Below are 72,089 nucleotides of genomic sequence, written 5' to 3' on the forward strand. Positions count from 1 at the left end.
TACAATATTTTATGAGCTGTATAAACATATCAACCGTTGTAAACAAAACTTCAAAACGTTATAACAAATTCTCTTAACCACGGTAATATGTGAATGTAGTTGGCATAAACATTGTAGAATGACATTGATGTACAATATATGTAGAGATAAAGAGATATACAGTACACATTCAGTGTTAATAAAGGCATCATAAATGTATAATATTGTGACATTGTTGTACAATAAAGCTGGAATAATGAGCTGTATAAACATATCAACTGTTGTAAACAAAACATCACAACATTGTTATTTCCATAGAGATATACTTCAATGCAATTATGGCATCATAATAGTACAATATTTGGACATTGTTGTACAATAAAGCTGGAATAATAAGCTGTATAGACATTTCAATTGTAAACAAAACTTCAAAACATAACAAATTCTTAAACCACGGTAATATGTGATTGTAGTTGGCATAAACATTGTAGAATGACATTGATGTACAATGTATGTACATTTAAAATTATAATAACAACTGTATGATAAGGTGACATTAATGTACAATAATGGTGACATAACGAGTTATATAAACATATCAACTGCTGTAAACAAACATCAAAACATTAAGTGTCCATAGTGGCATCGTATTAATGCCATGGTGTGACATTGTTGTACAATGGAATTGGCATAATGAGCTATATAAACATACTAACTGCTACAAACAAAAAATCAATTGTAGCAATTTTTAAACCTTCGTATGACATCGTTGTACAATAAATTTGACATTACAAATTAAATAGACATTAAAAAGAAACTAACGTAAACATTCAATCAAAACAATTTCAAATGATTTTTTATAACTTTACTCAATTCATCATATTATTTAAAATTTCTTGAAGAATTGACAAATTTTTTTTTGTTTGGTACAATAAAAACGAAAAGGAAAATATTGAAAAGTCAAAACCAAATTGCAAAATGTCCGTTTACTTTTAGAATTACGTTTAGTAACAATTATTTTAATTTTCTGTCCTTTAATTAATTACTGAATTCGACATGGAGCCAAAACAGCACATCAGGAGACAAAAGAACAAAAGTTACACAATTCAGCACAGCAATTGGCCATACAACCAAATTAACAGATTAATATTTTTAGAAATTATGCGATCGGCGCCTTGGGATTCGAACCACATATGACGACAAATCACGATGCATTCTGTTTAATTATTAAAAACAAAAGAATCTGTTTTAATTATTTATATTCTTAATCACTTTCTCACTGAGTTCGCCTTTTCCTGCCCGCCGCAGATTGGCGATCTAGGCCAATTACCAACGCGATGGGCATATGTTGCACATCCCGCTGTTGATGGTCCAAGGCGGCGCAACGAATTTTTTGTTGTCATAACAATCAAGTTGTAAACAACAACAAACTGTCTGATTGTTTATTTCTAAAGACAATAATTAGTCAACAGATTAACTGATTGATTTTTGGTATCGATTTGTAAGGATTATCGAAGGATTAACGGATTAACGGACGAGATTATTCTATTATCTACTAACAGTATAAAAGTGAATCCTCCAGATACCAAATCATATCAATTCACTCCAACGAATATTCATCATTCAAATCTTTAGAGAGCACCAAGAGCTTCTATCTCAAGTGAAATTTTGGTGAAAATTTTAAGTTTTTAAACAAGGAGAACTGAAAGGAATTGACATATTTTTTTCACGAGTTTGTGGACAATTATTTCTGTGTATATCCCGTTTTGAAAAAAGTGATTAATCCAAATCTATTAAGGATATTTAAATTTCCAGAAGTTGGCTTGGACCGATTTCCAAAAATCTACAAAAAACGATTCAGTGATTAAAAATATGGATTATTTGCAAAACGACGAACCTGAATTGGTAAGAATTATTTTTTGATTTACATTACTATTTTTTTGATCTAGAGACGAATGCCTCGTTGAAATACCTACTAAATTACTTAAAATTATCATGGAACACTTAAAATGTCCATCTTTTTGATCAAAAGACGCAATTTTGCTTTTTTAAATTTATTTTTTTTAAATTGTATATTTATTTTCACTCCAGGTTTTTCTTTGCGAAGGCAAAAGAAGATACAGAACCTTGAAAAATAAAACAAACCCTCCAAAATGTCGTCGTCAGCTGTTCCAGGATACAGAAACATCGGCATCGAAAGTCGAGGACAAGACATCTAAAAAGGACTGGATAACATGTCTAAAATCATGTTTAGACTTTGATAACACGACCTCTTTGAGTAAATTTCAATCTTATTTCGACTCGATGAATTCCTATGAAAATGAAGCGACAGAATATGAAAGAAAACAAGACAATATAGTCCGAGACTCTAACAATGGGAAGGAATTTTTAGTATTAAATAATTTATCCTACAGCATAAATTATGACACTTTCCTTGATCAAGAAGTTCTGGTACAATATAATTATAATTCACATATTGACCAATCAAATCTCTTGAATTCATCACCAAATAAATCAGAGTATATCATTGGTCACTTTTATAATGATGTCATGTTATCTTGCTCTGACTCTTCAGACGCCACTTCTTGTGAATTAGACGACACGCCATCTAGCGGTATTGAAGATGTAGAAATTATGGGATGTGATATAGAAGTGGACCACGAGGAAGTGATACAATGTATTTCCGGTTCCTATGACACTCATAGTTACAGTTCTGACGAATTTAGCGGAAGTGACGAAGGCTTTCCCGAGGATTTTATGGATGATATGGATTAATCATATCGAATATAAATCTAGCTTTAAATATAATAGTGCAAAAACTACCCGTATTGTGATATAAAAATTTCTTCTGTGATACAAAAATTTAATTTAATTTAATTTAATTTAACTTAATCAATATGATTTTTTTAAGTTCTATTTATTTAAATCATTTATTTATTTATTAATTTATTTACTAATTCATTTACCAATTTATTTACTAATTTATTTACTAATTAATTTATTAATTAATTATTTATTTATTTATTTAATCTATTTATGTATTTATTTAATCTATTTATATATTTATTTATTTCTTTTTTTTTTATTTTATTTTTTTTTTATTTTATTTATTTAATTATTTATTTATTTATTTAATCTATTTATTTATTTATCTATTTATTTATTTATTTATTTATTTATTTATTTATTTATTTATTTATTTATTTATTTATTTATTTATTTATTTATTTATTTATTTATTTATTCTATTGCTAATTTATAAATTCTATTTATTTATGATCATGTGCAGTTTATGCTGATAGAAATGAATAATATTCATTTTATTTTTGATTATTATTTATTTAGCTTTGTATATTTTTATAATTGTATAATACCATATTGTCATTTATTGTTATTGCTAATTTGTTAAAATAAAGCTTAAAATTAATAAGAGTTTTTATCAGAGACGTGATTTAAAAAAATAGTTGTAGTCTGGAAAACTTTGTTCTGAATTGAATTATCTCCCCTTATACAAGCTCTCTTATTTATAACAATCTCGTGAATTGCTTGCTGCTCTGATGAATTGAAGTACACAATGTAACTAGGTATATAAATTAACTAGTTTTAGCTTGAGAATTGACAAATACAGTTGAAATTAACCAAATTTATGGCGATATCTGATATATGTTAAACTGACATAATTTATTTGGATTAACATCCTTGGTAAAAAAAATCAGATTGATAAGCTTCTCTAATGTTATCGTATTTCAAGTGATGAAGTCAGCGGTGTTGCCAGATTCTGAATTGTGTTTTTGTCGGGATGACATTTTTCCAATGCAGAATAATAAAACAGCATATGGATTACAAAAAGCCCGATTTGATGACTAATTCATAAAGTAGGCTACATTGTTGACAATTTGGCTCCTGATATCCTATCCCACGTTTTGCTGTATTCGCTACCATTCGTTTTCATGAAATTATCGCATTCCATGGTTGACAATCCCGGTTGCAGCTAAGCCAAGAGTAGGCTACACCAGTCCAGGCTCCACCAGTCCAGACTCCATCATCCTCCCAAATAATAATAAGAAAATACAATAAAGCCCTACCTACACCAATGATTTAGAATAGATAAGCTTACTAACGCAAAGATTTATTTTGTAGATTCTCTACAATGAGTTGAAAACTCAATCGAAGAGTGATATCTGATGTAAAATAGAATATCTTTGAAAAAAGGTCAGTATGCTTGTATTTATCAGTATTTGAAATACAAACTAAATGATTTATGGTATACAGACACTAAAACTTTATTTCAACTTGACAAAGTCGGTACTCTCATACTCCCAATCGCAAAGTCGCACCAGGGTGTGAAAAAGAATCTTCTAATAGAACAGCAGATCCAGGCCCGTAGTCAGACTTGATTGTCCGGAGGGTCAAGTAATATATCCGGAGGCGTAAGTAATATATCCGGAGGGAGCAAGTGATATAACCGGAGGGTCAAGTAATATATCCGGAGGGGGCAAGCAATATATCGAGAGGGGGCAAGTAATATATCCAAGGGAGGGGGGGGGGGGAGCGTATGTTGTTTAGTTGCAGTAATGGAAATGGCCGGTTGTCAGAATTTTTTCAGGGGGGCAATCCAAGTACACCACCCCCCTCCCCTACTCCCAACACCACCATCATCACCACCACCACCCCTTGCCCCACTGTAGCTATGGGCCCGAGTATACCCAAAAGGCTCTGAAACACTAATTATGAGACTAAATTGTTTAGTTGAATTCCGTAATCGATTTCGAGTTGACCAACTCAATCGCAAGTTGTAAACAGAAAAAAGTCAATAAGCTTGTAGTTGTATATATCTGTAGTTAAAACTCGGGCTAAATGATTTATTTAAAGGAGGAAATCGATGAAGTTTGTCTACTTTCAATTTCTAAAAGTGATATATAAGATAGAGAGGGAAAAAAGCGAAGATTTATCGTCTGTCTTTAACTTATCATTCGACAGATTTAAAAGAATTATCGATGTTCAACAAGAAATTATATTGATTTATTATAACTTCGTTTTCTTATCACCAATTCTAGAATTTTAATGTACCGTTATTTTTTACAATTTTATAAATGTTCAAGACTTCATATTGTTGATCTTAAAGCTTCGTTTTCTTATCATTACTTCGCAATTTTTGATGTACCGTTATTTTTCAAATTTTAAGAACTCGTTAATATTATGAGTAGGCTACGAGAAATTCCTCACATATGAAAATTGTCGTTTTGATTGGTCACAACCTCGCACTAACCTATTTGGATAAAGTGAGCCACTGTTCCATCTATTTTATTGAGTGTTAGGTCAGAACTTTTCAGATGACCTGGATTCAGATTTAGAAGAATTCAGATGAATTTTGAATTTTAGGTTTACAAAGATCTGAATATTTGACTTGAATTCCGATTTAGAACTATCAGAATATTTCGGATGACTTGTATTCAGATTTAGAAAGATCGAATATTTAAATAATTTTGAATCAGGATTAAAAAGATCAGAATATTTAGATAATTTTGAATCAGGATTAAAAAGATCAGAATATTTAGATAATTTTGAATCAGGATTAAAAAGATCAGAATATTTAGATAATTTTGAATCAGGATTAAAAAGATCAGAATATTTAGATAATTTTGAATCAGGATTAAAAAGATCAGAATATTTAGATAATTTGGAATCAGGATGAAAAAGATCAGAATATTTAGATAATTTTGAATCAGGATTAAAAAGATCAGAATATTTAGATAATTTTGAATCAGGATTAAAAAGATCAGAATATTCAGATAATTTTGAATCAGGATTAAATAGATCAGAATATTTAGATAATTTTGAATCAGGATTAAAAAGATCAGAATATTTAGATAATTTTGAATCAGGTTTAAAAAGATCAGAATTTTTAGATAATTTTGAATCAGGTTTAGAAGAATCAGAACATTTCGGATGTTTGTACATGGTGCTACTCTATCAATCAAGTTGACTGGTAAGAGAATGGAAAGTACACATGTAGTGGAGAAGATTGTTTGAAGAATTATAGAAGAAAATGAATAATGTTTAAATAAGTCTCGACTAAAGCAAACTGATACAAAAGCTTGAGTAGCCCGAGAATCTGTCCTGCACTCATTCTGCGTTATGAGTCAGCTCTTAGGAAACTTTTTGGCTTGACCTCCACAGAGCTAAATATAGTTTGGCTTTTTGAATGTAGGAGGGTTGGCTCCTTTACTAAGAGGGCTTTAAAGGGATCTTTAATATGTTTATCCAAGACACACATAGCACAACCGGATATGACGATTTGGAGAGCTTTATAGATCAGTTTATCTGATATCATTTTAATTGCTATACCAAATCGTTTTGAAACGGGGCTCATCATATGTCCGGATTAGAAGTCAGTTTTTCGGGTTAAGACAACGTATCAAATGAAAATCTTTCAATCAAAAATTGACAATGGAATCTCGCGAGAACAGACAGACTATTATAAAGGAGGATTAAGTCGATTCTTTCAATTATAAGACGAGATATGAATCGGAGGTCAAGGGTCGGAGGTTAAGGCCGTCAATGTCGGCACTCATTAGAGTGAGCAAATATGACTTTCCAGTTGGTTTCGTCACCTTTCTTACATGTCGTCCCATTATACATAGATTCCTCATGCACGGTCAATATTTATACTCGATATGAGTCGCCGAGGAAATGAATGGAGTCTCATTTTCCTTCCTTGCCTTAGATGTGGGACATAGATCGACTCTTTTAAACGAAATTAGTCCGGAAAGTTACTTCATTTTTGTCTAAAAAAAAGAATTAGCTGGTGAAATGTGTTTTGTTCTATTGGTCTACATGAAATAGAGTTTTATATCCTACTGTTCTGTATCTTATTGAACTAATGAAATGAAATGTAGTTTTATATCCTGCTGTTCTATACCTTATTGAACTAATGAAATGAAATGTAGTTTTATATCCTACTGTTCTGTATCTTATTGGACTAATTAAATGAAGTGTCGTTTTATATCCTACTGTTCTGTATCTTATTGAACTAATGAAATGAAATGTAGTTTTATATCCTACTGTTCTGTATCTTATTGAACTAATGAAATGAAATGAAGTTTTATATCCTACTGTTCTGTATCTTATTGGACTAATGAAATGAAATAGAGTTTTATATCCTACTGTTCTGTATCTTATTGGACTAATGAAATGAAATGTAGTTTTATATCCTACTGTTCTATACCTTATTGGACTAATGAAATGAAATAGAGTTTTATATCCTACTGTTCTGTATCTTATTGAACTAATGAAATGAAATGAAGTTCTATATCCTACTGTTCTGTATTATGTCTGTGTCAATTACACGAGGCATGATGTACTCACTCTTTAACAACACCTGATGCCACACTGAGTATGTCAACTCGACACTTTCGAAGATTCCACATGGCTAATAATATGTAATTGCTCGGAATGCTGTATTTGTTACATGTGAAGGTTTTGCATTCGTGCCTGTGGCGAAATGACTAAAACAGTCAATAAATTTGTTTTAACGAATCTCCGAAATCAAGACAATCGATATCAATATTTCCCAAGTTTTAATCAGCTAAGAATATCCTTGAAATGGAAAGTGTGCTTTTATCAAAATTGTTTTCGCTCTGTCAGTAAATATTTGAACTAGAATGCATTATGTAAAGAAAAATATTTCTAAATTACAATCTAGTCTGATATTACAGTCTGAAATTTGTTTGAATAAAATGAAGTGCGATTTTATGTTCTACTGTTTTATACCCTTTTTCTGCTATATTAATGACAGGACTTACTTTCATGCATGACAGCTGTCATGCTTGGTGACTGTCATGCTTGGTGATTGAAGAGAGTATTAGGTGTTTGTAAGGTTTGGAGACTTCAGTGCTTGGTGACTGCAATGCTTGGCGACTGTCATGCATGGTGACTGTCATTATTATAGACTACAATGCTTAGTGACTGTGATGCGTGGTGACTGAGATGCTTGGTGACTGCAATACTTGGTGACTTTCATTATTATTAGTGCAATGCTAGGTGACTACAATGCTTTATGCGATACTTGGTGTATGCAATGCTTGGTGATTGCAGTGGTTGGTGAGTACGATACTCGGTGGCTTTGCACCATGAACTATGCACCAATCTTATGTCTCGCTTTTCTGCATCTTGTTGGTTTAAGAAAAATTGGAACGTCAAGTACAACTGCAATGGTTGTTGTTATTGGCTAGAGATTCCATTATATTTCATGGCATAGCATTTTTAAACCAGTATCAAGAGATGACACACTGAAACACTGACCTACTGACCTACTTGTCTGCACGAACTTTAAATATTTAGTTTAATTGATTGCATATTCCTGTTTAAAAATCCAATTATCTTTTTGAAAGTGGGTCTAGTTAATTGTTAATACATTTAAACTTTAAGCATGAGTACGTAACTAGAGCTGTTGTAGTGGCGTCTGCAGAACTTTGGATTGGCAGGGGTTAGGCCCAAACTTTTGGGGGTGGGGTGGGGGGGGGGGTGTAAATTAAAACGCTCAAATAACATTGCCTTAAGGTAAAATTTCCGATCCAACCCATGAACACCATTTTTTCGAATTAACCACGTAAATGACGTCAGCGCTCGAACAATCTAACCGACTGTGCTACAACCCGTGCTCAGTACTAACTCAAAGCAATGAACATCTATTAACTTGAAGAAAGGTCGGTCTTTAATCTTAGTTGTGTAGGTCGAATGGTTGACTATTATTGGTTTTTTGGTTTCTAAATGGTGTAATTTGTATGGTTAATATTTGAATAATGAATGACCCTCAACCAATCAATGGTCGTGACGAGTTCACGGACAATGAAACCAAAAATAGAATGGATAATAGATCGACTACTGATATATTTCATTAGGTGACGTTGTGGTTTCAATTTTATATGATTTCCAGCAATCAAGAAGGCATTTCCTTTTCATTAAAATTTCATTACCAAGTTAAAACCGACCGGATGAGCAAGTCTTGTCTCGTGGTTATCACGACGTTATAATGACCTTTCATTGTGACTACTACTTGTAGCCTCGATCATTACCCATATGTGTATTATTGTTATGTTCTGTATCTTATTGGACTAATGAAATGGAATAGAGTTTTATATTCTACTGTTCTGTATCTTATTGGACTAATGAAATGAAATAGAGTTTTATATACTACTGTTCTGTATCTTATTGGACTAATGAAATGAAATAGAGTTTTATGTCGTACTGTTTTGTGTCTTATTAGACAAAGCAAAACGCAAAGAATAAATGTAGCCTTGTTTCAGACTAAATTAAATTTGGCTATCTGCACCTAGTAGTGTTTTTATAAACCAATGTTATCTTTACTTTGAAATTTTCAATTTAAAATATGACGGAGTCGTTTTGAAGTTTTTAATGATCACACGTTTTTTACACCTGTTCAAAATGAATTGATATCGTTGAAATTTCAGTTTCTACACAAAATTGGATGAACTATATTCGGTTTCATCTTTACAATAGTATGTACGGAGTACGTAAGTATGGAAATAGCCAGCTTGGTTGGTTGGTAGATGACAAGTCGACGTTCACTTCCAGCTGATATCACAGACTAGGTATAGTTGTTGGTAGATGACAAGTTAAGGTTCGCTTCAAGCGCAAACTGTGTAGTTGGTGGTAGTCGTAGTAGTTGGTAATCGTAGTAGTTGGTAGTTGGATTGGTTCAAATTTGATGATTCTGTGTTGTTGGTTTGTTGTTGATACTTCGTGAGATCTGGTCGAGTCGAATGACAAAGCGGTGAAACTCGGCCCTGTGTGGTGTGACATGGAAATAGCCAGCCAGGCATGAAGTACCTTTAACCTGTCGTGAACTGGGTTTGTCCAATCAGAGACCCAGGGGGATTACTTACTTGACCCTCCCAACAATCAAGTCTGGCTACTGGCTTGCAGCCTCCCCCGTATTCATCATCCAAACCACGTCCAGAAAATCAAGACTTAAAGCACCATTTCAATTCAACCCGGTATCACTTTTGGAGATTGTCCAAAGTCATGTTAACCCCCATTTTGGAACAAGTTGTCGGGATCTGGAAATACCAATTAATGAAGTCAAAATTCCAGTCAGTCGTGACTGGCCACAGATCTGCAGCTGTCAAAGATCACCAAGCCTTGAATACCCAACGACATCAGAGAACAAAAAGACGAGACTGCTTGTAATCGACATCATTGATCCGGACATTGATTTAACGTTAGACCGGAAGTTGGTTTCGTATGCTTATGTTAATGTTCAGTCTTGAGATGACCTGAGTACGTGGTAATGGGTTTGATTGAATGACTCAAGCGTCTGAAATTAAGACATAAAATTCCTTTCTCTACATAACATTGAAGATTTTGATTGACATGTTTCGAGACTAGGCTAGCGGTCTATTTCTCATCTTCACAATGTCAAGCTATAACGAACTTCGTCTTATATCTTGCCTCATCTTCACAATGTCAAGATATTACGAACTGTGTCTTATAGCCTGCCCGTAATTGCCACCTTTCTTGTATCACGGAAGCGAATTGATATGATTATACGCTGGATACAGTCACTCACAGAGCTCGGCAATCATGTTTACCGCCTTTCTGTCAAGGGCTCTGATTGGCTGTATCCGCTGCCATACAATCAAATTGCTACATTCCGTGATACAAGAATAGTGGCTATTGCGGGCAAGGTATACCTTGATATCGTGAAGATGCTTGTCGAGACTAGGCTAGTGGTATATTTCTGTGTTATTTTCTATATAAACTGTGGATAATGTACAATCGTTTCCAGACTACTGAAGTATCGTTGTGAAAACGACAAGTTTCTTTTAAGAGCTGCTTAAAATTATGTTATTGAAATTGAAGAAGGTTCGGACTTGATTGATTAAACGTCGGACATATTGATGATGACGGCGCAATATTGGTGATGTTGATCTGGGACGAGTTTTAAATATTAATTGAAAAGATAGTATCGTCCTGCTGCTGTACCAGCCGATAGAACTCAGGCCTTAATCAAATACACGTTATATGCACACTCATGACGTCATAATGTCTGATATATCGTTTGAGAACATTGATATCGACCGTCATTCCAACTAATACGCTTTTTCAATTTGTAGGCGAACACTAAATTAGATTTACATTTCATAGGGTGTTACGGACAGTTGAGAATGAACTTTATCAGTTGGCAAAGCAGGTATTTAAGAGAAACCACGCTTAGGTGACTTTGGTCCATCCTGTTAGAGAAAACCGGTGATCATGTCTACCTTGATTTTGCAAACGGTCAATATAGAGGACATTTTGTTCGAAACTTAACTGATTTTCCTCAAAATCTTTTGCTACCAGATGATCGAGTCTACACTCATTTTCCTCAAGTCTTTTCCACTGGATGTTTGAGTCGACACATTTAGTCTTCAAAACCTTTTGATACCAGTTGATCGAGTTTATCTATAAACGACTCACTCTATCTGTATTTAAAGTGTTTTTAGTACAAACATGTGAATTGAGAAGTAAAAAATATTTTGTAATGAAATCAAAAAAATACATCAATCAAATCTCACGTTAGTCAAACTATTTTTATCATTTAGGTCATACCGCCCATGATTTCTCCGTTCATTTAAAACACCGAACATTTTTCTAAATTTCCGCCTAAACTGCAAGTTACATAAAGGATACAGAAACGGATTCAAAGTGGAGTTTAAATACCCAACCCACGTCATAGCGGTTAATAAACCGGGTTCAATACACCCTTCACAGAAAGCTACGACTAAAAATAGTATAAAATAGGGCAAAAAACACAGAGTGAACGCTCCCATAATAACCCCTAACTGTCGAGCCGCTTTAATCTCCTTCGTTAATGCTGAAGTTTGCCGGAGGTGACGTATACGATCCTTTATATTGAGTACTCCGGTTAATCGTCTGTTTTTATCATCTCGTAACACAAACATTGTTTTATCGCGATCACTGTTTCTTCCCGTTGTCACGGTAACCGTTGTATCCAATAGTTTTTCCGCTTGCCGGATCTTCCGGATACCGCTCATAATGGAGAAGTTATCTCCCTTTGGTCTCTCGTTGTTGTCTTGACGGACGTCTTCGAATGTACTGGCGGACGAAGATGATTGTGAAAGTGATGTACAGGTATCGGAACGTGTTAAAGTCTTATGGTTTGACGAAGATGATGATGAAGGTTTTGAGGTTAATGGTAGATGTTCTTCGTAGTAGTACCGCTCTATCCGTTCCGTTTGCGGATCGAGTACTGTTTCGTCGTAGACGTACTCCACTTTGTAGGAATTCGAATGGTTTTCTCGACTGTTGCTCATCTGTCTTTGCACTGCGATTAAACGCAGATTTTTGTAACCCTTCGAATTTTTGGAATTTTTATTCGATTTACCGTTTGAGTTACTACGCCGTACTATATAACTTGACCTTTTTTGTTCTTCGGACGACTCTTGCTGTTGATATGTGTTTTCGGTGAAATTGTGGTGATCCGGAAGATCGCTGTCGTCACCGGAATGAGACGGGGGTGACGCATGATATGTTACCGGTTTCGTTCCGATATTTCTCTGTCCTAATTCGAACTCCGATCGCTTGCGGATTTCTTGGAATATTTTTATGTATAAAGAGTACATGACTGCGAGCGGAAGATAAAAATTGAAAAATGCGGTGATCACTTTGAATGCGGAATTGGTTGCATATTCTGTATCGCAGACGTTTTCAGGAACTATGCGAATTCCCTGGCGCACAATATGATGCCATGCAACAATGGGAATAATCCACATAGAAGACGCACACCATACAATCGAGATCATTATTAACGCACGTCGTTTCGTCCGTTTCCGTAAATACACTAACGGCGAACGTACAGACCAGTAGCGATCTAAACTGAGTATAAATAAGTTTAAAATGGAGGCCGTGCTGGCTATGTAGTCTACTCCGATCCACGCCTGACAAACGACGACCCCGAACAGCCATTCCTGGGTAAAGATATAGATGGCACTGATAGGCATGACGGTTAGTCCGACGATTAAATCTGCTATAGCTAGGCTGACAATAAACATGTTGCTCACCTGAAATTAGAAAAAAATACGGAATAAAAATTTCAGTATGAGTTAACTTGCATTGAGTATTTTGATATGTGTATATCAAAGTCAAGATGAAAGAATTTTAAAAATCGGACTATTTTTAAATAACGCACAACCAAATGAAATTCATTAACAAGGAGCGCGGACTGCATAGAGAGCACTAAATGTTGCTGACATGTCGAATATGAGTTTTTCATTCCAGCTTGTTCGCACAGTTTAAATGAATTGCGTCTATTAAAATTGTTTCCTTTTAGTCAATAGGCTAATACACGTGTCCAGGCGTAATTCCCTTCATTGCACACCGCCTTTCTTCATTGACACAATCAAGAGCAAAAAAAATAGGACGTAAAATCCATTTATTTTGATTTATTACATGTGAAATATTGCAAAGATCTCTGACCTACTGACACACTAAAAAATATAAGGTTGAGAACCACCCACGCAAATGAAAATCTGAGGAATTAAAAGGCTAGAGTCGTCTTTTCAATGCAATATTAAGTCGTCCTGGGGACCGATTAAGTGGTCTGGGAAGTGAATATACATGAAGTTTGAATCCTGATTTGTGAGGGACTCTAATATTGTCAACTGTGTCTTATTTTAAATATTGTTAACTTTATAACTTGTTAATTCTTATGAGACAGCTCGAGGGTGATCTCAAATTCTGATTTTTTTTACTTTTACTCCTTAGAAAGATTAACGATCGGTTACAAGTGATTCGAACAATTCCCTTGACGAGAAAATGGTTTCTGGTGCCACATTAAAGTCAAGCTATTGCGAACTGCATCTAATGCCCTTTATTTTATCACAGAAGTTTGTAAATGCAGCGATTTCTTATACCTTGTCTGCAAAAGCCACCTCTCTTGTAGTTAAATGGTTGGATTGTATGCTAGCGAATACATCCAATCAAAGCTCTCGACATAAAGACTGTAAGCAGTATAGGTAATGGTTTACCAACTTTCTGTCGAGGGCTCAGATTGGCTGTGATACATGTACAAGAGAGGTGGCTATTGCAGACAAGGTATAAGAAATCGCTGCATTTACAAACTTCTGCGATAAAATAAAGGGCATTAGATGCAGTTTGCAATAGCTTGACTTTAATGTGGTACCATTTACTGACTTAGATATTACCAGAGAGGTGGCAATTTCAGTCAAGATATTAGCTTGAAATGGCTAGACTAGATGGTATGACTTAAAAGGTTACGTAATATCGGTCTTCCTACGAACTATTTTCATTGGTAATAAGGATTATTTTTGTTCATTAAGAGTATTTTTTCAGTCGAAATTAAATAAAGCCGACATTTAATTAATGGACCTTTGATGTTTTTTTTTTCAAATACGTAACAAGGCCATCGATCACTGTTTTTGTCACGTGAAAGGATTCTGTACACAGAAGTCTGGGGTTTTAAGTGCAGCTCAAATCGATGTATTTTCAAATGAAATAAAGTGAATGGAATTGTGCGTTCTACATTTCCGCATCTGATATGGCTTATGATGAATGGCAACGCAGTGCAGTGTGTAACGAGGGAAATTTTTCTTTTTCGAATTCTAATTGTTGGACTATATCCCAAATTTCGATCAAATTCATTAGTTTCGTTCCATTGTATGAAATTTAATAATGCATGATATAAACAGTGCTCAATTTCGCGCCATGAGTTACTTTCGGTTTGGTCGATAGACACGATCATTAGGTTTAATCTAACCAAAACATAAACGAAAATACCTTCCTGGAAACAGAAGTCATAAATTGAACATGATAATAATCCTCCATATAGATTCAGATAAAAAGCTGCTCATAAAACATTAAAATTTCATTTAAAAATCCTGCTAAATGCTAAAACTAACAAGTTGTATGACAAGCGTAAGTAATAAACCATGTAGCCCCGATGCTTGAATCATAAATATCACTTTAATACATTACAAACATCGTGAAAATATCACCAAGCCAAACTGTGGAAATATCATACACAAATCAGAATTATGAATTCAAAATTGAAACATTGTCAGCAGTAGAGTTGGTCCGGTGACGGGTCCCAGCAGGGCCAAATATTTTAAGGGTCATTCTTTCACTGTGTAAAATGATAAATGATTTGAATGTTGGGAGGCCAAACTTAGCCAGCATTTTTCTAGTGTGGAACGCCACTGATAGTCAGATCGGTGGCGCAGCTAAATGGTAGGGGCCCCTTAGACCTAAGTGAGTTGAGACCCCTCCTCTGCATTTTTAATATGCTCTCTTGCTTTTTTTCAGGGGTTCGACTACACTTTAGGGTGGGGTCCGTGGACTAGGTTCAACCAGACCCTGTGGTAGTTAAGCCACTGTGTTAGATACACCTGCCACGTTAGCTGCAGTATAAAATGTTAAACCATCATAATCAGAATGGTTTTTTAAGCCCGAAATTTACAAGTTTACGATTTCCAACTGTCGAGATATCTTTAGCGTGGCCGAAACTTCCAGATCTGTATTTTAACCTGATTGTAGGCTGTATCTAAGAAAACGACAGCAACCCTTATCATTAGCGTCCTTAATTTTCTGGAGACCAATCATGATTATCGATTCGGGGCTTTTGAAATAAAAGAAAATAAGATTGAAATTGAAATATGTATTGAAAAACAAAGTCAATTATTAAGTTATAAAAAACCCACGCAAAATTGCAAAATAAAAGAGTCTCGGAAATGTCAAGTGAAATGGGGAAAGATTGTTTTTTTGGTAACAATCGGTTGGTTTCTATTAAAGCTATAATTGTGAGGCTTAAAGCAATTGACTTTAATTGGATAACTCACTCAATTTCAGCTTTTTTCATTAATTTCTTATTTTATTTGTGAAATCATTTGGCTTGATAATGCGGAAACAGAATCGAACGATTTGAAAACGAACTAAACAATTTAAAAATCCATTAACATGGTCGTGAAAACAAAACCTAACGAGACACCGCCGACTATAATCTTGTAAAGTATTTCTAGCTGATAGCTGCTATATTGAAATTGCGAACCATTAGAGTACGTTCTGTGGCGGTTGCCGCTAGCGTGGTGAGACTTGCTTAATCCTTCAGCTGTGGCGGGTGCCACCAGCGAGGTGAGACTTGCTTAATCTTACAGCTGTAGCGGGTGCCGCTGGCTAGGTGAGACTTGCTTAATCTTTCAGCTGTAGCGGTTGTCGCTAGCGAGGTGCGAATTGCTTACTCTTTCAGCTGTGGTTGGTGCCGCTAGCGAGGTGAGACTTGCTTACTCTTTCAGCTGTTGTGGGTGTCGCTAGCGATGCGCGACTTGCTTACTCTTCCAGTACCCCTGGTGCCACCCTGTAACTCGAGTTGTCAACTATGTCTCTCTTTCAGAGAGTCCACATAGCTTATACATAGCTTATAGTTTAATTGGTATTATAGATGGTCAACCGAGATTCTCTGTCGGATAGTCCACATAGTTATTACTGTTTATTTTGTAAAACTCCATTCATTTCATTACCTTTCAGATAGTCTACACTGATTGTAACACTGTCTGGGACTAAACAGTTATTAGCCCTTCATTAAGAGAAATTCGTGCAAGTACACCAATGGCAAGACAACGTCGAACCCCGTTGGTAAATCATTATCATGTACCAGCGATTAAGTCCTAAAATACTCATAGTGGTAAAACTCAATCAATCAATGGCTAATTATTTGTTAATTATTCTCACTAATTAGACTTCTACTTCATTACAAACGATAATTATCGTCGCCTAGTTCCGCTTCAAAAACTTTTGATGTAAATACTTAATAGCGTTTTCATGTATTATCAGTGTACTTGTCCCCAAAGTCGTGGGATAACTCAGCCTGAAGCGAGTTGGATTGTCGTCTGCAAGAACAGCGATATAGCTCAGTCGGTAGTGAGTTGGATTGTCGTCTGCTAAGACAGTGGGATATCTTAGTCTGTAGCGAGTTGAATCATCGTCTGCTAGGACAGTGGCATATCTTAGTCTGTAGCGAGCTGAATGATCGTCTGCTAGAACAGTGGGATATCGTAGTCTGTAGCGAGTTGAATCATCGTCTGCTAGGGCAGTGGGATAACTTAGTCTGTAGCGAGTTGAATCATCGTCTGCTAGGACAGTGGGATATCTTAGTCTGTAGCGAGTTGAATCATCGTCTGCTAGGACAGTGGGATAACTTAGTCTGTAGCGAGTTGAATCATCGTCTGCTAGGGCAGTGGGATATCTTAGTCTGTAGCGAGTAGAATTATCGTTGCCTAGTTCCGCTTCTGAACTTTTGATGTAAATACTTAATAGCGTTTTCATGTATTATCAGTGTACTTGTCCCCGAAGTCGTGGGATAACTCAGCCTGAAGCGAGTTGGATTGTCGTCTGCAAGAACAGTGGGATAGCTCGGTCTGTAGCAAGTAGGATTGTCGTCTGCTAGGACAGTGGGATATCTTAGTCTGTAGCGAGTTGAATCATCGTATGCTAGAACAGTGGGATATCTTAGTCTGTAGCGAATAGAATCATCGTCTGCTAGGGAGGTGGAATAGCTCAGCCTTGAGTAGGTTGGATTGTCGTCGTTTAGGGTAGTGGGATAGCTCAGTTGGGTTGGATTGTCGTTTGCTAGGACAGTACGTAGCTAGTTGGGTTGTCGTCTGGTTGGACAGTAAGTAGCTAGTTGGGTTGTCGTCTGGTTGGATAGTCTGTAGCGAGTTTGATTGTCGTCTGCTAGGTCAATCCCTTTAAACATTGAAAGAGATCTTTAAAAGAGACTTCTATTAAATTCACATATATAATATACCAGTAGTTATATAAAGCGATTGAAGCGATTTCTATATCATAGTATGAAGACATTTACAATTCTATACTAATTGCTCCTGGCTTTTAGTTGTGGTAAATTTACCGATGCCAGTCAAATGTCAAGAGTAAAGATGAAATGTCAACTAAGACAATAATGTTATAATGTCACCTTGTTGACAAGCTGATCATCTATCACACTTGTTCCCAAGCTGGGCCTGGGACTCATAGGTGCACGGGCCGAAGGGTGGAGAGACGGGGAAGGCAGGTTTGCCCGAAATTTACCCACGATTTTTGCCTGTATTTTTCTTTGTTTTCGGATTGTTGCCCGATATTTTTCAGCGAATTTTGCTCTTCTAGATGATTGGGGGCCCTGGGACATAAGTGGATTAGCGCCCCTCCCTGAACATTTTTTAAACATATGTTTCCCTGCATTCTGAGACCCCACAGTAGGTCAATTTAATGCCTGTTAATTTAAATATTTTCAGTCTGTAGACAATGCTATTTCACTATTTTATCTATATTTTGTATATTCTCTCTTCCTGTTGATGGGGGTGCCCTTAGGGGTGGGGGGCTGTGGACTTGGTTAAACCAATCCTTACGGTAGTTGAGCCACTGAACACGATAGAAATTAATAACAAAACCAATATTTGTCTTTTCGACATCCATATTGGTAAAATGTCATTGGCCTCAAGAAATTATCTAATATTGTTTTATTCGCTTTGTTACGACAAGCCGCTCCATCATTATCTCTTTTTCTGATTGAAATATGGGACAGGTCTAACAATCCGTAAAATAGACAAACCATCCTAAAGCGTGGGTGTCTGGTTGAGTGTATTGTGTTTGCTTTTATCGTCTCAATATTCATCCGAGTTTTTGTCTTCATCATCATCATCGTTATCTCTTACGCCATTATACTTTAGGACTTCTATTTTTTATCGGCATCATTTTTATCCTTGACGTCATTATCATTATCCTCAACGTCATTATCATCATCCTTGACGTCATAATCATGATTCTTGGCGTCATTATCATCATCCTTGACATCATCATCATTGTTAGTATCGTAATCATAATCATTCGTTGTCTACATCATCATCATCATTGACGCCACTATCTTCAATATCAGAATACTACTTTGTCGGCTCAATCATTCGTTCTTGGTTTTTAACATGCACAGCTTCAGCGGTACCGATACCAAATCCAGTCGTAATTATGCCAAGTTCGAGTACCATATCAGATACCAATTTCAGTCATAATGATGCCAAGTTCGTCTAATAACCACGATTCTAACAGCGTGTGTTTTAAAAGAGAGAGCCATCTCTACTTGATAACGAATCTTCTTGTGTTAGTTACTTCTCTTATTTCCGTTTTCACAGCAGTCTTTCAGAGTTGAACATGCTACAACTCAGCTGGATTTTAATTTTTCCATTTACAAACAGTCTTTGATGGCTAGATTGTTTTCTGGCAGCTTAAATTAGTTTCATTTTTATTTCAATAATGAAGACAAACAAGTGCTAAACGTCAGTTCAAACCTTTAATTCAAACTCAGAATTGATTGACAGCGGAAAAACTTTGAGACAAAGATCACAGCTTGTTACCATGAAGATTTTGTGTCAAAATAAGAGTTCGTGGTACGTAGGCGAAAGTCTTTGAATCTCCCAAACGGCTATGCAGAAGCAACAGCTCGTATGTTGACAACATTAGGGCAAATTGGTAGACGTCAAAGGAAGTTATTTACTGGCGTGGAGCAGACCCAATCCCGCATAAAAAAAGAGAAAATAAACCAAGGCGTCGTGTCGTGTACTATAGTATAAATTAAAAATCCTCAGCAGTGCAAAACCTGACAGAGTAGGTTAGAGGTGCTTTTTCTCATTGTACACTTCATGGTGTTGCCCGTCTACTTTTGTTTCTGAAAGTTTCCCCCCATTGTCCGTATTAGCCCAAATGACAGGAAAGTAGGTCGTCCAACTTCTGTTCATTGTGTGTCAAAAAACAGTGAAACATAACCCTGACGATTCTTTCTGAAAGGCTTCATTTGTGTTTTTAAGATTTCAGATGATTAGTCTGGTAAAAGTCGTTTTTATCCAGCTGATGGTATAGAATCACGAAATAAGACTTTCAACAATTTGAATACATTCTTTTTTTGTCTCACCGTTAAACCTTGTATCGTGACGATAGGCTGTCTTATTTACCATTATCTTCTGATAATGGCCCTCTGTTAATCCCCGCTCTCTTAATAATGAACCAATGGTAAACATCATTGTGTGAGGGAATGAATAAATGAATGAATGAATGACTGGTTGAATGAATGAATGAAGGGATGAATGAATATGTGAGAGATGAATGGATGAATGAAAGTGTGCCCTACTGGCTGATTGATATGAATGAATGAATGATTGAATGAGTGGTTGAATGAGAGATGAATGAATGAATGAATGGGCGAATGAACGTAAAGGTGTGGTCTAATGGAAACGACGACCAAGCTTAAGAAGTGTTTCTGTTTTCAATTAAGTGATTTCATCCACCAAGAACCTCACCCCCCCCCCCCCCCCTTTCACCTTTGAATCTTTTTAACATTGAATGAATAATTGTAACTTTAAGAAGTCTTACGGTTTCTGTCAAATGGGAACTAGTTAACATTGAGAACAGTTTCCCTTCAAAATGTCGGTTTCAGTTATGTTCCATTAGAGCATAGCCTTCTACTAATTGTGTCGCAAAGTCTCGTTCTGTCTGAGAACTAGAGAATCTGGTTTCCGGTCAAATGAATGAAGGCGTAAGCTACTTCCGGTGTTCTTGAAGCTAATGGCAATGTGACTCCTTGTTAGTTAAAATCAAAAGAACACGTGGCCTGTTCTCGATAGAAACTCAGGCTTATGGCACATTTTGGGATGGAAAGAGAGGAAGGAGGTGATGAACTAAACTTCATTTCCCTTTGTGCTGTGTAGTTTGATTTGAATTATACGTTGGAAAGGATCTTGTTATGGTCAAATAGAAGCTATATGAGTCCCCATTCCGGATATAATCCATGGAGGCTGTATGTATTACCTGGCAATCTATCGTTTTCAGAAGTAAAACTCCCTTTTTGTGTCATATTCATACTGATACTGGACAATGTTTATGGTTGATAAGGACAATAGGACGTAAAACTCCATTCCCTTCACTTTTATCAAATTCAAGTCGATTTATGGTAAATAAAATAAATCAAACAATGCGTAAAACTCCTATTAGATCTATTTCATTCATAGTGGGTGATATATGGATATAGTAAATTAGAAAATCGGACGTAAAACTCCATTCATTTCATCTCAAGCTCGATGGTTAATACTATATGATATATGAGGTAACTAACAAATTGATTTGATCAATATATATAGTTATATATATAAATGATGATGCATGAGTAAACGAATGATCAAATAAAAGGAACAATGAATGAATGAATGAATGAATGAATGAACTAACCACCGATGGGGATCGAACAAAGAAAGTCGGATGGAATGAGAGAATGAATTTATGAACAGAATAATTGAATAAATGAATGAATGAATGAGCACGCGAATGAACTAACCACCGAAGAGGATCGAACAAAGGAAGTCGGATGGAGTGAATGAACGAATGAATGAATGAACGAAGGAAGAAAGAAGAAAAGTTGGATTGAATGAACCAACTAATGAAAAGAACGTACAGAACTGGAAAGAACAAATGAATGAATACAGAACCAGCGGATGAAAAAACGAATGAACGAGCGAATGAATTTTTCATGCAGGGCAGGTACATGATGGAATAAAAGAATGAACGAACAAACGAATGAATGTAGGAAGAATGAAAGAGCAAAGGAACGAATGAATGAGTGAATGAAAGAACGAAGGAACGAATGAATGAGTGAATGAAAAAACGAAGGAACGAATGAATGAGTGAATGAAAGAACGAAGGAACGAATGAAAGAGAGAATGAAAGAACGAAGGAACGAATGAATGAGTGAATGAAAGAACGAAGGAACGAATGAATGAGTGAATGAAAGAACGAAGGAACGAATGAATGAGTGAATGAAAGAACGAAGGAACGAATGAATGAGTGAATGAAAGAATAATATGTAAATATAAATGAAAAAATAATGAATGCTGAAGAACGGTTGAATGGAGAAATTATCTGAGAATAGATAAAGAACGACAGGTAATAAATTTCCTTGTCCAATTTCCAAACCACTTGTCAATGGCATTGAGTCTGAGATTATCAATTTCCAGGCAGGATTCCATCATCTAATCAGTAATAGAGTGATATGTATTCCAGGAATGATTCCATTCACTCTATTAATCAATACCTGCAGGCAGATTGCTCTTCTATGTTCCGCCGTCAACCGCAAGGCACATCTAATCATCCAGTCTTTAATCTATGTAATCAATTTGACTCTGAACTGCACCCTGGTTTTCATCGCATGCTCTTATGTCAGCCACTGATTATACCTAGTACTTGATTGGACTTAAAGGAACTAGTCCACTGATTATATCTAGTTCTTGATTGGACTTAACGGAACTAGTCCATTGATAATATCGAGCACTTGATTGGACTTAAAGGAACTACTCCACTGATAATATCTAGTACTTGATTGGACTTAAAGGAACTAGTCTACTGATAATATCTAGCACTTGATTGGACTTAAAGGAGCTAGTCCACTGATTATACCTAGTACTTAATTAGACTTAAAGGAACTAGTCCACTGATTATATCCAGTACTTGATTGGACTTAAAGGAACTAGTCCACTGATAATATCTAGCACTTTATTGGACTTAAAGGAGCTAGTCCACTGATTATACCTAGTACTTGATTGGACTTAAAGGAACTAGTCCACTGATAATATCTAGTACTTGATTGGACTTAAAAGGAGCTAGTCCACTGATTATATCTAATATACTTGATTGGACCTAAAAGGAGCTAGTCCACTGATTATATCTAGTACTTGATTGGACTTAAACGAGCTACTCCACTGATTATATCTAGTACTTGATTGGACTTAAAAGGAGCTAGTCCACTGATTATATCTAGTTCTTGATTGGGCTTAAAGGAGCTCATCCATTTTTTTGTCCACTTAATAGGTTTTTGTCATCCTTACATCTAGCACATGAATGGACTTTTCGTTTATTTTCGTCATCCTTACTATAGAAACTGAGCTGGACCAACTAAGTCACTCTTGTCATCCTTACATCTAGCACATGATTGGATTTAAAGGGAGTTTGATTATATGTTGTCATAGTTACCCCATCCCCCTCCCCCCTCCCCCCCTCCCCCCTCCCCCCACACACTCTTACCCCATAAAAAGGGCACGTCATGCAATGTGGATTCGCTTAAAGAGATGCTAAGTTGACAAACCTAAATTCCAAATATAGATTATCAGCTATGTGGACTCTCAGAAAGAGATGCTAAGTTGACAAACCTAAATACCAAAGAAATATTTTTAGCTACTTGAACTCTCTGAAAGATATGCTAACCGGTATTGCTCCTTTACTCATTAACGATAATATCCTGTGATTTTTTATAAAGAACCATATTTTTGTACATATCTTTTTGTTAAAAGCACGTAATATTAAAGCTGATTAAAAGATTTGATTTTATCGAGTTGAAAACAAGTACACGGACAGAATTAAACCGCTCAATGATCATATAGAATATATTCTTTATCGACATGCGAGGCATTTGTACAGATTGAAATTACGTGTCTAATCGCTATTTTATGCAGCAAAGTTCCACGTTAAAGCGCTTGTCAGAGGCTTTAATGTGGGCGAATGCCTAGGGGGTGATTAGAGATCCATTATACGCCTTTTTATATGCGGAACAGCGACTACAGTTCCTTATAACCCGGAACTGACATTTGAAATGATGGATGCCATGACAATTCCGAAACCCCCACAGAGTATTTGGTGAAATGGTTGAAATGGTCACGAAAGCGCCAGCTGTGGCATCCAAATTGCGACGTACCGTTAGTGTCTCTATTAATGTTTTGAATAACAACAATGCTGAGCAGTTCAATATAAAATTTCATTAGTCGAATAGTGATTCACTCATTGCACCCTGAATGGCGCTGTCCGTCATTAGCCCACACGGCGCAGAAAAGTAGCACGTAAAACTCCATTCATTTCATTCCATTTTTCAATAAGATACAGAACAGTAGGATATAAAACTCCATTTCATTTCAATAGTCCAATAAGATACAGAACAATAGGATATAAAACTCCATTTCATTTCCTTAGTTCAATAAGATACAGAACAGTAGGATATAAAACTCCATTTCATTTCAATAGTCCAATAAGATACAGAACAGTAGGATATAAAACTACATTTCATTTCAATAGTCCAATAAGATACAGAACAGTAGGATATAAAACTACATTTCATTTCAATAGTCTAATAAGATACAGAACAGTAGGATATAAAACTCCATTTCATTTCAATAGTCCAATAAGATACAGAACAGTAGGATATAAAACTACATTTCATTTCAATAGTCTAATAAGATACAGAACAGTAGGATATAAAACTCAATTTCATTTCATTAGTTCAATAAGATACATAGTAATAGGATATAAAACTACATTTCATTTCATTAGTTCAATATGGTACAGAACAATAGGATATAAAACTCCATTTCATTTCATTAGTTCAATAAGATACAGAACAATAGGATATAAAACTCCATTTCATTTCATTAGTTCAATAAGATACAGAACAGTAGGATATAAAACTCCATTTCATTTCATTAGTACAATAAGATACAGAACAGTAGGATATAAAACTCCATTTCATTTCATTAGTCCAATAAGATACAGAACAGTAGGATATAAAACTCCATTTCATTTCATTAGTCCAATAAGATACAGAACAGTAGGATATAAAACTACATTTCATTTCATTAGTCCAATAAGATACAGAACAGTAGGATATAAAACTCCATTTCATTTCATTAGTCCAATAAGATACAGAACAGTAGGATATAAAACTCCATTTCATTTCGTAAGTCCGATAAGATACAGAACAGTAGGATATAAAACTACATTTCATTTTATTAGTCCAATAAGATACAGAACAGTAGGATATAAAACTACATTTCATTTCATTAATCCAATAAGATACAGAACAGAAGGATATAAAACTCCATTTCATAGAACAGTAGGATATAAAACTACATTAAATTACATTTGCTCTATAAGATACAGAACAGTAGGATATAAAACTACATTTCATTTCATTAATCCAATAAGATACAGAACAGAAGGATATAAAACTCCATTTCATAGAACAGTAGGATATAAAACTACATTAAATTACATTTGCTCTATAAGATACAGAACAGTAGGATATGTTTGCACGTGTCTAATCTCATGTTTTCAAAAATAGAAAAAAAAAACCAAAAAACAAAATTTTTTATCCAAGAATTAAATATCAAAAGGTTATTGAATTATAGGGTTTTTTTTTGTTATTTTTTTCCATTTGAAGCTCTTAAATCAGAATTAACTTTTTAAAATCAGAAAAATACTAGTGATTAAGAGCATTATTAGATCTCAGAATCCATAAAAAAAAGACCAAATAGATCAAAAGGTTTGAAAACATATTTCTGATGCAAGCTATTATTAAATATCAAAAAGTTCCATGAAAGACCATTTTCACAATGCCAAACTATTACCATCTCATACCTTGACTACAATAGCCACTATTCTTGTATCACGAAATGCTATTTGATTGGACGGTGCGATTGTTTTTTGATGTTAGTAATTTCGATTCTGATTCGATAAGATGCTTGGCTTACGTCATATCCTGTAAACTTTAAGTAATTTTGTTTGCTAACATCATTTCCGGTGTATATTGATAACTAGATCTTACGTCATATCAGGTGTATATTGATAACTAAATCTTACGTCATATCCGGTGTATATAAATAAGTATATAGGTATGTAATGATCGATGGAGATCAATGTTCGAGAATAGATTAAAGATAATATCATTAGTTACTAAAAATCAATCTCTTATTGACCTCTTCAAACTTCTTTATCTTATATATTGATATAGACAGTGGCGGCGCCACCCTACAGGGAGTGAGGGGGCACACTGACATTTTAGGGGGACAGCTTTCGTGGTTGAGGTTCAAAATGCGGTTGATTGGTGTATTCTGACTCATATTTTGAGGCAAAAACACACAAAAATCATATTTTGTAAATATGTTAGAAATTAATTTGGGGTACCACTCCAATTTCTGAGACTCAAGTACAATTGGTCAAACGAAATGCAAATCTTTCCCTTTAAAGTTTGAGACTTCCAATCTGAAAAGGGAGACGGATGACTGGAAATGAGCTTTACTATAGCCATCTATATTCCTTTAACATTTAAAAAAATGATTCGAAGCGAAAAACGTAATAATACTGTAGAAAATGAAGTATAGTGCCGACATTTATTGGCAACTATTATCTAGTCGATTCTTTCTTGTGGTGGATTAAACTTCAGACGATACCATCCATTAAGTAGCATCTTTAGGCTGAGAGAAAGGCGAGAAAATACCACTTTATAGAAGCGAGTAGATGAGCTGAACCTCGCAACATTGAATATAGGTTAGTTCTGGTCGATTTCCGTCTCTCAAGCCACTTTCAATAAAAATCTTACTGGGTTTAATTTTATTTCTAAAATCTCCAATGGATCTTAAAAAAACAATATTGACGATTGTCATTTTAGATCTCACATGAGTGATAAAACGTCTAGGGTTGTATGTAATAACAACGCACTTGAGCGTCGTTTTGAATACATGATAATTCCGTCTTTCAACGTGCCATTACATCAGTCACATCGACAAAACTTCACGTCATTAAAATAGTTAGTGAGCATGTCATTACGTCAGACAAAACGTCATAACGGCAACACGTCAGAAGGTCAGCCAGCAGGCCAGAATGTCAGTCAGCACGGTATTACGTCAGCCAGCACGTCATTACGTCAACCAGCACGTCATTACGTCAGCCAGCACGTCATTACGTCACACAGCATATCAATACGTCGGTTAGTAGCTAATGTGTCCATCATTACTCCAGTTCGTGAGCCATTGAGTCTATCAATACGCCATAAAATTACACATGAACCACGCATCTAATATTCTTTCAAAAAATTACTCCAAACAACTGAAAATGGGCTATCTTAAGCATGACGAGGAACTATTTAACCGACGTTAACCCTTTTAACATTTGGAAAAATCTCTGCATTGGCGTATTAACATTTTCAAGTCTCAACGGTGCACAAAACATTTTCTTACGACAATGTGACAATTTACTGGAACCATATTAGTCTAGCAACGAGATCATTAACTTATCCCCCTGATGACAAATAAAAACAAATAATTCACAATTTGCAGGCAGACGCCATTTTCTCATTATCACGTTGAAGTTTCGACTAATTTTCATTCTCGTTAAATCTCACGAGTTTTCAGTTTAAAATTCAAATTTGTAAGTTTTCCAGGCGATTCAACTATATACGAGGACCGTAGATCATTATAGAACTCAGCTGCTAGACAGGCATCTTAACAATTTAGCCATGTCAATCCCGCCGTGTAAGGCTTATCGACAAATTCAACTGTATTTGCTAAGAGGCTTGACTAAGGACCAGCTGGTAGACAGAATCCTCGAGAACCTAAGTTGTTGTTATCTGAAGATCATAGAAAAAATCTATCGTTGTAAAAGTGAAACCCAGACCTTTTAGGGTCTTAACTAAGAGGTTTGTTCAAGGACCAGCAGGTAGACACGATCCGAGAGAACCTTGGGTAGAGTTTTAAAATCATTACCAAGAGGTTTAGACAAGGACTAGCTGGTGGACAGAATCCTCGAGAACCTAAGTTGTTGTTATTTGAAGATCATAGAAAAAATCTGAGCCAAGCTAAATTGCTATCGTTGTAAAAGTGAAACCCGGGCCTTTTCGGGTCTTTACTAAGTGATTTGGTCAAGGACCAGCACGTAGACTGAATCCTTGACAAAATTTATTTTTCAGACTACTTGTAATTGCCTATTATCTTTCCGAACCGACTTCAACTTCACGTCTTTTAGCAGGTATAATCTCTTTGCACCACAACCGCCGTTTTTATACCATGTAATCGAATCTCATGAAATAATTCCACAGTCATAAAGAACAACATGTCAATATCTTTCGTTTCATGCTTAAGATTGATTTGAAATAGATTACACAAATTGGATACCGTACAAAATTATTCTCACTTTCTGCACACGAATAAAATTTTTATGTGAAAAGAGTACTTTGTGAACTATGTTAGTAAATTATATGTCTAACTATTTCTGAATAATCGTCATTTTTAGTTATTTAAATTACCATTTAGTACGGCCTGAAGCATTCACCTACGGAACCGTTGCGTCTGGTATTTTTGCATCCATGACTGTTATTAGTTGTATTAACACCATGGACTGTATTTGAGGCAGGACCATGTCACTTTGGTGTATTGGACCTAATTCTGACCCATGTAAAATAAAGAATTTATAATATTGTGTCGTTTCATTTCAGGTATTAAAAGTTATTGAAGATGCGTTTGGAGGTCAACTGGAGCTACACCTTAGAATACTGTCGATGCTGCCTTACTGCTTCGGTTCGGTGAGTTTGTTACTTTTCATCTATGAACAGATCATGCGCTACTCCCGTGTCAGCTTCCACATCCGTGAACCTTTCACACCCCAAAAAATTGCTTCGACCACACTTGAGGCATTTAATGATGTGAGGTGCTCTCTCAATTCAAAATAAATTCTTCTCCTACACCAGTTGGCCACAGCCCTGACACCCTAGTCCAACACCCCAGGGCATGGGAACCAGGGTACTAGTTCAATGTTACAATCTACAAAATGTTATTGCTCCATAAGTAATCTTACCTTTATCCTCGGGAATGTCATTGTCCTACAATTAATCTTGCCCCTACCCCCGGGCCACCCTAACAGTTGAACGAACCTCCCGAGTCCCGACATTGTGACTAAACAGGTAATAATAAGGACAATTGAAAATCAATACGGAGAAACAAAGACATCAAAAGACATTAAAGAACAAAAGAGCATGTAAGAAGGCTTGAACATGGCTTATTCTAAAAACACTCTATCTCGAGTATCTATGTCAAAAGAAATAGGTTCATTCTCCTCATTGCACGCTGCATGGTGTTGCAAATTACATTAGACCAATTAGAAATGAAATGAAGGTTTATACCGGGACGTGTTCGTCACTGTTTCACCAATCCCACCTTAGTCTCAGAAACAGGAAGTTAGCTAATCTAATCAGTAATGGTGTTTACAGCCCACTGTCAAAATTTGAGCCTTCAAATCCGTGCGTATGCAGTAATATCCTAGTTTGAAAGTTAGAATGACGACTCGTCTTTTCTTGAAACACTCTGCCATATATTTACGAGTGTTATTGTACAGAAACAGTTGGTTCGAGAGTTTAGATTCCGAGCGTGGTTGTGCGGAAACAGTCGGTGTGAGAGTCGGTTTACTAGTGTAATTGTTCGGTAACAGTCGGTAGTTACGAGTGTAATTTTATGGAAACAGCTGGTTTACGAGTGACGTAGTTCGGAATGAACAATTTCCCTACCTGAAAAAGATTCTGCCTTACGTTAACAGCCAGTTTACGAGCAAGTTCTTCGGTAACAGCCTGTAGCTGTATAGAAACAGTCGGTTTACGAGTTGATGTACGAGTGTGATTATTCGGTACGAGTGGAATCGGTACGGAAACAGCTAATTTACGAGCGTAGTAAACAGTGAAATATGGTGGAGATTGATAAGACTAAATGTATAATTAATGAGGCAAGATTGCCTGATATCGATTAATAAGTTAATTAGTCATATAATATTGCTTTATATTTATTTCATTATTCTACCATTATTTATAGTTATTTTATAATTATACATTATAACTGTTTTCTATCGTAATGGTCAAATCGTGTTGGCTAGTCTTATACTTTTCTGTTTTTATTTTATGAACGATTTTTTGTTTCTGATTTCTCTCTGGGAGATTGTGGCGCCGCTGTATTCCTTGATTTTGTAAAATGCGTTGGTGTAAGTTAAAGGGATTGTAAAACGTTTTTCTGAACTTTTTGTGTATGGGGGACACTAATATCATCAATTTGTGCCTTTCTAATTTTCAATCAGACGTCTGTAGTTCTTCAATTCAAATTATATTATGCATTCATGACGTCACAAAGGTCCCTAATAATTATATCAATAGCAGCTTTTGTGAAAGTGACGTCATAAAACTCTTACTTTGAGTGGAATTGTAGAAACTACAGACGCCCGATTGAAAATCGAAATGGTGCAAATTGGTGATATCAGTGTCCCCGAAACATAACAAATTTTAGAAAGCCTCTGTACAATCCTACAACGTTTCGATATTTACCTATTTTTTTCTAATCGTAATATAAAGATCTAAAACTCTTCTGTCCGGGGGCGGTTAAACATGCAATAAAAGCATGAAATATAGAAGATATTAAAATAAATTGATATCAGATCCTTCGAGATAATGACATCATTTCAAACGTATAAATTCCATCAATTTGACACTCAGAAATATTCTTTGAATAATAGTTTTATGGAATATTATCGCCTAATTCAGCATATTTACTGTTTTAAAGAATGTAATTCGCCATTTTATCTTATCAAAGCTTCATGTTATACCAACGAGTCAGGGGCATCCGGAAACACCAAGAACGAATTTGGGGGAGAATCGCAGGCCTACTTTCACTTCATTTTCTAATAGTCCGTATGCCATGGAATCTAACATGGATTCTAATCGTCACCGAGGTCTGTAATTGATACAGTATCGGGTTACTGTGTTCAGAATGATTTGTTCCCTTGTTAAGATAAGTGTAACATGCCCGTTCTTCGCTACAGAAAAATGTATATGACTGAATAAATCAATATAAATGCAACATGGATGAATGTCGTTACAGAGATCTGTACTTGACACAGTGACAGTTTTCTATGTTCAGAATGGATTCAATTATGAAAGACTATCTATATGTCCCAGACGGCAACGTTTTATTCCAATTCAACGCCTGTTTATGAACATCGACACAAAATATTACGTGATGTCTTTTGTCCTTACCCTGCTGTTGATAATGTGTTTGACATTTTGGATACAAGATACAATGAAGTTTTGGAATAGCGGGTTTGATCTCTCCCCAATGTAGAGGCCAGATGCTTCAGATTTCCCAAATAGACAAATCCAATTTCGTGCGAACATAATGATGTAAACAGAACTAAGCCATTGTTTGAAGTGATTCAAAAGAAGTTTTCAATCATTTGTACGTGTCAGTGGTCGTCTGTGGCTCCTGTAATATCAGAAAAATACTCGGGACAGATTATGACGTCATCGTACCAGAAGCACACAGACGTACGGCGTACGTTTTCCCCAATCGATACAATTACGTAAGAACATAATGATGTTAAATAAACCAAGTTAGTTTTCAATCCTTTGTTTCTGTCCAGGGAACTTTGTGAATCTATGGTTCCTGTATCTGACAGAAAAGCCTGGACAGGCTATGACGCCATCATAGCAAAAAATGCAGACGTACAACGTACGATTTCACGAATTGATTTATAAAGCCAATTAGGTGAGAACATAATGACTAAACAGATCTACTTGTATACATCATTTGTAAATGGATTCAAAGGAAGTTTTCAATCCTTTGTGTGTACAAACAAAGCTCCGTCGGTCGTCTGTAGTTCCTGTAATTCCGAAAAGCTTGGCCAGATAATGACGTCATCATAACAAAAACTGCAGACGTACGACGTACGTTTTCCCGAATCGATATATAAAGCCAATTATGTAAGAAAATAATGATGTAAACAGAGCTACATGTTTAAACTCGGTGGTTAAGTGATTGAAAATAAATTTTTAATCCCGAAATCCAGAAGAATATTGGCCATGTGACGTCATGATGCTAAAAACTGCAGACGTGCGACGTATGTTTTCACGATTCGATAGATAGAGCCAATTAGGTAAGAACATAATGATGTAAACAGAACTAAATCAGTGGTAAAGTGGGCGGCCATTGAATCTCTCCTAGAGGTTCCGAGTGCTGTTAACAGAAGTCAAGCGTTCTGGAGTGGTGCTTGGTTCAGTTTGCATTGTCCACGATAAACAATGGGTCCGTCTAGTCCCTTTTATTCTCTAACTTCCTTACAGAAATAAAACTAATAAAAATATATAAACTCTTCCGGGAAATGTCTAATTGACATGTTTTATTTACTTCAGACTTGTTTATAAAGCTATATTTTTTTTTCTCTAATGAAAATTAAAAACTATTCTTATTTTGGACCAAAAATAATTGGAAGGTAGCATTATTACGTTCGTCAACAAGCTCAATTAAAAATAATTTCAAGTTTTTATATTTTAGGAATAGAAATACCTTTGTGCACTCTCTAAAAGGGATGTCAAGTTGACATACCAAATACCAAATAGGCGTAGTAGACTTAGTTGACAGAACCTAAAAACTAATAAATATGATAAGCCATGTGAACTCTCTGAAAGGATCATTGAGTTGTGTGTATTCTCTGGAACGAGTGTCTAGTTTCTCAATAAAAGTTCTGAGCAATGCGGACTCTCTGAAACGAATGTCGGAAATGGATTACAAAGTTGACAAACAAAAACACACAAAAAAAAAAACACAAAAGAATATTTGCGGCATTTTTACATTAACCCCACCTCCTCCACCACCCGCTGGCCTCACAAGACTTCGTAATTAGAAGACAAAATTCGTTAACCTATAAAGCTATCACAGCATATTGTAGACTGGAAGAACGAGAGTCATTTACGAGTTAATCGAGTATTAAGAAAGCTATAAATCACCGGGATACTGATGTATGTTGACGGTGTATGAAGTGTTAATTATGGACCAGAACTTACAGTTTACCAAGCTTCAACTTTTTGTTAAAGGGATGATACTGCCTCAACTTGCTTTAAAGGGAATAAGTCGTCTAAATAATGAGTGAACCATCAGATGACGGAAATTAAAGGGATTTAGACGTCTAAATATTAATTTTAAAAATTGATAGAACTTACAGTTTACGAAGCCTCAAGTTTTTTAAGGGATACTGTCGTCGGAATATGGAGTGTATTATCGTGTTGATCTAGTTGATTAACATCAGACGATATCGTATAAAGGGAATTAGCCGTCTAAATATTGATTTTATTATTTGTTAAAACATACAGGGATACAGACGTTAAGATATTTCTTTAAATAAATATTAGAAGTTAAAGTTATATCGTCGTTTAAATAATTCTTAATGGTTGATTGAAAGGGATAAATTTGTTTAAGTATTGGATGAACTTTCCCAGATAGTCGTCTAAAAAATTGCTTGACCAACCGATAAAGCTTAAAGTGATATGACCGTCAAAATATTTGGTTTTCTGACAGAATTCATATCAGCTTAAATATACAAATAACCATTTTTAGAATTTAACTCCCACGTCAAGTTAGTTTACAATTCAATAAAATGATCTGATGGAAAGAGATTCGCTTAAATACAAGATACTTTTTGCACGTCTGCGTCTGAATAATAATCTTGTCTCTTTTATTTCTTTCGTTTTTTTGAATAATCCTCGACACTGAAATCCCAGCCCACAACTGGTGCATGTTAATACCTCATCAGCCGGGAATATATTGAAGACAATCTGCTTAAAATATTACCGGTTTTTATATTATAGATTCCATCTCGGCACGACATTCAAATCAAATATTGCATATATAGGCAAAAAACTTACAGGCGTAATGTCGTGTCTTTATGCAATAGCGTCATTTATTTAGTGGTCGTGGGTTCTAATCTCGGTCACCTTAAATAAGTCATCTCCACTGTTATTCATGTCGACACAGTTTTAAATGGGTAGGGATAATCCGGGAAAGTTTAATGCCAAGAGGTTTGGTTTCTGATAGAAAGGATCATACTTGAACCTTAGTTGTTTTTGCAAATTATAACTGAGTTTCTTTTTTTTTGTTTCACATCAAATTGCGTAACAAGAAGTAAAGTCTTGAACTAACTAAAGTTTTTGTTTAAGTAATCAAATCAGGAAAGATGATGAGGAAAAAATATAAAGGTTGTCTATTTTCAATTTAGCTGACATTTCCAAATTAAAAATTGTTATCAACATGATTTGTTATTGTCGAATTAGATGTAATAGAGTCCTACGTCCGTTTTTCTGCACCTTGTTGTGCCAGTGATGTACGTAGGCCTACTTTATTGTGTTGATAAAATAGGAAACTTCAATGCAGTGTGCAATGGGGGAAATATCACGAAACGTATGAAGTTTGTCTATTTTGAATATTGCTAATATTTTCAAATTTGAATTTGTTATCAATATGATTTGTTATCTTCGAATTCTCCGTCAGTTTTTTCTGTTCTTCATGAAGTAAGGCAATATAACACAGAGGAAAATATGAGTTTTGATCTGTATATATATACAATTATCTAAATATTTGCCTGATTTAACAACGATACCGTTCGTCTACAATTCAAAAATGAGTGGAAACGAACACTTAATATCCGTAGCTTCAGATCGGCTTCCTTTTCAAACATTTCAGAACAAAAATGGTATTTAAATGTCACAGTTACAAAAATGGTATAAAACCTCTGTCCCCAAAATTCTAACGAAACTCCGGTAACTTGCCTAAGCCATTAAGGAATCTAGATGCGTTTAAACAAAAATATTTTCACATGCCAAAAAAGGCCTGTTTATGTAAGGAAATGTGGGTGTGTCTAATCTGTAATGTCATCGCAACCATCGTATATATTCATTAGAAAAAAGATGTCTTAAGACGATAACACAAATATATCCACAAATACATTCAGATATATCTTAGTATTTATATAAACAGTATTACACTGTTTATCCGCATATCATCTTTGAGATAGAGACAGGGTCGTCAACTTTTCATAACAAGCTGTTAATCTCGGTATATATTGGACGCTATCGTCTGATTATTTGCTGCATCAGACAACTTTATTTCATTGATCCAATATTTTACTTGTTAAAGGTAGTACGAAAATATCAATTCAATATTAATACATTTAAAAAAATAAATAATACAATAACATACAAAAAACTCAATTTCATTTCATTAACTTATAACATACAAAAACTTATTTCGAAAAACGGTCGAACAAAAACACTCCATTTCATTTCATTAAGCTTATAGTATATATTAAACTCATTTCATTTTATTACATACAAAACACCCCATAAATCCATTTCACTTCATTAACCCAATGACATACAAAAAAAAAACTCCATTTCATTTCATTAACCCAATGAAATAACATACAAAAAATCAAATTCATTTCATTAACCGAATTGCATGTAATTGAATGATTTATGATCTGATCAATGACTAATTATGGCCCTTGACTTGTTTTCATATGACTGACAGAGTTATAATAATATGAGCAGATCGCCTGTCACTCCTGTCAGTTCTCGACCAACTTGAATACAGATAGAATAGTCCTCGTGAGAGACTTCTATGGAATAACTGTCAGAATGCTTTCTCGTGCTGGAATGGAACCAACATACGAGGTCTCATCGTTAATCAAAATTCGAAATGTGATGTGATTGGAAAAATCGTAGCACAGGAAATAAATGGAGTTTTACGTCCTACTTCTCTGCACCATGTGGGCTTATGGAATCGAGCAACACCGTGCAATGAGGGAACCAATTCACGAGACCTCAACGTTAATCAAAACTGGTAAAATCGTACCACAGTCGGTCCGAAATGAAAAAATGAAATGATAGGAGTTTAACGTCCTATTTTTCTTCACCTTATGGGCTAACGAAGACGGGCACCTATAAGATCAATGTCAAGAGGTTTGACCAAAGACCATGAAAGGACCCTCACCCATTCCCAAAAAGACAGCCTAAGAGCAAATCAAGAAATATTAGAAATAATACGGACCCTGGTCTAAGCAGCCGTATTAATTTACAGACCAATTTTCTACTTCTGGTACCACAGCCTGTGCTCGACACTCAGCTTTACCCCTTCAAAACTACCCCCCACCCCTCACCTCAACACCCCCTCCCCTTCATATCGCACCAATGATAATGTACAGACCAATTTTCTACTTGTATATTTGAAGAATTCCTAGTGTTGACAGCATTAATCTCGTACGGAATAAATCAATAAATTTTTTATGGAAATATGACAGAAAAAATAAAGACATTTTTTTATCTTCATTGGAAACCTGGTTGTTAAGCTCCAGATACTGAAGAAAATCAACATTGCTTCTTATAGTGTGATCTCATTCATACCATTACTGTAGACGCAATTATTTCAGATTCAAATTCACATTTATTGGTGTGACTACAAGCGCAAGAAATGATATAAATGAAATGAAATTGGGAAAGAAATGAAAATTTCAAATTAGATAAAATAACATAACCAAGTAACGCACGAAATGAAATGAAAGTAAAAAGAAATAAAGTAAAAATAAACGAATTTGAGATTGAAAAGAAAAGTTTATAATTAATACTCCCAACTACTTAAGAAAATTTTGCATCATATTTCATGTTCGATTTTTATTTGCTATTAAACAAACCTTTCTTGAAATTTATTACCCTGAACCACGATATCTCACAAATATTGTGTTTCGAATATTATACTTTAGTCGATCAAAATCGAAACATATTCCAAATCACATGTTTGAAATTGTAAACTTCGAGACGTAGATAAATAATTCATAGGTCGTACATGATATCTTTTTTTAAAGGGATAGCTTCGCCATTTTTTTGGGGATTGAATCGAGTCTTAATATATATGTAAATAATCTTCGGAAGTACTAGAAATGTAAGAAAATTGCATAATTCATTTAAAAATATCTCAAACTAGGAATTTCTCTTTCTATTTTATATATGATGGTTTTGGACACATGTGGATTCGATGGCCAAAATTTCGACGGTGAGCTGTGAACACTATTGCTGATTGGCGTAGATAAAAAATTACCATTTCTGAAACTAAGGCACAATTGGTTAAAAAATAAAATGGCGAACTTGTCCCTTTAACTGGGATATTTTTATAGTCGGCTCGTTTCTGGCGTTCATTGGGTTAATCTGTATGTATTGAATATTTCTTTATCTCGCCTTTTACGACTCTTATACAAGCTAGTAGAATATTAGATGGGCCATTATTACAACAAATATTACGACTATTTCTTCAGTTTCATGGTCGGTTTACTGACGTCACAAACCCCGCCTTGGTCAATTAGGCTGTACTGATGAGGATTTCGCATCCGAAACACACGATAACACATTATGAGCTTTAGTCAATTAAGGCTGCCTTGATGTGAATGTCGTATTTGAAGCAGATGAGCTCTTGTCAAATAATTATCTTCTTCACAGTGTCAAGCTATTACGAACATAGTCTTATACCTTGACTACAATAGTCGCCTTTCTTGTATCGCGGAAGTTTGTAAATTTAGAGATTTGATGTGATTGTAAGTCAACTGTAAACTGTTTGCCTTATTGTTTACATGTTAAGGACTCTGATTGGCTGTATTAGTTAACGTACAATCCAATCAAATCGCTGCACTACCAAAAGACACGATAATCCTTTAGCGACATTTAGGGTAGAGATCACACTTGATAACGGACCGCAATTTTATGGTATACTACTCCTTAGTTTTATTACACACGACGTTTCAACAATCTACATTGTCATCTTCAGGTGAAGTAAAAAAAGAGACAAGATATGTGACTATTGCATTCAAGATATTAAAAGCAGTTCATAACAGCTTGACATTGCGAATATAGTGAATATAACCTACATTAAGTCTATCTTAATCGCTCCTTGAAGATAAAATAATTGAAGATATTTCCATCATCTAAATTCTATTAAAAATAATTAGATTTAATTCAGTCTCAATAAGGTAACAGAGTCTATTTTTATCTCGATTACTGATAACATTTTCAAATTCCATCTTCTTCTGCTTGTTTTTTTAAGGGCAAATTTCTTCAGGAAATGTTTTTGTAAATTCCTCTCTTTTCAGCAATTTTTGGATATTTTCTAATCCATTTCACTAAGCTATATTAAGTGGTTACTTTCTCCAATGTCATCTTTTTCATTGTTACTATTTTTAAAAGCATATTTTCCGATCCATTTCATTTTTCCGTTTAATAATGGCTTATTTATTTCATTTCATTTGTATTTTCTTATCAATTTCATTCAATTCATAAAAGGGATTGTTACGAGGTTTTCTAAAATTTTTATGAGTATCGGGTACAATGATAGCATTAATTTGCACCATTCTAACTTTCAATCAGACGTCTGTGGTTCCTGCAATTCCACTAGCGTGGAAGCGACGTCACCCCTGCGAACGTTGCTTGTATCACATAAAACCTTTGCGGGGGAACGTCATAAAGCATTTAGTTTTAGTGGAATTGCTATTACCACAGACGTCTGATTGAAAATTGGAATGATGCAAAATGATACTATCAATGTCTCCGATACAAATACAAAATCTATAAGACCTCTTTACAATCCCTTTAAATGGCGAATTTTTCGTTTCATTTTATATTTTTGGAACCATTAATTTTACATTACATTTTACTTTTTTGTCATTTTTCGAAATTCTTTTAATTTATTCCATCTTTTGAATTTTTCTGATCTTTTTTTTTTTTTTTAGGAATTTTTCGATATTTTTCCAATTTATTTCATTTTACTCATGGCATTGATATTTTTTGCATAATTTACGCTCATTACATCGTCTGACAATGGACACTATTAAAATAACATGAACTGAAGTTTTATGTTTATATTTTCTGTCCCACAGTGGATTAACGAAGACTGGAAACGGCATACAGTTTTCAATGAGGGAAATTTTTCGGGACAGCCGCATTAGCCTTCTCTTTCACTATTTTCGACTGTGGTGCCACAACGTCTTTTGATTGGTTCAGTCCGAAGCACAAAACCGACCTACTAGTATTGAATGGCTCAAAGGATTCGAACACACCAGTGCTAAAACCCTGAAAATAGTCTTATGTGAACCATGCAGCTTGTTGCTTTAAAGGAACATCTGATTTTATCTTGAAAATAGCCTATTCGAACCACGAAATCAAACGATCAAAAAACTTAGTAGGCCTGCGAGGGGAAAAGTTTGAAAGATTCCAACCCAGCAGCGCCGATCATCTTGAAGTAAGCCAACATAAAAGACAAATAAATAGACCTCAAGCTAAGTTAAAAGATTTAAAATAATTAAATTAATATTTGATTAGGGAAACCAGAAATAGATCAAACATCTAATCATTAAGTTCATTGACAGTCCGAAACACACTGACTCTTACCTAGTCTCTGATAGTTATTATACTAGTCCGAAATGCTTACCTCAGCGGCAGTCAGGGTATAAAAGGAGGGGTTGGGGGGGGGGGGGGATTGCCCCCTTAGAAAAATTGTCTGTATCCCCATTTGCACCCCCTTCATTTCAAACAAATTAAGTAATATGCCCAAAAATATGTTTCACATGGCACCAAGTCAATTTTTCAAAAATAACTCCTGGTCTTGGGAGGCTGGTGCCGCCATTGTTCGAACTATTTAACTAAGATTATAATGTAATCTGTAGTATATCGCTACATCAGGTCGTCAACTAGAATCTTCAATTTCTACCTCAAACGTGATTTCTTCATTTTTTGGATTCTGACATTAAACATGAAACGAAATGGCACGATTTTGTGAAAACCGAGAGCCGAAATAATATTCAGATAGGAAAATTGATAGGTTGGGTGTTGAAGGGTCGAGCGGCGACTAGACCTGTGGTCTCGTTTTACCGAAATAGTTTCAGTATTCGCTTGATGTTTGCAGACGACTTCGTCTTGTAGAAAACAGACGATTTCCTAGTGCCGTCAAATTCATTTTCAAAATATTTTATCGTCTGTAGACGTTTGATGCCATTTAAACTTATATTCTTTGAACTCAGATAGATAAACATATATTTTTTTTTTTTTTGTATAGACGGCCTTGAAAGGTTTCGAGTACACGTACATAAGCCTATAAAACGCAAAGCGAACGTCCAACGAAATGTATATACGTTTACTTAAAGTGATACTAAGTCTTAGAATGAACATAAAATTTAAGTTCTGGAAATGGTCAATATGAGTATATATTCATCAGTCACCTTACCTGGTGTCATAAAGTTACAACAGAATCCATGTAAAATCTAGAAAATTGGAAAAACTAAGTAATTATTGAAAAACGCTTAATCTTGATATTAAAGCGTTTTTCAATAGTTAATTGCATATTTATGGATAATTACTAAGTTTTTTGGATTTATCGGATTATATAAGGATTCTGTTATGTTATTTATGACACCAGGTATATCTTCTGGCTCTTATTCGCCAAGTTAAAAATTCTTAAATTTTATGTTAATTCTAAGACGTAGTATATCTTTAAAAAATAAAAATGTTTCATACTTACGCTTTGAAGTCGTTTCTCCGTGCGAACAGCGTGCAGAACAAGAGCATTCCCTATAGTGGTCAACAGACACAACGAGGCAAGTAAAACTCCTAAAGGTATTGCTCTCCATAAATCCAAGGAAATGTCCTCCAATGCCGTGTCACTCGTATCATAAGAAATATTCCCAAACGTAAAATTCCATTCCCAGAAATCCAGAGAATCGTTATAATCCTCGGTAACGATTGATAAAGTCGCAATCCCCGCCATCTTTCATTTTAAGTTCAGATAGACACGAGTATTAGTCCAGCAGGCAACGTTTCAGTGAAATTCCCCTTGACCTTTATCACCAACGTTGCTTTCCTTTCTTTTCTCAGAAACATTTCCATTCTGAAAAATATAAAAATGTAATATATATATATATATATGAACGTCGAATGAAAATCACCTTCACGGTGTCAAGCTATTACAAACTGCGTCTTACACCTAGTCACCTTTCTTGTATCATGTCAGCTTGTCATTGATTTGGGTTGTACGCCAGCGAATACAGCCAATCAAGGCCTAAACATTCTTTCTGTTGATTGCTCTGATTGGCTGTATTCGCTGGTGTACCAATGAATAAAATCTTTACATTCCGTGATACAAGAATAGTGGCCGTTGCCGTCAAGGTATGAGATGAAGTTCGTAATAGCTTGACACAGTGAAAATGAATTAAGATAAGCAATGGATAAGTTTAACGCTTCAAGGACAAATAACAGGAAGGCGACATTTCGATGGCTTTTTACATTTTTCCCAAGCGAGATAGAATTTCAGTTTACACGTGAATCTGTGTTAATTTGTTAAAATGATTGTATTAGATACACGATACTCTATAATGCGATTGTGAAATATATGATATATCATATATACAGTTCGAATTTCAGTGATACATCTAATGCTAAATGGGATCCCCTGAAATAATCCCTCAGAAGGCGTGGCTGGATCGTTTCGTGAGGCTCTGACACCTCCCCCGCCCTCAATATAGAAGACTTCTGCCCACCTTAGCATCCCGACTAAATTATCAAAATGAACTATGGAATTTCAACCAAACTCGTTTCTGGGACACATGATGACTTTCTAGGACACATACTGACTTTCTAGGACATACACTGACTTTCTTGGACACATGCTGACTTTCTATGACTTACACTGACTTTCTTGGACACATGCTGACTTTCTAGGACACATACTGACTTTCTAGGACATACACTGACTTTCTTGGACACATGCTGACTTTCTATGACATACACTGACTTTCTTGGACACATGCTGGTTTTCTAGGACATATGCTGACATTTTGGGACACATGTTGACTTTCTAGGACACATGCTGACTTTCTAGGACATACACTGACTTTCAAGGACACATGCTGACGTTCTAGGACACATTCTGTCTTATAAACCTACCGAGAAACACGCTGAAACTTGCTACAATACACGTATTTAGAAAAAATTATAGTTTTTTGGTCCTTATTTCCCAAATCTTATTGGGCTAATGACGAGTCGACAGGTTTCGGATTACAAAACTGCGACCTTTGCAACTTGCTAGCTTATTATAACAGTCAAAACGACATGTCTTCAATGTATTAGAAAGTGTAATTCGTGATTTGCGTCTGATTAGAGCAACTACATCTGTCATTTCACTATCAATCTTTCTTATAGTTAACCTTCACAATTAGAAATATAAGAAATGGATGGAGTTTTACGTCCTAATCTTTTCAGTGGCGGCACCAGACTCCCGAGCCGGGGTACAAATAGGGCACAGGCTGACTCAACTGTCGAGGCTGAATTTAACATTGAGGAAATACCAATTTTAATACGATTGAGTAAGGATATAGTAACTACGACTACAATAGCCATAACAGCCGCAGCCATAACAATACGGAATGCTACGGACAATTACAGATTGCCACGAATGATGCCGGATCGTATCCTTTGCTAATCCGCCTTCAAATCTGTGAATGTGTGATCAAGGCATAAAGAGTTCTATATATGTGTCAGTAGGCCAGCCCGGTGGATTTAAAGTCCATACGTAGCATATCAACGAGCAAATTAAAAATTTAACTATGATGGTCGGTATCAGATTAGGTCTTCCCGATCCACTGATTCGATGAAATGAGCCAAAGTAGAGGGTGTAAATTGTGATACATATCAATGAGAATAATATCAATTGAAGTTGATGGTCGGTATCGGATAAGGTCTACCTGATAAACTGATTTGATAGAAAAACGTCCCTAGAGACCAGATTCAATGGTTATCATTCGAGACGATCACAAAGCAAACAATGAAAATTTTATAGACGTCAATTTCATTAACTACCTCTTAATTAAAAACAACCAGCTTTATACTGCATCGTGTCATTTATTAGAATTAGAATCAGCAACGACTTCATAAACAATTTATAAAGCATTTTATAAAGGGATGTAGCCATCTAAATTTAAATACCCGTAGTACTTTTCAATACAGCAACGACTTCATAATGAATTTATAGACTTTTAAAAGGATGTAGTCTTCTGAATTTAAATACCCGTAGTACTTTTCAGATTCAATACAGCAACGACTTCATAAACAATTTATAAAGACTTTAATAAAGGGATGTAATCTTCTAAATTTTAATACCCGTAGTTCTTTTCAGAATCAATACAGCAACGACTTCATAAACAATTTATAAAGACTTTAATAAAGGGATGTAATCTTCTAAATTTTAATACCCGTAGTTCTTTTCAGAATCAATACAGCAACGACTTCATAAACAATTTATAAAGACTTTAATAAAGGGATGTAGCCATCTAAATTTATATACCCGTAGTACTTTTCAGAATCAATACAGCAACGACTTCATAAACAATTCATAAAGACTTCATCAGCGATGACTTCATAATAAATGTATAAAGCATTTTAAAGGTATCCTGTCCTGTCCTATCTAAATTACAGATACGATATCAACTACCAACTGAAGTTTTCAAATCAGCATACCTTACAAAATTCATGAGCATTCTTTGTATTTAAGCATAGCCTAGCATAGAAATACTTAGCCTAGCATAGAAATACTTAGCCTAGCATAGAAATACTTAGCCTAGCATAGAAATACTTAGCCTAGCACAACACTGGTATACGAGGTATTTAGCAATTTTTCAAATGCTTCGAACCGAATAGATCCTCTTTAGAATGGCATGATTCAACCTCGTCCAAATACACTTCGTCTTTCTTCGAATGAAAAATAAGACCTATATTTCTATGCTCTGGCTTGCGAGCATACAGACATCAAAGAAAAATCACATAATCGTGTTTAAAAGCCATTTCGACATCATGATATGGTTTTTTTTTCTTTACTTGCAACGCGTGTACATTTACAAATTCAAATGTGATAAAAATCCGTACATGCAAAACAAAACTATTAACCTAAAATCGCGTTCGAAGTATGACAAAATTAGATTAATAATTGTATAGTAGTGGATTCCTCAAATGAGAAGTGTGTTAAGAAAAGAATTGAATCATGTTCTGCTTTATGTTCTACTGTTCTGTATCTTATTGAACTAATGAAATGAAATGTAGTTTTATATCTTACTGTTCTGTATCTTATTGAACTAATAAAATGAAATGTTGTTAGTATCCTACTGTTCTGTATCGTATTTGTATAATGAAATGGAGTTTTACGTCCTACTGTTCTGTATCTTATTGGACTAATGATATGAAATGGAGTTATATATATCCTACTGTTCTGTATCTTATTGGACTAATGAAATGGAGTTTTATATCCTACTGTTCTGTATCTTATTGAACTAATGAAATGGAGTTTTATATCTTACTGTTCTGTATCTTATTGGACTAATGAAATGAAATGTAGTTTTATATCCTACTGTTCTGTATCTTATTGAACTAATGAAATGAAATGTAGTTTTATATCCTACTGTTATGTATGTTATTGAACTAATGAAATGAAACGGAGTTTTTTGTCCTACTGTTCTGTATCTGATTGGACTAATGAAATGAAATAGAGTTTTTATGTTTCTACCTTATGAACCTTTTAACATTAGAACAGTAGAATGTCATATAGAGTGCAATGAGGGAATTTTTTTCAGGGCAATGGTGCCACAAAACTTAACTTTAGCTGTATACCTGCATCGCTTAGTCAAATCATTCATTCATTCTGTAAAGTATAAAGGAATTAGCTGGAATTACGCAGCTATATACCCGTATCCTTCATCACGCATTGGAATCATTCATTCTGTAAAGTGTAAAGGTTAGGTGAGGTAACTTCTATGACAAAATGAAAATTTAGACGAGTGTATGCCTTTAATGATAGCAGTGATTTACATGAACCATGATATATGCCGATAAACAAGATCGTCACGCTGGCTTAACTACTTTGTCCTGTCACAATGTTCAACTGTTTGGTATAGTTTTTAATAATGTTTAACTTAAATGCAGTTTTAAATCATCACGCAATCTCTGTTATTTTTTACTGCAATTTTCTGTTGGAATTTAGGTTCAACTCACTAACTTGGCAGTGTCAAGCTTTTACGAACTGCGTCTTCACAATATCAAGCTATTGCGAACTGCGTCTTCACAATGTCAAGCTATTACGAACTACGTCTTCACAATGTCAAGCTATTACGAACTGCGTCTTACACCTTGACTGCAATAGTCACCTTTCTTGTATCACAGAAGATTATAAATGTAGCAATTTGATTGGATTGTACGCTAGCGAAAACAGCCAATGGGAGCCCTTGACATAAAGACTGTGATCACAAAGCCATAACGTTTACAGTATTTATTTCATGTCGAGCGCTCTGATTGGCTGTATTTGCTGGTGTATACTCCCTTTAAATCGCTGCATACCGTGATACAAGAAAGGTGGTTTTCGTAGTCAAGGTTTAAGCACGAAGTTCGTGATGACTTGACCATTGTGAAGATGACGATACGCGTATATCTCTTTTCGAGGTTTTAAAGGTATGTCGAGTCTTCGATTACCAACTTTAGAACATCACCTTTTGAACTTCCCTTTGTCATAAGTGAATTATTTTGTGGAATATAACATCTCAATAAAAAATGGCGACTTCCAAAAAAGGAAAGATTTGATTGGTTGACTACTGATTTCTTGCCTCAACCAATCAGAATGATGGTGTTCTATCAATTGGTGGCCTATATCAAATCTTTAGACGCCTACATCTCTTTAAGTTTGTAAAACTATTCTGCCCCACCCTTATCAATAATATATTATATATACATGTTGTTTTACAATAATTACAAACAAAACAAACAACTGTTAGAGTTAACCATTGCCACTGTCACTCTTCTGAATATCAAATGAAGTTTTACACCCTACTGCTAGTCATGTTCGTTATGTTCAAGAATATGGGGAACCTAAACAAGCTGGGAGAAATCAGGAATATTTTTTTTTAGATATAGTGTCATGTAATGTATATAGTGCTAGGTAATCTGTCTATAGGTTTTTAAAGTAAGTTTTGATGGATAATGTAAATGATATTATTCATAGTAAAAAAATATTTAGGGACCAAGCTTGTGTTATTGCCTAGTAGAGTGGTACTGGTGCCTTGAACGGACTCTGAGTGTACCAACAAAAATCCTGAACGAATTGGATGCTATGTCTTTATAGACCATTGCAGTGCGGAAAATCTAACAGGAAACGACATACTCTTCTTATTTTTGCATGTGATTACAAGGGAATGTTACCCACGGCGGATTTGGGCCACTGGTTTTACCGTGCTCTCCACCCTTTACAACACCCAATAGGACGACCACAACTATTGGTGGCCCTCACTCGACCTATACTCAATTTTATCGTCGAATTTAGCAAATTAAGACAAAATCTTAAAAACGCTCAAAATTTATATCTGTAATCGGAGTCGTAGCGCTCCTAAACGAACTAGTCCGACCTAATTAATCCGCAACTAAATGTTACTACTAATGAAAATAACTGAACCGTACCTAATTAAAAATTAATTCAATTAATGAATGTTACAAACCTGTCTAATGAAGACAATATCCAAAGCGCCAACATTGAATCTCTGAAAGTCACTCGGGAAAATTTAACTCGAAAACATTTTTATCCAGGGTTGACAAAGTGCTAAAAATTATACAAGGCAACGTTTAATGAGGTTGTGCGCTTGTTGTTGATGTAAACTTGCTGAATTTCATTTCACAAATAGTGGGAAAACTTGGTATTACTTGTTGAAATTATTAAAATCTCGAAACACTACCATTCCAATTTTGTTGTTGTAATGTGCGCATTTTCTCAAAAAAATATCCTAAAAATTTGAGAGAAAATGTCTTTTAAATGTTATTTTTCAGACAAAGTGTTCACAATCCTTGTAGCATTTTCAGTGAACAGTTCACACAATCCTCCGGTATTCCAAAATTTCTTCTGAACAGACAAATCCCAAAAAATTCAGAGAAAAAGTTCCATTTTATTATTCCATATTTGATAATGTTAACAAGCTCACAGAAGTTTCACTGAATTTCTTTTAGTAAAAATTGGGATTTTGAAAAAATCTTCAACGTTGACTATCAAGAAAGGTGAGAATATTTTAGCCTTGTTCTCGCGACACACTTCTTCACGACACCAAAAATCTTTAACTTTATTATCTAATGAATTATTTCCCTAGAAAGAAAACTTAATTGACAACTTTTTTCCGTCTCGCTAAACTTCAGTTTGAACATTTAATAAACTGATTGTTGTCATAGTTTCGTTTTTCAGTCAAATTTCACAAATTTAATGAACCGTGTCTGCTAATAGTTCCGTACAAATCCAAGAATATTAAGAAAGAGAAAGAGAAAGATATCAGAGAGTAGATAGAGAAGATGTTGAATAATACGATTCTAGTTCAATAATGTGCCGTTAGCACACGATGGACCATTTCTCCATATCGCTGTATAGTAGTTCCATTCATCGATTTATCACGTGACCGGTTGTTTGGGGCTATAGGTAGACGTTGTTAACAAGACGTTCGAGTTTCACGTCTGACATTTATTGATGTGTATACGCGGACCAGATTTCACAGAAAATTAGCTAAAGGCAGTGGTTAATAAATACACAGGCAGCCAAAAGACCAACAACTCGCATTAATAAGGAGACAATATAGGTCAACGGTTAGTCTAATGGTTACTTAACCAACCTTAAAGCGCAATAGGTCTAACCTTATGGTGTCACTGGCAAGTCGCGAATGTTCCTGCGTTTCTGGAATACAATGTTTGCGTTTCTAGAATACATTGCTTGCGTTTCTAGAGTACAGTGCTTGCGCTTCTAGAACACATTGCTTGCGTTTCAAGAGTAAATTGCTTGCGTTTATGGAATACATTGCTTGCATCCCAGAACACATTGCTTGCGTTTCTTAAAAGAGTAAAGTGCTTGTGTTTCTAGAATACATTGCTTGCGTTTCTAGAGTACAGTGCTTGCGCTTCTAGAACACATTGCTTGCGTTTCAAGAGTAAATTGCTTGCGTTTCTGGAATACAGTGCTTGCATCCCAGAACACATTGCTTGCGTTTCTTGAAAGAGTAAAGTGCTTGTGTTTCTAGAATACATTGCTTGCGTTTCTAGAGTACAGTGCTTGCGCTTCTAGAACACATTGCTTGCGTTTCAAGGGTAAATTGCTTGCGTTTCTGGAATACAGTGCTTGCATCCCAGAACACATTGCTTGCGTTTCTTAAAAGAGTAAAGTGCTTGTGTTTCTAGGATACATTGCTTGTACTTCTAGTATATTGAGTGAAGTTGTATATATTTTACTGTTCTGTATCTTATTAGACTAATGAAATGAAATGGAGTTTTATATCCTACTGTTCTGTATCTTATTGGACTAATGAAATGAAATGGAGTTTTATATCCTACTGTTCTGTATCTTATTGGACTAATGAAATGAAATAGAGTTTTATATCCTACTGTTCTGTATCTTATTGAACTAATGAAATGAAATGGAGTTTTATATCCTACTGTTCTGTATCTTATTGGACTAATGAAATGAAATGGAGTTTTATATCCTACTGTTCTGTATCTTATTGAACTAATGAAATGAAATGGAGTTTTATATCCTACTGTTCTGTATCTTATAGAACTAATGAAATGAAATGGAGTTTTATATCCTACTGTTCTGTATCTTATTGGTCTAATGAAATGAAATAGAGTTTTATATCCTACTCTGTATCTTATAGAACTAATGAAATGAAATGGAGTTTGATGTCATACTGTTCTGTATCTTATTGAATGTCCCACTCTTTTCTGTTAGGAGATTTGAAACCTTACAGAAGAAAGTAATTCCATAACGTGTGATAGAGATATTATTCTTAACATAGTCTCGTTGTCAGACGACTTAGCAGTCTCAACCGGAAGTTACCTGCCATGTTACAGTAATCCCTTCCGGTTGTACTGTTTGTGAATGCGTGATGCTTTGCATTTGTCAATGTGTGTTACTTTTCCCGGGGGTGAATGTATATGTTATTTCTCGGAGGGGAGAAGCCTAGAAAGAGGAGAAGTCGGGGGAAGCTTTAGGTTGGAGGCTAGATTTGTCATTTTTAATCCAAAAGTTGAAGTAATATCTTGAATTGGGTCACAGAACATCTGATACTGAATAGTGTTGCTTGGTGACAGGGTCTGACATGTGGGTCTGCCCTATGCCGAGGTTGGGTCTGCTCTATCTGAGCGTGGTTTTCCGTATCCCGAGGGCGAATCTGCCCTATCTTAAGAGAGTAGCCCTATCCCGAGTGTGGGTCTGCCCTATCCCGGGGGCGAATTAGCCCTATCCTAATGGTGTAGCCCTATCCTGAGTGTGGGTCTGCCCTATCCCGAGGGCGTGTCTTCCCTATACCGAGTGTGGGTCTTCCTTATCCCGAGCGTGGGTCTGCCCTGTAAACATACCTATATAACTATTATACTCTAACGCCGGCGGCTAGGTGTATATAAGATGTATATAGATCTATATAATGCCTTTTGTTTTAAAGTAGTGGAAACACTCTTATCTTTTATTGAGTGCAATGTTATTAACATTAGAGACCTTCAGCTGAACGTTCAGCTACTGGAAACATAGAAATATGGGATTGTTACAAAGAAGTAAGTCTTCTATAAGGATTCATTCATTTGGATCCACAAATTTTAGTCCTCTCCGAAGCAATCATTTCTTTTTTTTTCATTTTTTTTTCATTTTTTTCAGTTCAGTACTTCTTGCAACGTGGAGTACTTAGCTCTTTCATTTTATGACGCCATTAAGCTGTAAATGTGCTTTAACGGCAAGCAACGAGAAGCGCTCAGAGGTTTCCGTGAGCGTATAACGTCAAGCGTAACGTCCCTACTATTGATTGATACCTACTGTCATATATTATCGGTATGAAACACAGACTGCCATTACGTGTCGTACTAGTTGGATTTCTTTCTCTATCTCGGATGTTGGGAAATAAATCTTCAGGATACACATGTACTTCGTGGACTTTTGCAGGTGGGCAGTTACCAGACTTGATTGTTCAGAGGGGCAAGTAATATATACGCAATGGCGTATGGTGTTTAGTTGCAGTAATGGAATAAGTCGGTTGTCAGAATTTTTCAGGGAGGCAATCCATTTTCAACCCCCCCCCCCCCCTCCTCCTGTAGAAAATCTTTTGACGTACCCGTATTTGGTTTCATAGAACGAGTGTATGATTCGAATCCCGAGCTTATTGACCTCGTGCTGTGAGTCCCGTGTCCCGTCAATTCTATAGCCCTGATTGTCCTTATATCATTTAGTTCAAGTCCATAGGGAAGGAATAGAGGGGCAAATAATATAGCCGGGGAGGTGGGTGCAGGGGGCAATGTCGTGCCCCATCCCAGAATCTATGGGTGTGATATAGATGTAAATAGCTACTTCCATGTTAAAGACCTTCGTTTTCATTACGGTGTGTTAAGAGGCTATTCCCATCGCACGCAATTTGACGACAGGCAATGACAACTGAATGAAATTTGCCATATTGATCACTGATAAAATGAATATTTTAACACCCTTCACGTTCTTCGCCTGCGATGGGGGTTAATGATGTGACACGTGACGTTGGTTAACCTTTGAACGTTGACCTGTGAGGTGATGAGATATTAATACGGATTATGGAATCATGATTAAAAACGAGTCCCTGTGGAATTTCAATGCTATCTGATTTAGACAGCTAACAAGAGGAAAGAGTAACGCCCGCCATGATGGATTTGTTGGTAATCTTACAGTACATCGCTCTCAATGGAAGGTTACATCAATCATAGTGGCTCTTTAACACCCCTAAAACTATTTATATATTTCTACCGTGTTTCATTGTGATAGGTGACCTCGTAGTTGGGACTACGTGGTTTTGAAAGCCGAACTATACTTACGTCATTTCAACACGTCCGAAACTATCACCATATTTCTATCGTGTTTCACTGTGGCTAGTGCATTTTACTTGAATTATGAGAGCTATTCATTAGTTGTAGACAATCCATGAATTGAGAAGAGATACGGATAGACGAGCTATTTAGACGTCTTTGTCCCTTGAAATAGAAGACCAGGGAGGGCATGTTACGCCGGTTATACCCATCTGTGGACGGGAAGGTCCTAATTATCCTTTACGATCTGCTTATTTCAAAAAAACACTTAACGTTCCAAAGTACCTGTGCCTTAGGATGGGACGCAACAAAACGGGCTCTGATACTTCTATACGACCTAATTAAAGATCACTATTTGCTTATCCGAAGGAACAACCTAGGATTAATTTGCTTGATTTGATGGAAATATATAGCTTAAAAGAAAAAAGAAAAATAATCCGTTTTGTGACTGGAGATTATTGACAAAAACATTAGAGATATAAATGGAAACCTAATGATAGATATCTTTAATAACGGTTCAATATTTTACATCATAGAAAGAAATCAATCAATGTTACAGATCAATATCTTTCCAGAAAATCGATCACTTTTAGTCGAATTACAACCTAAACTTCTGGTTGAAATATTTCAATGAACTCCGATTAAAACTCAGTGGTTTTAAAGAAGGAATTTAGAAGAGGCTTTTTTAAGCCTTTATTTTGTCGTGGAAGATTAAATGAAATAAATGGAGTTTTACGTCTTACACATCTGCGTCTTATGAGCTGATGGAGACAGAGTTATATATCGGAGAGTGGCACAAATATATTCGGTTTGAATGGTTGATACGATAGTGACGTCACTATGTTGTAGCGTTGTACATCTAGGTGTGAATAGTAGGTTTTGTATTAGTAGTAGGTTTTGTATTATTAATGGTGTATTAGTAGGTTTTCTATTAGTGGTATATTATTAGTAGGTTTGGTATTAGTAGGATTGGTATGAGTAGGTTTTGTATAAGTAGGTTTTGTATCAGTAGGTTTTGTATCAGTAGGTTTTGTATTAGTGGTGTATTAGTAGGTTTTGTATTAGTGGTGTATTAGTAGGTTTTGTATCAGTAGGTTTTGTATTAGTGGTGTATTAGTAGGTTTTGTATAAGTGGTGTATTAGTAGGTTTTGTATTTGTGGTGTATTAGTAGGTTTTGTATTAGTGGTGTATTAGTAGATTTTGTATTAGTAGGTTTTGTATTAGTAGTAGGTTTTGTATTATTAGTGGTGTATTAGTAGGTTTTCTATTAGTGGTATATTATTAGTAGGTTTGGTATTAGTAGGATTGGTATGCGTAGGTTTTGTATAAGAAGGTTTTGTATCAGTAGGTTTTGTATTGGTAGGTTTTGTATTAGTGGTGTATTAGTAGGTTATGTAATAGTAGGTTTTGTATCAGTAGGTTTTGTATAAGTGGTGTATTAGTAGGTTTTGTATTAGTGGTGTATTAGTAGGTTTTGTATTAGTGGTGTATAAGTAGATTTTGTATTAGTAGGTTTTGTATTAGTAGGTTTTGTATTAGTGGTGTATTAGTAGATTTGTATTAGTAGGTTATGTAATAGTAGGTTTTGTATTAGTAGGTTTTGTATTAGTGGTGTATTAGTAGATTTTGTATTAGTGGTGTATTAGTAGGTTTTGTATTAGTAGGTTTTGTATTAGTGGTGTATTAGTAGATTTTGTATTAGTGGTGTATTATTAGGTTTTGTATTAGTAGGTTTTGTATTAGTTTTGTTTTCAAGAGTGTGTACTGTAAGAGTAGAGAAATTGAGAGAAAAGCACCATGTCTGATGTGATTTGATAGTGAAATGAGAGAAGAATAGAGCTGTTGATTATATAAAAACTTGATGATTAACTGTAGACAATTATATTACTCTTTCTACATTCTTTTTTAAACTGATAACTACTGTTTTAGTTGTTAAGATCGGGGAAATAATAAACCAACGCTCGATTTGCTACGTTTCGTTCTATTATCCCTTTCGGGACCCATGATTGCATTACAGAATAATAGAACAAAAATTTTTTTATTTCATTTCATAAGACCAATAAGATACAGAGCGGTAGGATATAAAACTCTATTACATTTCATTAGTTCAATAAGATACAGAACGGTAGGATATGAAACTCTATTTCATTTCATTAGTCCGATAAGATACAGTAGGACAAAAAACTCCGTTTCATTATACAAATAAGGTACCTTTCATTTCATTAGTCTAATAAGATACAGAACAGTAGGATATAGAACTCAATTTCATTTCATTAGCCCAATAAGATACAGAGCAGTAGGATATAAAACTACATTTCATTTCATTAGTCCAATAAGATATAGAACAGTAGGATATATAACTCCATTTCATTTCATTTCATAAAAGCAATCATATATAGAATCAAGGGATGTAAAACTCCATTTCATTTCAGATTAAACTAGAACTTTAGTCTGTATAGCCTATAACTGAAAGATATTCTTGTCTTTAAACAGACATGTTTCATATGTATCGGAATTGTCCAGAGCACCAAGACAACTTGCTGCAGTGTAATTACTAATGCATTTAGACGAATTGGAATCGTGACTTTCAGAACGACACAAATCTTCAAAACCTATTCTTGTCACGGAGGCGAGAGGAAACCGAGCCGATGTCCCTGAAACCATCGAGATAATGACTTCTTTGTTCTCAAAACGCTTCAAAGTTGTGGAGTACATGCGGATATTCTTTTATTACATATTATTGCAAGACATTTATTACATGTAGGCTGCCTTATGATCTTTTATAGGGAGGGTTGTAGCTCAGAAAGATAGAGTGATAGATTCGTATGACGTCAATTGCCACAAAGAGACTAAACTCTATTTTTCTTAAATAATTTGTGATCTCAGGTGTTCAAGGGGTGGATGTAGTTTGAACGGCCGTAGTGTTAGAATCTTGTGATGACTAATAATTGTGATTATCTGTAACACTTTTCAGAGTTCGAATCTGGGTAACCTTTTTTATTGTTAGGCTGAAATCTACTCAATATTCAGAATAGGACGTATTGCAGATATTTACACGACTAAGTTTTATCAGATGGTAAAGCTAATAACTGGACAGCTTTATCCCTTTACGATCTATCAGCTGGTAAAGCTAACATCTAGACAGCTTTATCCCTTTACGATCTATCAGCTGGTAAAGCTAACATCTAGACAGCTTTATCCCTTAACGATCTATCAGCTGGTAAAGCTAACATCTAGACAGCTTTATCCCTTTACGATCTATCAGCTGGTAAATCTAATATCTGAACAGCTTTATCCCTTTACGATCTGTCAGCTGGTAAAGCTAATATCTAGACAGCTTTATCCCCTAACGATCTATCAGCTGGTAAAGATAACATCTAGACAGCTTTATCCCTTAACGGTCTATCAGCTGGTAAAGCTAACATCTAGACAGCTTTATCCCTTTACGATCTGTCAGCTGGTAAAGCTAACATCTAGACAGCTTTATCCCTTAACGATCTATCAGCTGGTAAAGCTATCATCAGGACAGCTTTATCCCTTAACGATCTATCAGCTGGTAAAGCTAATATCTGGACAGCTTTATCCTTTTACGATCTATCAGCTGGTAAAGCTAACATCTGGACAGCTTTATCCCTTTACGATCTATCAGCTGGTAAAGCTAATATCTGAACAGCTTTATCCCTTTACGATCTATCAGCTGGTAAAGCTAATATCTGGACAGCTTTATCCCTTTACGATCTATCAGCTGGTAAAGCTAACATCTAGACAGCTTTATCCCTTTACGATCTATCAGCTGGTAAAGCTAATATCTGGACAGCTTTATCCTTTTACGATCTATCAGCTGGTAAAGAAAATATTTAGATGAATGCATCCCTTTATTAGCTTCTGTATTTCAATCTTTACAAATTGGTATAAGATTAAAATATTTCAAATGACAAGATTATAAATTTAGATTGCTGGATAAATACGCCTTGATTTATCAAGGGACACGACATTTGATTTTAACGTCCCCGACTCTAATAATTCCGAGTCCGTGTGGGCATGATATATATTTATAATTCATTTTGAAATTAGATCGTTAAACTTCCTTTCATTAGGAAATAACAGTTTAAGGTCATCATGATTAAGTAATGCTGACAGGGGAGTATCTAGAAAATGTCTGTGGATGGCTGGGGAGTTTGGAGGGCTTAATTTTCACTTCAAACAAAATTTTTCACGGGCCAGAGGGGGTGGGGAATGACCTAATGGCCTACGCCCTTAATACGCCACAGGGTGTCCAATTCACAATTCCATTCGTCAAGAAGATGACAATATATTCAAAAGACAAGACTTATTCAATTTTCAGCTATTATAGGCTTCCATGTCAGTGATGCAGGTAAGAGGGGATGAAATAGAAAAAGCGTCTAGTCGTTCAGATGGGACAATAAACCGAGGCCCAGTGTGCTACAGACTGTGCAAGTAAAAGATTCCTTGAGTTTTTGAAATCGAAAAAGAGTAGGCTAATGCCACTGTCCTTAGAAAATTGCACATTGAAGGCGTTGCCCATCTTCTATATACCAATTCGAGGCAGATGAGGAGAACGTAAAACTCCATTCATTTCATTTCATTTCCAAATATGATTATAACGTGTAGGCATTAGGTGATGCCAATATAGCAGTGGCTTAGTCAAAATCGACTTACTTTGCCTTGCCACGATTGTCGGAGCTCTAGGTGTAAATTGCGATACATTGTAAGAAAGGCTGCTTTAAATTTCAGAATCATTTTGAAGTTTTTCAAAACCAAATTCAATGTATCAAAAATTTGTTGATAAGAATTTTATAACATGTTTCACTTTCGAAAATTTATTTCATTTGGGAAAAAACATAATTCAATCATCTCTGAGTTAAACTTTGAATGATTTTTACTAAATGACTCGAGGGCAAACTGGGTTCATTGTAAACGCTACAAAACCTTTTAATCGCTAGAAAATAGTATCAATAATCCCTTAAAGGGACAGATTCTCTATTTTCGAGCATTGATTTTAGTCTTGAGTATATGTAAATAGTCTTCAAAAGTACTAGCAATGTACGAAAATCGCATAATTCCTTATATTGTGTCTTTTTGATATATGACAGAATCTCAAGAAAAGACGAATCATCTTTTTTGACTATCAAGCGCGGATATTTTCTTGACACATATGGTGTTGCAGGTTAAAATTTCGATGGTGAGCTGTGAACATTATCGTCTGATTAACTTTGCTAAAAAAAAATCTGTTTTAATTTGTGCAGACACTTTCGGGCTAATTGATAGAGTTATCCCTCCCCCGGAAGTTAACATTTATCCCTGCACGCAGTCAAGGTAAGGCGGGAATTTTTTCAGCTTTATATTCAAAACGTATATTATATTTCTTGAAAATTTAAAGCTTTTTCAGTTTTATCCACACGGAATACAGAGTCGTTGATAAAACGGAAGATTTCAAATTTACTTTTCTAAACGTTATGCATTCTGATTCATAACTATAAGCATTAACAGTCAAAAATCATAAAATATGTTTATGTGACTTACTGTTACAAGCAGATTATCAATGATGCCCTCTTTAAACTGAAGTAAATTGGAGTTTTCCGTCCAATTAATTGGATGAATCGGGAAGTATTTCATCGTCTATTCAACACAAACTTGCCCGAGCGAAAAAAAAACCCCAAGTCATTGATTTTTTTGTGAGTGTTAATTCAGTTTCGTTAAGTCGTCAATTTGTATATCTCCTAGAGAGCTGATATCCCGCTGTTTTTTTAACATTTGATTTTCCCCTTTAGGCCTTCTAATTATCCTACGTTCATCTTCTATCTTCACAAATCAACGGTTGGTTTAGCTTCTTGGAGAGAAACTTGTTCCAAATGACATGAAATGGAACGTTTTTAACGCGATATGTACTGTATCTTATTGAACTAATGAAATGAAATGTAGTTTTATATCCTACTGTACTATATCTTATTGGACTAATGAAATGAAATGTAGTTTTATATCCTACTGTTCTGTATCTTATTGGACTATTGAAATGAAATTGAGTTTTATATCCTACTGTTCTGTATCTCATTGGATTAATGAAATGAAACGTAACTTTATATCAATCTTTCCTGATGCGCATTGATTTATTGTAGACGATAAAACCATTTTATCAACTCGAAGATGACTTTATTAAACATAACTAACTCAGTACTATTTGGAAGTAAAAAATGGACTATTGTCGATAGACTAAACAAGGTTAGGTTGTGATCGGTGACTCGATCAAATCAAATTAAGTCGTATTGCTAGTGTCATTTTACCACTACATACAAACTACTTATTGTTCTTACAACAAAATAACACACACGAACATAGTTCACGGCCATTTTGAATCTCTTCCTCGACTTAATAAGTCGAAGTTTTAAAAATACTAGAATATTCAGCAAAGCTTTCACAACATATTTAAATATTTAGAAATGGCCTTAATTGTGATTTGATGGCTTTGTTGAAATACTAAAGCATTTTTCAAAATTCGACATATTAAGTCGAGGTGAAGATTCAAAATGGCTGTGAACTACGTTCGTGTGTGTTTCCATGTAAGAACCAATACGTAGTTTGGTATGTTATTACCACTAAACCAATCTTAACATAGCTTACTTTAGTTACTATTTTCGTGAACTTTGACACTTTTCTTACGTCTACACAGGAAACCGTCGCCGTTTCTTTGATTCTTTGAAAGGATTATATCTGAGAAATTGTAGGATAAGATTTCAGAATGAAGAAATTAAGATTGATATTGACTATAAAGGGATGGGGTCTTATATTTACTTCGTTTTACCAACCTGAACGACGTAATTTCAATTCGAGCTACCCATGCCCGTTTTCAGTATGGAATTCCGAGTCGGGGAGGGTTTCACAAGCAGTAACTGGCGACCGATCGCACGCTTTATGGAAAATGATCCCGTTTACTCATAATACCTGTGATTATTTAGTTGTTCATTACGAATGCCTGTGTACTGTATTCACTCATTGAAAAAAAATGGCTCACTACGACTGCCTGTGAATTCATTCATTCGTTTACTACTAATGCATGTGTAGTAAATTGGTTGAAAAGAGGCTCACTACGAACGCCTGTGATCACTGAACGTGCATTACTAATACCTGTGGGGAAAGTCATCTAAAAGCTATTTATGAAGTTCATATGTGGAGGTTGGCCTTTAAGATAACCCATGTTCTTGGTTCTTCTATTAATTGAACATAATAGTCCTTCAAGAGAGATAAACGTGCCGTTAGTTAAATTGCTATGAAAGGCACGCAGGATATCGTGAACAACTAAACGATACTTTACCAATTGCTGACTGAATGGGTTTCTTTTTTTTTCTTGAAATTTACGTCAGTTAGTAAGTCGGTATTGATAAATTTTGATTCAACGAGGGTGTGCAAGCTTGCTCGACTCGGAACCCTTGATCCAACAAGCCTATATTTTAGATATTACTTTTGATTGGTTAAGTATTCAGTTCTTGTTTTTCTATCGATTCATGAAGGGTATGTGAGCTTTTTTGACTCGCAACCCTTGCTCTAGCAGTTCTATATTCTATTTATTACATTTGATTGGTTAAGTATTCAGTTCTTGTTTTGTCCTATCGATTCATGGAGGGTATGTGAGCTTGTTAGACTCAGAACCCTTGCTCTAGCAGTTCTATACTCTATTTGTTACATTTGATTGGTTAAGTATTCATTTTTATGTCCTATCGAAGCCCACCCTGCATTCAGTTGTAGCTTTTATAAAATATTAACAAAAACCTTTATATTGATGTACACTGGGAGATAATTTTCAGCTTGACCACCGTCTTCTCTTTTATCGTTAAATGAATAATTGAGCCGTTCAGCCACCGAAGTTTCGAATTCGAACTTGTTGACTGCATCGGTGGAATGTGAATGTCTGAAAATAGAACTCTGAAATCCCAAGACAACACAAAGTCTGCTACTAGAAAGCTAAATTAAAAGTAGACAAAGACTTCCGGTTTTTTAAGAAACTGAAGTAAAAATCTATTTTGATTTGGTCTAACTTATACAAACTTTTTCTATGGATTGTGTGTCCCTTTTTGTTTCTTTTATTTCATAACCATAACTCAATATTATCTTTTGACCTTTTTGCTATTTTCCATTTTTCCATTTTTCCCCATTTTAAATTTTCTTATAAACACAGAAATTTAAAATATTAAAATCTTTAAAGTCAGTTTTCATGACTCAAGAGTTGTACAACGTTGTTGTTTTTTTTGGTAAATTTTGACTGATGAAATGAGTTTTATATCCTACTGTTCTGTATCTTATTGTACTAATGAAATGAAATGGAGTTTTATATCTTACTGTTCTGTATCTTATTGTACTAATGAAATGAAATGGAGTTTTATATCCTACTGTTCTGTATCTTATTGTACTAATGAAATGAAATGGAGTTTTATATCTTACTGTTCTGTATCTTATTGTACTAATGAAATGAAATGGAGTTTTATATCCTACTGTTCTGTAACTTATTGTACTAATGAAATGAAATGGAGTTTTATATCCTCTGTTCTGTATCTTATTGTACTAATGAAATGAAATGGAGTTTTATGTCCTACTGTTCTGTAACTTATTGAACTAATGAAATGAAATGGAGTTTTATGTCCTACTGTTTTGTACCTTATTGGACTAATGAAATGAAATGGAGTTTTATGTCCTACTGTTCTGTATCTTATTGAATTAATGAAATGAAATGGAGTTTTATATCCTACTGTTCTGTATCTTATTGAACTAATGAAATGAAATGGAGTTTTATATCCTACTGTTCTGTATCTTATTGAATTAATGAAATGAAATGGAGTTTTATATCCTACTGTTCTGTATCTTATTGAACTAATGAAATGAAATGGAGTTTTATATCCTACTGTTCTGTATCTTATTGAACTAATGAAATGAAATGGAGTTTTATATCTTACTGTTCTATACCATATTATGTGTCTTATTCATTGGCTATGATAGTAGGAAGGAAAACTGGTGGGTGTACTCTATTACATAAAGCTCTTTCAGAAGATATTCTCGAAGCAGGCTTCTAATTTGGAAATTTACACATGAAATAAAGAAAAGAAAAGGAGTAAAATGGCCACTAATTTGCTCAGGGAGGAAACATTTGAGAAAAACAATTTCTCCCTCTTTCAATGACAACTTCAAATTACTGTCTGGTTGAGTTCTATTACAGGTCACCGGGGATATTTCTGTTTTATTTAAAAACTTATAAAATATCTAAATCACAAGAAGAAAATTGACAAATATCCATAATACTACAAAAACTCGCGACCACCAATTATATCTTCCATATACGCCTTGATAATATGAATTAATGATTTAAAGGGATATTCTCCTTCAAATTTTTGATGATAAAACATCGCCTACTCATTCCACTTTTCAGAATGAAGGTTTGACTTCACGTCTGTCTAAAATCAAATAGTCAAAAATCGAAAAAAGAGTAGGTTAATGCCGCTGTCCTGGTAAAAAATTTCCATCATTCGACACTGCATGGCCTTGCTTGTCTAAATTAGCCAATAAGGTGTAGAAGACTAGGACGTAAAACTCCATTCATTTCAGTTGTAATTTTGAATTTGGGTTGTTTTTAGTCTACCATAATTCAATATCTCAAATTCACAAACAATAATTTCTCCTATTTTCCAACTTTTAATCAATTTTAGATATTTGTTTTAGCGATATTCAAGAAAAAATGTTCAGCTGAGAAAAAATCTAGAATAATATTTGTGAACCTGGAAGTTGACACTTCGTTATAATGATGTCAGATTTAATTGAAATGAAATGGAGTTTTTATGTTCTATATCTTATCGGACTAATGAAATGAAATGGAATTTTAGACCATATGTACTGTATCGGACAAATGAAATGAAATGGAGTTTTATATCCTACTGTTCTGTACCTTATCGGACTAATGAAATGAAATGGAGTTTTATATCCTACTGTTCCGTATCTTATCGGACTAATGAAATGAAATAGAGTTTTATATCCTACTGTTCTGTATTTTATCGGACTAATGAAATGAAACAGAGTTTTATATCCTACTGTTCCGTATCTTACTGGACCAATGAAATGAAATAGAGTTTTATATCCTACTGTTCTGTATCTTATTGGACTAATGAAATGAAATGGTGTTTTATATCCTACTGTTCTGTATCTTATTGGTCTAATGAAATGAAAAAGAGTTTTATATCCTACTGTTCTGTATCTTATTGAACTAATGAAATGAAATGTAGTTTTATATCTTACTGTTCTGTATCTTATTGAACTAATGAAATGAAATGGAGTTTTATATCCTACTGTTCTGTATCTTATTGAACTAATGAAATGAAATGGAGTTTTATATCCTATTGTTCTGTATCTTATCAGACTAATGAAATGAAATGGAGTTTTATATCCTACTGTTCTGTACCTTATTGGACTAATGAAATGAAATGGAGTTTTATATCCTACTGTTCTGTACCTTATCAGACTAATGAAATGAAATGGAGTTTTATATCCTACTGTTCTGTATCTTATTGGACTTATTCTAGTAAGAGAAAGGATAATTTTAGTTTGTAAAATATTTCGATGGCAATATCCCTTCAATATTTGTGTCCAGTATGAAATAATCGAGATAGGAAGTTGGTACAAGGGCAAATATTGTCGAGTTTCCCGTCATTATAACCGGGTAACGTGATAGTGACTAAGTTATCTGGTTTTATAGTGTAATATTGAACTGTTTCTAAAGGTTTAGATTTTTAACTGACATATTCTGTCACGTTCTAGCATTCTACAGCTTTTCTTTAATCAATTATATTTACTTATACCTTTCATTGAATGTAGGTTACATTTCTAATCCCAATTTACGTTTTCCGTTCCCGTTGAAACCGGAAATGCAAGAGTAGCAAAGCAAATTGACTGCGGAACTTCTGTGAAAGTGTCCACCATAGTTGTTGCTTTATACCTTTCATTGAATGTAGGTTACATACCTTCCGTTCATGGTGAAGCCGGAAATGCAACAATAGCAAGGCTAATTGACGGCGGAAACGGAGTCGATGCCCTCATTCAAGTTTACTTCGTCCGTTCACGATAAACGAAACAGCAGCAAAGCCAATTGACTGCGAAGTCGGGAGTCGAAACCAGTTATCGGCATGTAAGTTGTCGTTTGGTTTGCACCAACGATCCGAAAATTGCAGTAATGGCCTAATCAGACAGAATTTACGCGAATTGGTTGCCTTGTTAGAATACGTTACTCAAGAAAGAAGAGGGAAAAGAATAGAATGGCATTATGTAAACTAAGCAAGACAATCTTTAAAATTAATAGTACTTTAAAAATCGATTTTACCGTCGGTTAGGCAAATACAGTAAGTAACTAAATGTGTAGAGTGGGTCCCGAGACGGCGAACAAATTATCGAATGCATCCCAAGTCTCTAACCTACTTTAACTAAACTGAATATTGAAATAAAAAAACATCTCCGATATTCAAACTGATTTTTAAACTCGGAAGCGGTGAAAACTCCCGGGATTGTCTTTTCTCGGTTAGTCAGGATTTTTTTTTAGCTCTCATTAAATTTAATGAAGTAAAAAAATGTCTTCCTATATCAGAGGTTCATTGATTCCACCAAAACGACTAATTGCTTCTGTTTTGAAGGTATACTGTCGTCTAATTGTTTTTTTTTATAATTGTTTATGTAGCTCGCTAAGGGATCAGTGGCGTTCAGGCGGAGGGGGTGCGGGGAGGGGGGGGGGATTGTGGTACGGGGCAAAGAAGGCCCTAGAATTGTTAAGGGGGCAATCCCTCCAGCTGGTTAGGGCATTGTAAGAGATTCTTCATTAGATACTTTTTTAGATTTCGGGTTTGGTTCTGATTGTAAGTCTTTAAGTTTTTATTAAGTGTACGTACATGGTAAATAGCCACTGCCATTGACAAAAGACACAACCTTATTTTCGATCACAAATCTTCCGCCCTCTTACATAGTCTTTAATGATATCATTCGTATTCCAGTTAACCCTTTCAATGTCGTATAAATCAATTGAAATGACTAGGTAGTATTACTAATAATGATTTCTTAAGCTACTCGTACAAAGGGTTAAGAAACTGTGATGCGATATGAATACCAACGTCAATGAGACCCCGTTCGATTTCTTTTACTTGGCGGTTTATAATTGGTTGGGTTCGGTGTTTGGTGCGGAAATGACACTGAGTAGACTCAATTGTTAAGTTTTGATTACTCTTACGTTCCACCTGGAACAGAGCCGCACAACTTTTCATAAAGCCAGGTGCGTATGATGACGATTCCTTGCCCCAAACCAATGCATTAAGATACCTTATTAAGACAGAGGCTTCGTTGGGTGGAGAGTTCGGACTTAAACCGACACCGACACCCGCTTATCAAAGAAGCATAACTGTCCAACATGGTTTTACAAGCTGGTGTAACTTTATTCAGGCCGCTTGTATCGCTCTTCAGAATTGTCTTTTTGTCTTTCGTTTGTAGACAATTAGTTGATTGAACTGCTTTACTCAGTAGTTTCAGAGCCAGATTGATATAATATCGCCATGGCCTTTTGTAAATTTTGTGAATTTTATTGTAGAAGAACTAGAAAACCAGAAGTCAATCTAAAAGTGATGGGGGTAGTAGTACCCTGGTTCACTGCATTATTTGACTCTTTGCACAACTCTACAATGATATGACTGTCCTATATCGCCCTCTCTTATTAATAATGTGTTAAAAAGTAATACGGATAAGGATGAAAAATATGGCATCATAAAAACATAAAAACAGCTGCATATTTTAAAGTTTACATTAGTTTATAGTCCCAAATGGCCGCCGAGTTGTAAATTTTCAGTTAAGCGGATTTCAAAAGGCCATAAACCTTGCAAATTCCACACAAAAACTGTCGGATATAAAGCAGGTTTTACGAGTAAAATGTGTGAACTGCATAGCGATATTAATATTTATTTCTTCTTCAATCTGACAATGTTTGGTTTTAGTTTTAATAATTAATGTCAGCGAAATATAATCTAAAAGTTGTTAAATTATAGTCATCTAAATATTTACTTTATCAGCTGATACAGCTCAATTTCAGCTATCTGTATAGTCGTCTAAATATTCTTTACCAGCTGATAGAGCTCAATTTCAGCTATCTGTATAGTCGTCTAAAATATTTACTTTATCAGCTGATAGAGCTCAATTTCAGCTATCTGTATAGTCATCTAAATATTTACTTTACCAGCTGATAGAGCTCAATTTCAGCCGTCTGTATAGTCATCTAAATATTTACTTTTCTAGCTGATAGAGCTCAATTTACCAGCTGATAGAGCTCAATTTCAGCCGTCTGTATAGTCATCTAAATATTCACTTTACCAGCTGATAGAGCTCAATTTCAGCTATTTACTTTGCCAGCTAGACGTCACTTTCAGAGCGTTATACCTGTATCTACACGTTATCGTATTACCCGACATCAGGCAATGCGTTTATGATTTTTTTTATTTTATTGCTTGAGAACCAAGCGTCGGATTTTAAGTTTAAAAAGGGAACCGGTGAGACGATTTATTAGACGACTAAATCCCTTGAAAGTCGTCAATATTGTGTGCTTTATAGTAGTATTGGTAATAAACATCTGCTGTTCACTTGAGCCCCTGGCGTAATACTACTTTGGATAAAAGGCCATCGTATTATCGATTCCAAATAGTATATATCAACATAAAGGCCATGATCGTTCGGATGGGATAATACACAGAGGCTCCGTGTAGCCTGCTACAGGCTATGCACTTTAAAGATCCCTCGACAGTTGGAAATTTAAAAAGTGTAGACTAATGTCGCTATTCTGGCAATTTCCCTCATTGCACATTGCGTGGTGTTGCTCGTTTTCAGTAGTCTATATAGTGCAGAAAAGTAGGACGTAAAACTCCATTTATTTCATTTACATTCACAACATCCATCATCAGACAAAATAACAACAATATATCAATGTCCATAGTTGTTTACTTGCAACCGAAATTTATATCATTTTTAATAATAACAATGATCTAACAATAACCAAGCACTATAGAATCGTCGCATGGTTAAGGGTTTTAGACGCTTGTGTATTTCTACTTTGGACAAAATGTCTTGTTCCATTAACTATGACTTCAACGACGTCGTTATTAAAATGTAGACGTACCGAACGTCCAATTCTCATTCTGAAAAGTGTTACAGATAGCTGAGATTCGGTTCTATCAGCTGGTAAATTATACCAAGACGACAGTTTCCTCAAAGACAAACATGAAAAGGAGAAAAACGATTTGTTAGCTCAAACATCAAAAGGCGGAATTAAGACATCGCGTGTCGCCTGCAGCCAAAACATCTCCAAACAACAAAGATTTCCTTTTTCGGCGAAGATAATTAGTAATTTTTAATCATGCAACCAATTAGTTAATCAGACAAATTTCTAATTAAACAACTTCCTTTGATGACGACATTTTCCATTTTTCAAGAACAACATCCATCATCAGACAAAATAACAACAATATATCAATGTCCATAGTTGTTTACTTGCAACCGAAATTTATATCATTTTTCAAGTGCGTCTGCAAAATTCTTATCAACCCGCCGTAAGCAATAACAATTTTTAACAGTAGGACATAAAACTTTATTTCATTGCCCAATTTTAATAGTCCAATATGGTACATTACAGTAGGATGTAAAACTCCATTTCATTTCATTAGTCCAATAAGATACAGAACAGTAGGATATAAAACTCCATTTCATTTCATTAGTCCAATAAGATACAGAACAGTAGGATATAAAACTCCATTTCATTTCATTAGCCCGATAAGATACAGAACAGTAGGATATAAAACTCCATTTCATTTCATTAGCCCGATAAGATACAGAACAGTAGGATATAAAACTCTATTTCATTTCATTAGTCCAATAAGGTGCAGAACAGTTGGATATAAAGCTCTATTTCATTTCATTAGTCCAATAAGATACAGAACAGTAGGATATAAAACTCCATTTCATTTGATTAGTCCAATAAGATACAGAACAGTAGGATATAAAACTCCATTTCATTTCATCAGTTCAATAAGGTACAAAACAGTAGGATATAAAACTACATTTCATTTCATCAGTTCAGTAAGGTACAGAGCAGTAGGATATAAAACTCCATTTCATTTCATTAGTTCAATAAGCTACAGAGCAGTAGGGCATAAAACTTACTTTTAATTGTATCCTTTGTTGTTTTAAAGCCTATAATTCGTTTCCTCTTAGGTGTTATTAACTATTTTTATCATTTTATACCACGATTTCCATTCACACAAAAATAGATGTCTCCTTAATATGTTTTAAAATATATAATGTGAAATTACTTATTAATTAGTTGGGCCGAAAAGGTCATTTTGTCTCTCGGGGACTTAAAATCGTGTTTCACGATTTAATTTTGACTTTTTTCATTTTTCACCAATTATATAATAGAAATATTAGAACAATGCCAGGAATTGGTTTTAATGGAATTGGGGGAACCACAGACATCTTGCCTGGGCAACTATGCTTACAGTGTTGCCAATGCATATAACAAGTTTAGAGGGAGCCATGGTGGCTCAGTGAGTTAGACGCTTGCGCGCTAACTTTGAAGATCAAGGGTTCAATTCCGTCATAGATCAAGATAATGCCTTCAGATTTTTCAACCCGGTGGCATGAAAAAAGCGTCTAGTCGTTCGGATGGGGCAATAAACCAAAGCCTCATGTGCTACACGTTAAAGATCCCTCATTGCTGGGCGCTAGCAGAACAGTTTGACAAAGCAGTATACTGAACTGAAGACGTCGGTGTAGGAAGATATCAAATTATTCAGTTAACTGTGGGAAGATTTGATTAGACACGATAGTTTATGGAAATTAAACTGAGAATGGTTAATAAAGTGCCAAGAAATGAGACAGTACAGGGCTCGGACACCTGCTCCATGTCAAAATAACTCACATTTAGATGTCGAGGTTTCTCACTTACTTAGTCGGTATTTTAGTATTTTCTGTCGTCGTTGTTCGTTAAAGTGACGCTGTCACGTATTTTCACTAAGAATCGTAGATGTCGAGGTTTCTCACTAACTTATTCAGTATTAGAGTTCTTGCTTTCGATCGGGATGTTACTATCGCCATTTTCGGATGGAGGAGTTAATACGGGTCTTGAGTATATGTAAATAGTCTTAAGGAGTTTTAGAAATATACGAAAATCACATAATTCATTTAAAAGTATCTCGCACTTAAGATTTCAATGTTGCGTAGTCTCAAGAAAAGACGAGTCGTCATTTCAACTTTCAAACGCGGAGACTCAAATTTCGACGATGAGCTGTGAACACTGATAGCTTAACGAAAAAATAATCCCGATTCTGAGACTATAAGGTAAGATTGATTAAACGGATGGACCATCATAGGCCCTACTTTTATTTTATTTGTTCATGGCCGAGGAATGTGTTCAGGCTGGAGACTGTGGGAATGTTGGTGAGTTTTAAACCGGAGACTGTGGAGAATATTGCTGTTTGAGGCTAGAGACTGGAAAGTGTTGCTGTCTTTTAGACCGATTCATCCAGTGTATTAAGATCATTACGTTCTATAGTAATTAAAGCTAATGGTAATGAAGAAAAAGACTGGAGTAAGCTTATATATTTTATCTGGTATTAATGATCGATAAGAACTACCCTTACTACAATTTAATTACCAAATGTCCGAGACTTCACTGATTTATTACTTTTACTCCATTTTTCTCTGTTGACTTTCCTTTTAATCTTTGCTCCATTCTTCGTCCATGATGTGTTTACGATATTGACTAATTTTTATTTTAAACAGATTTGCTCACCGTTCAATTGCCGCCATGATAAGTTATTTGACAAGCCGCTGTTTTAATTTTGTATCAAATTTTCCCTCCAGACGTCGTAAGTTACCAGGAATCTGCTTGAATCAGAATTAGTTTGAATCTTTAATTCATTTTTTAACAAGATTTAAGAATTTTTGAATAATTGTAAAGAAGCTGGCGCGTTTTAAAATAAGGTTTATGAAGACGGTTTAGTGCAATATACGAGGTATATCGTACACTGTACCCTGTACACTGGGATCGGCATTTTCCGTGAAATTGAATTAGAGCGTAGGCGGAACTTTGACCGTGGACTTTTGCTTTTGGAATTTCAAGGGAATAAAGCACTCATCAATTCTCGTTGGTATCCGTAAAGCCGAATCTATGTTGTAGAGCGCTAGCGCTACTTTCGCTGTGAGTTTGGCAACTTAACGGAATAAAGCTCTTTGCCCCTCTGGATAGCTTCCGTAAAGCCGAATCTATGTTTTAGAGAGCTAGCAGAACTTGCCCCTTTGGTTTGAGTACTTAACTTAGCTTTTTTTGCCTCTTGGTAGTTTCCGTAAAGTTTCGGACTCTCAAGACGATATTCATCAGCAAAGTATAGGCCTTATAGTAGAACGCGAATGTCACCAGCAAAAAGCTTTTCCAATTTCTAAATGAGGTATCTGTTCCAACCAAGGCCTGATTTTCGGACTAGCAGCTTTCGACATCTTTTACAACTATTTACTAGAAGTTCAGAGATTCGAACCCGCACCACCACTATCCCTAAGTAATAATATTTAGTATAACTGACAGGGGTTTCGAACCCGAAACACGGATATCCCAAATTTGATGATACAGACATTGTTTCACTGACATCACTAATATCCCGAAGTAATAATATATAATATAACTGACAGAGTTTCGGACTCGCACCATCGATATTCCCGAGTAATAATTCATAGTATAAGTGACATAGGAGTTTCGAACCCGAAACACGGCTATCCCAAACTATATAACCAAAAAGACTTTCGGACGTTCAGCGCCATAGTTTACCAGAAGTTCAGAGTCTCGGATTAAAAGCAGCACCATCGATATCCCCAAGTGATAATATATAGTAGATCTGACACGGGGTCAATATTAAAATGATTAACGGTGAGTTACTATATAAAACGTTTTTAATTCATGATTTCATATTAATAACCGTTGAACTGTCGACAGGTCGTTTATCAAAAACTCTCGGGAACTGGAATATGAACTGTTTTAAGTCGGTTTAAATGCTAGACTCATAATTCTTTAAATCTTGTTTCTAACATACGCCTACCTACAAAGTGAATTAAACTTTGATTGTGGTAGATTTCTAGGGTAGAAAAGTCAATGGTCGAAGGAATGATTTGGTATTGCTTTAGGGTTTGGACAAAATGGTGCTTCTAAAAAATTTTTTTTCCATCTTTGCTTATCCGGAGGGACATCCCTTTAAGGTATACAATCGTTTAATTGCTTAACATCTCGCTTGATTTTGTCCCATCGCTAAAAAGATTTCAATGTATCCTCTCTTAAAATGTTCAGAGAGCCGCGGTGGCTCAGTGAGTTAGACACTTGCTCGCTAACCTGAAGGTCCAGGGTTCAATCCGGGCATAGGTCGAGATAATACCTTCGGATTTTTCAACCCGGTTCCCACTGTCAGAGATGCAGGTACGAGGGGCTGACATGGAAAAAGCATCTAGTCGTTCGGATGGGACAATAAACCGATACCCTTTGTGCTACAGGCTGTGCATGTTAAACCTCCCTCGACAGTTGGAAATCGAAAAAGAGCAGGCTAATGCCACTGTCCTGGCAAAATTTCCCTCTTTGCACCATGCATGGCGTTGTCCGTCTTCATTAGCCCACATGGTGCAGAAAAGTAGGACGTAAAACTCCATTCATTTCATTTCATTTCTTAAAATGTTCTATATCCCATTTCGTTAATCGTGGTAAAGATAGACCTATATCTGAAAGAGCCTTTAGAAGCCCGGTTCCCAACCTGGGGGTGGCACTAGGGTGTCAGGGGTATGGCCAACTGGTGTAGGAGAAGAATTTATTTTGAATTAAGAGAGCACCTCACATCAACACATGCTGAAAATGTGGATGAAACGAATTTTGGAAAACTGTTAAAGGTCCAGGTGATTGCTTCAGGGATGTGAAGGTTGGAAACCACTGCTTTAGAAAGAATTGGATCTAGTAACCCCCACCCCCTCTTCTTTTTCCGTCCAACACAAGTTATGAAATTGCTGAACACAAGATTTTTTACACCACCGTCCCTTTACACTCAATTTTAACCCACATTGGTACTGCTACAGAATACGATTGAACCAGATAAACTGCTAGTAGGTCATGAGATTACAAATCTATAAAAGTGCGCCATAATTCATAAATTTATACCTCGTAATCAATAAAAACAAATTGTGCACAAAAACCAGACGGCAATTTTTCCCGCGCAAAACAGAAATCATATTGGTACTAAATAAATCAGTCTTTATGGAAATTTAGTCGATACTGTCTCGAATGGTCCGAAACAGTGACTCGTTTCGAGTTTTTAATATCAATTTTTGAGATGGTGGATTGTCCAAAATTTACTGACTCTTCGGGATTTTTGAATTATTTTCGAGATTTCTTTGACATTAACTTCGGTTGTCCGTCACACGCCGCCTTTTTGGCTTTTGAGATCTATTTTGACAGATTTCGTCCAGCTAGAAAAATACAATTAAACTTCTGTGATATTGTGATCATCTATAGTGGGAAGGAATGTACATTTATCTTTAAGCCTAGTCTATATTAAATCTGATTAGTTTTCTTGACTAATGCCGGCCGACATTCAATTTGAACTCTGCAACCGACTTATTCTCAAACTAAGGGAAGGGTTACTGCGTACTCAAATCATGAATATTGGACGCTAACATGTCCTGTAGATAGTTTTCCCGACTCTAGCTGACCGATATCTATCAAAAACTGTTTCGGACTCGACATATCGACATATCGACATACTGACCCAAAGCCTCCCGTATTTGGTGATTAATGGACAATTTGATCGAACTCCGTGTTAAATATTGAAATTTATACTCCAGTGTTTCATTCACAAGATTTATATCTGTGATTTATAGCCGCTAGGTTTCTATACTTACCCCTCAAACATAGTTTTTATCAATATATTATATCGCTTGGTAATTCATACATAATTTTAACTCCACTGGTTGGTTTGGTCTGCCTGTGAGGTATGTGGCGGGCTGTTGGTAGAGGGGTCCATCGACAAAGGTGCTAGCTTGGCCTGTTGGAAGAAGAATCGGGAGGGTTCCACATACAAAGAGCCTATTGGAAGAGGAATCGTGGGAGACCACAGAAGAGACAAGGTTGGCCTATTAAAAAAGGGGGTGGGGGTCGTTAGGTTGGCCTGTTGGAGGCAATTTTAAGAGGATGGGGCAAGATTGGTCTGTGTGAAGTCGTGGTTGGGGAGGGACAAATTGAACTATTGGAAGAGGTGGTTTTTTAGGGGTTTGTAAGGAGATATTATGTTGTAGGTTCGAATCCATCTTTAAATTAGATAAACTGATGCTACGGCCACTGACAGTTGCACTATAATGTTAAGTTCATTGGTCTCCAAATCCTTTAATTGTTAAGTAGGTAATGGGAGACAACTCCATTTATTCAATAGTTTGAGGAATTTATCCAAAATATTGGGCTATTTTCCATGTATTTTTGGTCTAGACCCATGTAGCAGAGTCTCACTATCTGATATTGGTCTTATGTGGTTACCAGTCTTTGATTAACTGTGGGAGCCGCGGTGGCTCAGTGAGTTAGACACTTGCTCGCTAACCTGACTAAATCCCAGCATAGGTCGAGATTATATCGGCGTATTTTTCAACCCGGTTTCCCCCTTGTCAGTGATGCAGGTACTTGTCAGTGATGCAGGTACGAGGGGCTGACATGGAAAAAGGGTCTAGTCGTTCGGGTGGGACAATTAACCGGGCACCGTGTGCTATGGGCTGTGCACGTTAAAGATCTCTCGACTGTTGGAAATCGAAAAAAAGCAGGCTAATGCCGATGTCCTGGCAAAATTTCCCTCATTGCACCCTGCATGGCGTTGCCCGTCTTCATTAGCCCACATGGTGCAGAAAAGTTTCATTTCAATACTGTTCTGTATATTATTGGGATGGACTGAAAGGGATTGTAAAGAGGTTTTCTCAACTTTTTATATGTATTGGGGACACTGATAGCAGTGATTTATGTCATTCTAATTGACTGTCCTTCATGCATATTAAATGTTCAGAAAACTCCTTTAAAGTGATACTACGTCTTAGAATGAACATAAAAATTAAGTTCTCGAAATGGTCAATATGATTATATATTCATCAGTGAACTTACCTGGTGTCATAAAGTTACAACAGAATCCATGAAAAATCTGGAAAATTGATAAAACTAAGTAATTATTGAAAAACGCTTAATCTAGATATTAAGCGTTTTTCAATAGTTAATTGCATATTTATGGATAATTACTAAGTTTTTTGGATTTATCGGATTATATAAGGATTCTGTTATGTTATTTATGATACCAGGTATATCTTCTGGCTCTTATTCGCCAAGTTAAAAATTCT

At 35.4% G+C, this 72,089-nt stretch overlaps 2 protein-coding genes across 2 annotated transcripts; one reads left to right on the forward strand and one right to left on the reverse strand.

Moving 5' to 3' along the window:
• Positions 1–1,851: 1,851 nt before the first annotated feature.
• LOTGIDRAFT_169133 (hypothetical protein) lies at positions 1,852–2,754 on the forward strand (the record flags this gene model as incomplete). The annotated part of the gene is made up of 2 exons (XM_009067437.1): positions 1,852–1,884; positions 2,071–2,754. The coding sequence occupies 2 exons, from the start codon at positions 1,852–1,854 to the stop codon at positions 2,752–2,754; spliced, it is 717 nt and encodes a 238-aa protein (XP_009065685.1).
• An 8,864-nt stretch (positions 2,755–11,618) lies between these two features.
• LOTGIDRAFT_91892 (hypothetical protein) lies at positions 11,619–40,385 on the reverse strand (the record flags this gene model as incomplete). Its single annotated transcript, XM_009067438.1, has 3 exons — positions 11,619–11,961; positions 12,274–13,064; positions 40,278–40,385. Coding segments are annotated over 3 exons (1,242 nt in total), but the record flags the coding sequence as incomplete, so codon positions are not given.
• Between the last annotated feature and the right edge of the window lie 31,704 nt (positions 40,386–72,089).

This window comes from Lottia gigantea (genome assembly GCF_000327385.1).
Source record: "Lottia gigantea unplaced genomic scaffold LOTGIsca_82, whole genome shotgun sequence".
Classification (NCBI taxonomy): Eukaryota; Metazoa; Mollusca; class Gastropoda; family Lottiidae; genus Lottia; species Lottia gigantea.